Here is a 60,948-nt window from a genome sequence, read left to right as displayed (position 1 = left end):
AGCTACATACTATTAACACTCCTTCCCTTTATTAATGCTACCCCTATCCCCTCCCTTTGATGCTGCTAATCCTGCATAATGCACGGGCATAATTAGTACTACAGTATTCACATACCTGCATTTCCCATATCCCCTCCCTTGATGCTGCTAGTCCTGCATAATGCACGGGCATATGTACTACTAATCACATTCCTGCATTTCCCATAAATATGCTAAATTCCTCTTGATATGCAAATTATTTTGTCGAAGCGCCCTTTCCCCCCCTTCCAACCCAGCTTATATATATGCTCCAAGCTCGTGTGCTGTTTCATTCAGACGCTGTCTCCCCGACAGACCTGGTTTTCACCTGATGACGGCTGCTTGCGTTGTGGCCGAAACGTCGTGAGAATTATTTTATTATGTTTTTTTTATTATTTTATTACTTCCCTTCTACGTGACTTTGCCGAAAGAACCAAGGAGATGAAGCCATTGTATGCTTTTATTTGTTATGGCTGAGTTGTTAATGTTACTGTTAATTGAATCAATATAGAATCATATCTGTTTGGTTAAAATTTCGAGAGACTGGATTATGTTTGCACGTTCCATTGCACCATGTCATCAGGTTACTTAGTAAGTGATAAACATTCCACTACATACAATACTTTTGCATTGACAAGAGTTGAGATAAGCACCGTTTGCCACCATTCAAAGGATCAGCATGCCATCAACCAGGAAGCTGTGCCATGACCACCAAGCACACCTCATGTGATCGTGCATCTATTGCCAAAGCAATTTGAGAAAAGTTTAGAATTGTTGACAGTTCTTCCAACATATTTGTGAGAAATGTGAAACGGTCACTGAGCTTCCTCAACACATCCAAATTCACAACTCCACACCGCATGAACCAACGTCTTTAAGTGTAATTACGTATGAACTGGAGCCCAATCTTATTAATATTATCATTATAACAAAAAAAATTAACTTCTCAACCCTTCCAATATGTTGCAAAACTTTAACAGGAGAGGGCAGTGAAAATCTGCAACCTTCAATGCGATTGCACCAACCCAATGTGCCTTCATTTTGCCATCTGTGGAATGTCGTGGCATGGATACAATTCAAGACTGTCTATTTGCGCCATGTGTCTGCAAGCGCGATGGTGGTATAATGGTCAGCATAGCTGCCTTCCAAGCAGTTGATCCGGGTTCGATTCCCGGCCGTCGCAGATTTTATGTTACCACTGAATTAATGTTAAAATGAGGTGTGTATCATGGAGTCAGTTTCGAGTCAGATTCAATTTGCTTTTCATTTTAATATGAAAATTATTCATGACCAATAAGGCAGTATACTTGATCATACCATGGTTCATCATCCAAACAGCTGCATCAAATTAATTTTAAGCTTCATTCTTTGAAATCCTGAGTTCTAAATATATTGTACTCGGGATTCCTTAGATGTGTTCCTGTAAAAGAGTATTATTTGGTGCCTTCTTTCCTACAGGACAATAGATACGAGATCTTGCATTTAATGCCAAAGGCTTTGAGTTAACATTTTTGCTTCAAGTGATTTTTTATAAGCAAAAAATGTTTCATTAATATGTATTAATGTTCATGAAATTCGCATGAACGAATTGCTTTTATTTTCCTGACATGTTAAAACAAGTTTGAACCATGATAAAAATGAGTCATGGGATTATTAGTCTCTCCAAGAATCAAACGTGGAGTTTTCAGATTCAAGAGTACAGCACTTATGGGAGAGATGTCCAAGCTAACATTGAGGCCCTCTGAAACCACGACCCAACAGTGGTCCATGACGATACGATGCAAACACCTTCTAAAGAGGACAAACACACAATCATCAACATGATCACCGTTCTCACTGCCATCACCATTGTTTTCAATCATCATCACTGTCATCATTGCTCTTAATTCGCACTTAAATTTGGTTATAAGCTCTACACACTTTCAACATACCGCTAACATGTACCAGTAAAGGGCATTCAAAGAGAGTCATGCTTTATAACAATCTGAAATCTTCAATGTGCCTTCCTATTGATAGTTGTGTTGTTACATGGCTGACATGACAGCACTCTGTGTTGGTGGCAAACTGGTCATCTTAGCTACCTCCTAAGCAGTTGATCTGGGTTTGGTGACCAGCCATTGTAGGCTTTTATTTGTTATGGCTGAGTTGTTATGGTTACTGTTAATTGAATCAATATAGAATCATATCTGTTTGGTTAAAATTTCGAGAGACTGGATTATGTTTGCACGTTCCATTGCATCATGCCATCAAGTTACTTAGTAAGTGATAAACATTCCACTACATACAGTACTTTTGCATTGACGAGAGTTGAGATAAGCACCATTTGCCACCATTCAAGGATCAGCATGCCATCAACCAGGAGGCTGTGCCATAATCACCAAGCACACCTCATTTGATCGTGCATCTATTGCAAAAGCCATTTTAGAAAAGTTTATAATTGTTGACAGTTCTTCCAACATATTTGTGAGAAATGTGAAACGGTCACTGAGCTTCCTCAACACATCCAAATTCACCACACCGCATGAACCAACGTCTTTAAGTGTAATTACGTATGAACTGGAGCCCAATCTTATTAATATTATCATTATAACAAAAAAAGAATTAACCTCTCAACCCTTCTAATATGTTGCACAACTTTAACAGAAGAGGGCAGTGAAAATCTGCAACCTTCAATGCGATTGCACCAACCCAATGTGCCTTCATATTGCCATCTGTGAAATGTCGTGGCATGGATACAATTCAAGACTATCTATTTGCGCCATGTGTCTGCAAGAGCGATGGTGGTATAATGGTCAGCATAGCTGCCTTCCAAGCAGTTGATCCATGTTCGATTCCCGGCCATCGCAAATTTTATGTTACCACTAAATTAATGTTAAAATGAGGTGTGTATCATGGAGTCAGTTTCGAGTCAGATTCAATTTGCTTTTCATTTAAAGACGGAAATTATTCATGACCAATAAGGCAGCATACTTGATCATACCATGGTTCATCATCCAAACAGCTGCATCAAATTCATTTTAAGCTTCATTCTTTGAAATCCTGAGGTCTAAATATATTGTACTCGGGATTCCTTAGATGTGTTCCTGTAAAAGAGTATTATTTGGTGCCTTCTTTCCTATAGGACAATAGATACGAGATCTTGCATTTAATGCCAAAGGCTTTGAGTTAACATTTTTGCTTCAAGTGATTTTTTATGAGCAAAAAATGTTTCATTAATATGTATTAAAGTTCATGAAATTCGCATGCACGAATTGCTTTTATTTTCCTGACATGTTAAAACAAGTCTAAACCATGATAAAAAATGAGTCATGGGATTATTAGTCTCTCCAAGAATCAAACGTGGAGTTTTCAGATTCAAGAGTACAGCACTTATGGGAGAGATGTCCAAGCTAACATTGAGGCCCTCTGAAACCACGACCCAACAGTGGTCCATGACGATACGATGCAAACACCTTCTAAAGAAGACAAACACACAATCATCAACATGATCACCGTTCTCACTGCCATCACCATTGTTTTCAATCATCATCACTGTCATCATTGCTCTTAATTCGCACTTAAATTTGGTTGTAAGCTCTACACACTTTCAACATACAGCTAACATGTACCAGTAAAGGGCATTCAAAAGAGACATGCTTCATAACAATCTGAAATCTTCAATGTGCCTTCCCATTGATAGCTGTGTTGTGACATGGCTGACATGACAGCACTCTGTGTTGGTGGTAAACTGGTCAGCTTAGCTACCTCCTAAGCAGTTGATCTGGGTTTGGTGACCAGCCATTGTAGGCTTTTATTTGTTATGGCTGAGTTGTTAATGTTACTGTTAGTTGAATCAATATAGAATCATATCTATTTGGTTAAAATTTCGAGAGACTGGATTATGTTTGCACGTTCCATTGCATCATGCCATCAAGTTACTTAGTAAGTGATAAACATTCCACTACATACAGTACTTTTGCATTGACGAGAGTTGAGATAAGCACCATTTGCCAGCATACAAGGATCAGCATGCCATCAACCAGGAGGCTGTGCCATAACCACCAAGCACACCTCATTTGATCGTGCATCTATTGCAAAAGCCATTTTAGAAAAGTTTATAATTGTTGACAGTTCTTCCAACATTTTTGTGAGAAATATGAAACGGTCACTGAGCTTCCTCAACACATCCATATTCACCACTCCACACCGCATGAACCAACGTCTTTAAGTGTAATTACGTATGAACTGGAGCCAAATCTTATTAATATTATCATTATAACAAAAACATTTTTACCTCTCAACCCTTCCAGTATGTTGCACAACTTTAACAGGAGAGGGCAGTGAAAATCTGCAACCTTCAATGCGATTGCACCAACCCAATGTGCCTTCATTTTGCCATCTTTGGAATGTCGTGGCATGGATACAATTCAAGACTGTCTATTTGCGCAATGCGTCTGCAAGCGCGATGGTGGTATAATGGTCAGCATAGCTGCTTTCCAAGCAGTTGATCCGGGTTCGATTCCCGGCCGTCGCAAATTTTATGTTACCACTAAATTAATGTTAAAATGAGGTGTGTATCATGGAGTCAGTTTCGAGTCAGATTCAATTTGCTTTTCATTTAAAGACGGAAATTATTCATGACCAATAAGGCAGCATACTTGATCATACCATGGTTAATCATCCAAACAGCTGCATCAAATTCATTTTAAGCTTCATTCTTTGAAATCCTGAGTTCTAAATATATTGTACTCGGGATTCCTTAGATGTGTTCCTGTAAAAGAGTATTATTTGGTGCCTTCTTTCCTATAGATACGAGATCTTGCATTTAATGCCAAAGGCTTTGAGTTAACATTTTTGCTTCAAGGGATTTTTTATGAGCAAAACATTTTTCATTAATATGTAGTAATGTTCATGAAATTCGCATGCACGAACTACTTTTATTTTCCTGTCATGTTAAAAAAAGTCTAAACCATGATAATAATGAGTCATGGGATTATTAGTATCTCCAGGAATCAAACGTGGAGTTTTCAGGTTCAAGAGTACAGCACTTATGAGAGAGATGTCCAAGCTAACATTTCGGCCCTCTGAAACCACCACCCAACAGTGGTCCATGACGATACGAAGCAAACACCTTCTAAAGAGGACAAACGCACAATCATCAACATGATCACCGTTCTCACTGCCATCACCATTGTTTTCAATCTTCATCACTCTCATCATTGCTCTTAATTCGCACTTAAATGTGGCTAAAAGCTCTACACACTTTCAACATACCGCTAACATGTACCAGTCAAGGACACTCAAAGAGAGACATGCTTCATAACAATCTGAACTCTCCGATGTGCCTTCCTTTTGATAGTTTGCTCGTGACATGGCTGACATGACAGCACTCTGTGTTGGTGGCAAACTGGTCAGCTTAGCTTCCTCCTAAGCAGTTGATCTGGGTTTGGTGACCAGCCATTGTAGGCTTTTATTTGTTATGGCTGAGTTGTTAATGTTACTGTTAATTGAATCAATATAGAATAATATCTGTTTGGTTAAAATTTCGAGAGACTGGATTATGTTTGCACGTTCCATTGCATCATGCCATCAAGTTACTTAGTAAGTGATAAACATTCCACTACATACAGTACTTTTGCATTGACGAGAGTTGAGATAAGCTCCATTTGCCACCATTCAAGGATCAGCATGCCATCAACCAGGAGGCTGTGCCATAACCACCAAGCACACCTCATTTGATCGTGCATCTATTGCAAAAGCCATTTTAGAAAAGTTTATAATTGTTGACAGTTCTTCCAACATATTTGTGAGAAATGTGAAACGGTCACTGAGCTTCCTCAACACATCCAAATTCACCACTCCACACCGCATGAACCAACGTCTTTAAGTGTAATTACGTATGAACTGGAGCCCAATCTTATTAATATTATCATTATAACAAAAACATTTTTACCTCTCAACCCTTCCAGTATGTTGCACAACTTTAACAGGAGAGGGCAGTGAAAATCTGCAACCTTCAATGCGATTGCACCAACCCAATGTGCCTTCATTTTGCAATCTGTGGAATGTGGTGGCATGGATACAATTCAAGACTCTCTATTTGCGCCATGTGTCTGCAAGCGCGATGGTGGTATAATGGTCAGCATAGCTACCTTCCAAGCAGTTGATCCGGGTTCGATTCCCGGCCGTCGCAAATTTTGTGTGACCACTAAATTAATGTTAAAATGAGGTGTGTATCATGGAGTCAGTTTCGAGTCAGATTCAATTTGCTTTTCATTTTAAGCCGAAAATTATTCATGACCAATAAGGCAGCATACTTGATCATACCATGGTTCATCATCCAAACAGCTGCTTCAAATTCATTTTAAGCTTCATTATTTGAAATCCTGAGTTCTAAATATATTGTACTCGAGATTCCTTAGATGTGTTCCTGTAAAAGAGTATTATTTGGTGCCTTCTTTCCTATAGATACGAGATCTTGCATTTAATGCCAAAGGCTTTGAGTTAACATTTTTGCTTCAAGGGATTTTTTATGAGCAAAAAATGTTTCATTAATATGTATTAATGTTCATGAAATTCGCATGCACGATTTACTCTTATTTTTCTGACATGTTAAAACAAGTCTAAACCATGATAAAAATGAGTCATGGGATTATTAGTCTCTCCAAGAATCAAACGTGGAGTTTTCAGATTCAAGAGTACAGCACTTATGGGAGAGATGTCCAAACTAACATTTCGGTCCTCTGAAACCACGACCCAACAGTGGTCCATGACGATACGATGCAAACACCTTCTAAAGAGGACAAACACACACTCATCAACATGATCACCGTTCTCCTTCCCATCACCATTGTTTTCAATCATCATCACTGTCATCATTGCTCTTAATTCGCACTTAAATTTGGTTATAAGCTCTGCACACTTTCAACATACAGCTAACATGTACCAGTAAAGGGCATCCAAAAGAGACATGCTTCATAACAATCTGAAATCTTCAATGTGCCTTCCTATTGATAGTTGTGTTGTGACATGGCTGACATGACAGCACTCTGTGTTGGTGGCAAACTGGTCAGCTTAGCTACCTCCTAAGCAGTTGATCTGGGTTTGGTGATCAGCCATTGTAGGCTTTTATTTGTTATGGCTGAGTTGTTAATGTTACTGTTAATTGAATCAATATAGAATAATATCTGTTTGGTTAAAATTTAGAGAGACTGGATTATGTTTGCACGTTCCATTGCATCATGCCATCAAGTTACTTAGTAAGTGATAAACATTCCACTACATACAGTTCTTTTGCATTGACGAGAGTTGAGATAAGCACCATTTGCCACCATTCAAGGATCAGCATGCCATCAACCAGGAGGCTGTGCCATAACCACCAAGCACACCCCATGTGATCGTGCATCTATTGCAAAAGCAATTTTAGAAAAGTTTATAATTGTTGACAGTTCTTCCAACATATTTGTGAGAAATGTGAAACGGTCACTGAGCGTCCTCAACACATCCAAATTCACCACTCCACACCGCATGAACCAACGTCTTTAAGTGTAATTACGTATGAACTGGAGCCCAATCTTATTAATATTATCATTATAACAAAAAAAAATGTACCTCTCAACCCTTCCAGTATGTTGCAAAACTTTAACAGGAGAGGGCAGTGAAAATCTGCAACCTTCAATGCGATTGCACCAACCCAATGTGCCTTCATTTTGCCATCTGTGGAATGTCGTGGCATAGATACAATTCAAGACTGTCTATTTGCGCCATGTGTCTGCAAGCCCTTCCAGTATGTTGCAAAACTTTAACAGGAGAGGGCAGTGAAAATCTGCAACCTTCAATGCGATTGCACCAACCCAATGTGCCTTCATTTTGCCATCTGTGGAATGTCGTGGCATAGATACAATTCAAGACTGTCTATTTGCGCCATGTGTCTGCAAGCGCGATGGTGGTATAATGGTCAGCATAGCTGCCTTCCAAGCAGTTGATCCGGGTTCGATTCCCGGCCGTCGCAAATTTTATGTTACCACTGAATTAATGTTAAAATGAGGTGTGTATCATGGAGTCTGTTTCGAGTCAGATTCAATTTGCTTTTCATTTAAAGACGAAAATTATTCATGACCAATAAGGATCGTCATATCCAGCATACTTGATCATACCATGGTTCATCATCCAAACAGCTGCATTAAATTCATTTTAAGCTTCATTCTTTGAAATCCTGAGTTTTAAATATATTGTACTCGGGATTCCTTAGATGTGTTCCTGTAAAAGAGTATTATTTGGTGCCTTCTTTCCTATAGATACGAGATCTTGCATTTAATGCCAAAGGCTTTGAGTTAACATTTTTGCTTCAAGGGATTTTTTATGAGCAAAAAATGTTTCATTAATATGTAGTAATGTTCATGAAATTCAGATGCCCAAACTACTTTTATTTTCCTGACATGTTAAAACAAGTCTAAACCTTGTTAATAATGAGTCATGGGATTATTAGTATCTCCAGGAATCAAACGTGGAGTTTTCAGGTTCAAGAGTACAGCACTTATGAGAGAGATGTCCAAGCTAACATTTCGGCCCTCTGAAACCACGACCCAACAGTGGTCCATGACGATACGAAGCAAACACCTTCTAAAGAGGACAAACGCACAATCATCAACATGATCACCGTTCTCACTGCCATCACCATTGTTTTCAATCGTCATCACTCTCATCATTGCTCTTAATTCGCACTTAAATGTGGCTAAAAGCTCTACACACTTTCAACATACCGCTAACATGTACCAGTCAAGGACACTCAAAGAGAGACATGCTTCATAACAATCTGAACTCTCCGATGTGCCTTCCTTTTGATAGTTTGCTCGTGACATGGCTGACATGACAGCACTCTGTGTTGGTGGCAAACTGGTCAGCTTAGCTACCTCCTAAGCAGTTGATCTGGGTTTGGTGACCAGCCATTTTAGGCTTTTATTTGTTATGGTTGAGTTGTTAATGTTACTGTTAATTGAATCAATATAGAATCATATCTGTTTGGTTAAAATTTCGAGAGACTGGATTATGTTTGCACATTCCATTGCATCATGCCATCAAGTTACTTAGTAAGTGATAAACATTCCACTACATACAGTACTTTTGCATTGACGAGAGTTGAGATAAGCACCATTTGCCACCATTCAAGGATCAGCATGCCATCAACCAGGAGGCTGTGCCATAACCACCAAGCACACCTCATTTGATCGTGCATCTATTGCAAAAGACATTTTAGAAAAGTTTATAATTGTTGACAGTTCTTCCAACATTTTTGTGAGAAATGTGAATCGGTCACTGAGCTTCCTCAACACATCCAAATTGACCACTCCACACCGCATGAACCAACGTCCTTAAGTGTAATTACGTATGAACTGGAGCCCAATCTTATTAATATTATCATTATAACAAAATAAAATTAACCTCTCAACCCTTTCAGTATGTTGCACAACTTTAACAGGAGAGGGCAGTGAAAATCTGCAACCTTCAATGCGATTGCACCAACCCAATGTGCCTTCATTTTGCCATATGTGGAATGTGGTGGCATGGATACAATTCAAGACTGTCTATTTGAGCCATGTGTCTGCAAGCGTGATGGTGGTATAATGGTCAGCATAGCTGCCTTCCAAGCAGTTGATCCGGGTTCGATTCCCGGCCGTCGCAAATTTTATGTTACCACTAAATTAATGTTAAAATGAGGTGTGTATCATGGAGTCAGTTTCGAGTCAGATTCAATTTGCTTTTCATTTTAAGCCGAAAATTATTCATGACCAATAAGGCAGCATACTTGATCATACCATGGTTCATCATCCAAACAGCTGCATCAAATTCATTTTAAGCTTCATTATTTGAAATCCTGAGTTATAAATATATTGTACTCGGGATTCCTTAGATGTGTTCCTGTTAAAGAGTATTATTTGGTACCTTCTTTCCTATAGATACGAGATCTTGCATTTAATGTCAACGGCTTTGAGTTAACATTTTTGCTTCAAGGGATTTTTTATGAGCAAAAAATGTTTCATTAATATGTATTAATGTTCATGAAATTTGCATGCACGAATTACTTTTATTTTTCTGACATGTTAAAAGAAGTCTAAACCATGATAAAGATGAGTCATGGGATTATTAGTCTCTCCAAGAATCAAACGTGGAGTTTTCAGATTCAAGAGTACAGCACTTATGGGAGAGATGCCCAAGCTAACATTGAGGCCCTCTGAAACCACGACCCAACAGTGGTCCATGACGATACGATGCAAACACCTTCTAAAGAGGACAAACACACAATCGTCAACATGATCACCGTTCTCCTTGCCATCACCATTGTTTTCAATCATCATGACTGTCATCATTGCTCTTAATTCGCACTTTAATTTGGTTATAAGCTCTACACACTTTCAACATACAGCTAACATGTACCAGTAAAGGGCATTCAAAAGAGACATGCTTCATAACAATCTGAAATCTTCAATGTGCCTTCCTATTGATAGCTGTGTTGTGAGATGGCTGATATGACAGCACTCTGTGTTGGTGGCAAACTGGTCAGCTTAGCTACCTCCTAAGCAGTTGATCTGGGTTCGTTGACCAGCCATTGTAGGCTTTTATTTGTTATGGCTGAGTTGTTAATGTTACTGTTAATTGAATCAATATTGAATCATATCTATTTGGTTAAAATTTCGAGAGACTGGATTATGTTTGCACGTTCCATTGCATCATGCCATCCAGCTACTTAGTAAGTGAAAAACATTCCACTACATACAGTACTTTTGCATTGACGAGAGTTGAGATAAGCACCATTTGCCAGCATTCAAGGATCAGCATGCCATCAACCAGGAGGCTGTGCCATAACCACCAAGCACACCTCATGTGATCGTGCATCTATTGCAAAAGACATTTTAGAAAAGTTTATAATTGTTGACAGTTCTTCCAACATTTTTGTGAGAAATGTGAATCGGTCACTGAGCTTCCTCAACACATCCAAATTGACCACTCCACACCGCATGAACCAACGTCCTTAAGTGTAATTACGTATGAACTGGAGCCCAATCTTATTAATATTATCATTATAACAAAATAAAATTACCCTCTAAACCCTTCCTGTATGTTGCACAACTTTAACAGGAGAGGGCAGTGAAAATCTGCAACCTTCAATGCGATTGCACCAACCCAATGTGCCTTCATTTTGCCATATGTGGAATGTGGTGGCATGGATACAATTCAAGACTGTCTATTTGAGCCATGTGTCTGCAAGCGTGATGGTGGTATAATGGTCAGCATAGCGGCCTTCCAAGCAGTTGATCCGGGTTCGATTCCCGGCCGTCGCAAATTTTATGTTACCACTAAATTAATGTTAAAATGAGGTGTGTATCATGGAGTCAGTTTCGAGTCAGATTCAATTTGCTTTTCATTTTAAGCCGAAAATTATTCATGACCAATAAGGCAGCATACTTAATAATACCATGGTTCATCATCCAAACAGCTGCATCAAATTCATTTTAAGCTTCATTATTTGAAATCCTGAGTTATAAATATATTGTACTCGAGATTCCTTAGATGTGTTCCTGTAAAAGAGTATTATTTGGTGCCTTCTTTCCTATAGATACGAGATCTTGCATTTAATGCCAAAGGCTTTGAGTTAACATTTTTGCTTCAAGGGATTTTTTATGAGCATAAAATGTTTCATTAATATGTATTATTGTTCATGAAATTTGCATGCACGAATTACTTTTATTTTTCTTACATGTTAAAACAAGTCTAAACCATGATAAAAATGAGTCATGGGATTATTAGTCTCTCCAAGAATCAAACGTGGAGTTTTCAGATTCAAGAGTACAGCACTTATGGGAGAGATGCCCAAGCTAACATTGAGGCCCTCTGAAACCACGACCCAACAGTGGTCCATGACGATACGATGCAAACACCTTCTAAAGAGGACAAACACACAATCGTCAACATGATCACCGTTCTCCTTGCCATCACCATTGTTTTCAATCATCATCACTGTCATCATTGCTCTTAATTCGCACTTAAATTTGGTTATAAGCTCTACACACTTTCAACATACAGCTAACAAGTACCAGTAAAGGGCATTCAAAAGAGACATGCTTCATAACAATCTGAAATCTTAATGTGCCTTCCTATTGATAGCTGTGTTGTGACATGGCTGACATGACAGCACTCTGTGTTGGTGGCAAACTGGTCAGCTTAGCTACCTCCTAAGCAGTTGATCTGGGTTTGGTGACCAGCCATTGTAGGCTTTTATTTGTTATGGCTGAGTTGTTAATGTTACTGTTAATTGAATCAATATAGAATCATATCTATTTGGTTAAAATTTCGAGAGACTGGATTATGTTTGCACGTTCCATTGCATCATGCCATCAAGTTACTTAGTAAGTGAAAAACATTCCACTACATACAGTACTTTTGCATTGACGAGAGTTGAGATAAGCACCATTTGCCAGCATTCAAGGATCAGCATGCCATTAACCAGGAGGCTGTGCCATAATCACCAAGCACACCTCATGTGATCGTGCATCTATTGCAAAAGCCATTTTAGAAAAGTTTATAATTGTTGACAGTTCTTCCAACATTTTTATGAGAAATGTGAAACGGTCACTGAGCTTCCTCAACACATCCAAATTCACCACTCCACACCGCATGAACCAACGTCTTTAAGTGTAATTACGTATGAACTGGAGCCCAATCTTATTAATATTATCATTATAACAAAATAAAATTAACTTCTCAACCCTTCCAGTATGTTGCACAACTTTAACAGGAGAGGGCAGTGAAAATCTGCAGCCTTCAATGCGATTGCACCAACCCAATGTGCCTTCATTTTGCCATCTTTGGAATGTCGTGGCATGGATACAATTCAAGACTGTCTATTTGCGCAATGTGTCTGCAAGCGCGATGGTGGTATAATGGTCAGCATAGCTGAATTCCAAGCAGTTGATCCGGGTTCGATTCCCGGCCGTCGCAAATTTTATGTTACCACTAAATTAATGTTAAAATGATGTGTATCATGGAGTTAGTTTCGAGTCAGATTCAATTTGCTTTTCATTTTAAGACGAAAATTATTCATGACCAATAAGGCAGCATACTTGATCATACCATGGTTCATCATCCAAACAGCTGCATCAAATTCATTTTAAGCTTCATTCTTTGAAATCCTGAGTTCTAAATATATTGTACTCGGGATTCCTCAGATGTGTTCCTGTTAAAGAGTATTATTTGGTGCCTTCTTTCCTATAGGACAATAGATACGAAATCTTGCATTTAATGCCAAAGGCTTTGAGTTAAAATTTTTGATTCAAGGGATTTTTTATGAGCAAAAAATGTTTCATTAATATGTATTAATGTTCATGAAATTTGCATGCACGAATAACTTTAATTTTTCTGACATGTTAAAACAAGTCTAAACCATGATAAAAATGAGTCATGGGATTATTAGTCTCTCCAAGAATCAAACGTGGAGTTTTCAGATTCAAGAGTACAGCACTTATGGGAGAGATGTCCAAGCTAACATTTCGGCCCTCTGAAGCCACGACCCAACAGTGGTCCATGACGATACGATGCAAACACCTTCTAAAGAGGACAAACACACAATCATCAACATGATCACCGTTCTCCTTGCCATCACCATTGTTTTCAATCATCATCACTGTCATCATTGCTCTTAATTCGCACTTAAATTTGGTGATAAGCTCTACACACTTTCAACATACAGCTAACATGTACCAGTAAAGGGCATTCAAAGAGAGACATGCTTCATAACAATCTGAAATCTTCAATGTGCCTTCCCATTGATAGTTGTGTTGTGACATGGCTGACATGACAGCACTCTGTGTTGGGTGGCAAACTGGTCAGCTTAGCTACCTCCTAAGCAGTTGATCTGGGTTTGGTGATCAGCCATTGTAGGCTTTTATTTGTTATGGCTGAGTTGTTAATGTTACTGTTAATTGAATCAATATAGAATCATATCTGTTTGGTTAAAATTTCGAGAGACTGGATTATGTTTGCACGTTCCATTACATCATGCCATCACGTTACTTAGTAAGTGATAAACATTCCACTACATACAGTACTTTTGCATTGACGAGAGTTGAGATAAGCACCATTTGCCACCATTCAAGGATCAGCATGCCATCAACCAGGAGGCTGTGCCATAACCACCAAGCACACCTCATGTGATCGTGCATCTATTGCAAAAGCAATTTTAGAAAAGTTTATAATTGTTGACAGTTCTTCCAACATATTTGTGAGAAATGTGAAACGGTCACTGAGCTTCCTCAACACATCCAAATTCACCACTCCACACCGCATGAACCAACGTCTTTAAGTGTAATTACGTATGAACTGGAGCCCAATCTTATTAATATTATCATTATAACAACATTTGTTTAACCTCTCAACCCTTCCAATATGTTGCAAAACTTTAACAGGAGAGGGCGTTGAAAATCTGCAACCTTCAATGCGATTGCACCATCCCAATGTGCCTTCATTTTGCCATCTGTGGAATGTCGTGGCATGGATACAATTCAAGACTGTCTATTTGCGCCATGTGGCTGCAAGCGCGATGGTGGTATAATGGTCAGCATAGCTGCCTTCCAAGCAGTTGATCCCGGGTCGATTTCCGGCCGTCGCAAATTGTATGTTACCACTGAATTAATGTTAAAATGAAGTGTGTATCATGGAGTCAGTTTCGAGTCAGATTCAATTTGCTTTTAATTTAAAGACGGAAATTATTCATGACCAATAAGGCAGCATACTTGATCATACCATGGTTCATCATCCAAACAGCTGCATCAAATTCATTTTAAGCTTCATTCTTTGAAATCCTGAGTTCTAAATATATTGTACTCGGGATTCCTTAGATGTGTTCCTGTAAAAGAGTATTATTTGGTGCCTTCTTTCCTATGGGACAATAGAAACGAGATCTTGCATTTAATGCCAAAGGCTTTGAGTTAACATTTTTGCTTCAAGGGATTTTTTATGAGCAAAAAATGTTTCATTAATATGTATTAATGTTCATGAAATTTGCATGCACGAATTACTTTTATTTTTCTGACATGTTAAAACAAGTCTAAACCATGATAAAAATGAGTCATGGGATTATTAGTCTCTCCAAGAATCAAACGTGGAGTTTTCAGATTCAAGAGTACAGCACTTATGGGAGAGATGTCCAAGCTAACATTTCGGCCCTCTGAAACCACGACCCAACAGTGGTCCATGACGATACGATGCAAACACCTTCTAAAAAGGACAACCACACAATCATCAACATGATCACCGTTCTCATTGCCATCACCATTGTTTTCAATCATCATGACTGTCATCATTGCTCTTAATTCGCACTTAAATTTGGTTATAAGCTCTACACACTTTCAACATACAGCTAACATGTACCAGTAAAGGGCATTCAAAGAGAGACATGCTTCATAACAATCTGAAATCTTCAATGTGCCTTCCTATTGATAGTTGTGTTGTGACATGGCTGACATGACAGCACTCTGTGTTGGTGGCAAACTGGTCAGCTTAGCTACCTCCTAAGCAGTTGATCTGGGTTTGGTGATCAGCCATTGTAGGCTTTTATTTGTTATGGCTGAGTTGTTAATGTTACTGTTAATTGAATCAATATAGAATAATATCTGTTTGGTTAAAATTTAGAGAGACTGGATGATGTTTGCACGTTCCATTGCATCATGCCATCAAGTTACTTAGTAAGTGATAAACATTCCACTACATACAGTTCTTTTGCATTGACGAGAGTTGAGATAAGCACCATTTGCCAGCATTCAAGGATCAGCATGCCATCAACCAGGAGGCTGTGCCATAACCACCAAGCACACCCCATGTGATCGTGCATCTATTGCAAAAGCAATTTTAGAAAAGTTTATAATTGTTGACAGTTCTTCCAACATATTTGTGAGAAATGTGAAACGGTCACTGAGCGTCCTCAACACATCCAAATTCACCACTCCACACGGCATGAACCAACGTCTTTAAGTGTAATTACGTATGAACTGGAGCCCAATCTTATTAATATTATCATTATAACAAAAACAAATTTACCTCTCAACCCTTCCAGTATGTTGCACAACTTTAACAGGAGAGGGCAGTGAAAATCTGCAACCTTCAATGCGATTGCACCAACCCAATGTGCCTTCATTTTGCCATCTGTGGAATGTCGTGGCATGGATACAATTCAAGACTGTCTATTTGCACCATGTGTCTGCAATCGCGATGGTGGTATAATGGTCAGCATAGCTGCCTTCCAAGCAGTTGATCCGGGTTCGATTCCCGGCCGTCGCAAACTTTATGTTGCTACTGAATTAATGTTAAAATGAGGTGTGCATCTTCGAGTCAGATTCAATTTGCTTTTCATTTGAAGACGAACATTATTCATGACCAATAAGGATCGTCATATCCAGCATACTTGATCATACCATGGTTCATCATCCAAACAGCTGCATCAAATTCATTTTAAGCTTCATTCTTTGAAATCCTGAGTTCTAAATATATTGTACTCGGGATTCCTCAGATATGTTCCTGTAAAAGAGTATTATTTGGTGCCTTCTTTCCTATAGGACAATAGATACGAGATCTTGCATTTAATGCCAAAGGCTTTGAGTTAACATTTTTGCTTCAAGGGATTTTTTCTAACCAACATCTGTTTAATTACTCTGTATTAATGTGCATTTAATTCGCATGCACGAATTACTTTTATTTTCCTGCCATACTTAAACGAGTCTAAACCGTGATAATAATGAGAATGGGATTTTTAGTCTCCCGAGGAATCAAACGTAGCGTTCTAGGGTTCAAAAGTACAGTCATTCTGGGCGATATGTCCAAGCTATCACTGAAACTCTGAAACCGCGACCCAACAGTGATCGATGAAAATACAGATGCGGACAACTTCTAAAGAGGGTAAACAAACAATCATCAGCTTAGCTGCCTTCCAAGCAGTTGATCTGGATGTGTTGCCCAGCCACGGTAGCCTTTTATTTGTTTCGGCTGAGTTGTTAATGTTACCGTTAATTGAATCAATAGAGAATCATATCTGTTTGGATAAAATTTCGAGAGACTGGATTATGTTTGCACGTTCCATTGCATCATGCCATCAAGTTACTTAGTAAGTGATAAACATTCCACTACATACTGCACTTTTGCATTGTCGAAAGTTGAGATTCGCACCATTTGCCACCATTCAAAGGATCAGCATGCCATCAACCAGGAGGCTATGCCATAACCACCAAGCACACCTCATGTGATCGTGCATTTATTGCAAAAGCAATTTTAGAAAAGTTTTTAATTGTTGACAGTTCTTCCAACACATTTGTGAGGAATATGAAACGGTCCCTGAGCTTCCTCAACACATCCAAATTCACTAGACTACGCATGAACGAACATCTTTAAATGTAATGACGTATCAACTTGCGCCCAATCTGATGAATATTATCATAAAACTCAACAAATAAAACCTCTGAACCCTTCCAGTATGTTGTAAAACTTTAACAGTAGAGGGCAGTGAAAATTTGCAACCTTCAATGCGATTGCACCAACCCAATGTGCCTTCATTTTTGCCATCTGTGGAATGTCGTGGCATGGATACAATTCAAGTGGTCCATGACGATACGAAGCAAACACCTTCTGAAGAGGACAAACGCACAATCATCAACATGATCACCGTTCTCACTGCCATCACCATTGTTTTCAATCGTCATCACTGTCATCATTGCTCTTAATTCGCACTTAAATGTGGCTAAAAGCTCTACACACTTTCAACATACCGCTAACATGTACCAGTCAAGGACACTCAAAGAGAGACATGCTTCATAACAAACTGAACTCTCCGATGTGCCTTCCTTTTGATAGTTTTCTCGTGACATGGCTGACATGACAGCACTCTGTGTTGGTGGCCAACTGGTCAGCTTAGCTACCTCCTAAGCAGTTGATCTGGGTTTGGTGACCAGCCATTGTAGGCTTTTATTTGTTATGGCTGAGTTGTTAATGTTACTGTTAATTGAATCAATATAGTATTATATCTGTTAGGTTAAAATTTCGAGAGACTGGATTATGTTTGCACGTTCCATTGCATCATGCCATCAAGTTACTTAGTAAGTGATAAACATTCCACTACATACAGTACTTTTGCATTGACGAAAGTTGAGATAAGCACCATTTGCCACCATTCAAGAATCAGCATGCCATCAACCAGGAGGCTGTGCCATAACCACCAAGCACACCTCATGTGATCGTGCATCTATTGCAAAAGCAATTTTTGAAAAGTTTATAATTGTTGACAGTTCTTCCAACATATTTGTGAGAAATGTGAAAACGGTCACTGAGCTTCCTCAACACATCCAAATTCACCACTCCACACCGCATGAACCAATGTCTTTAAGTGTAATTACGTATGAACTGGAGCCCAATCTTATTAATATTATCATTATAACAAAAACATTTTAACCTCTCAACCCTTCCAGTGTGTTGCAAAACTTTAACAGGAGAGGGCAGTGAAAATCTGCAACCTTCAATGCGATTGCACCAACCCAATGTGCCTTCATTTTGCCATCTGTGGAATGTCGTGGCATGGATACAATTCAAGACTGTCTATTTGCACCATGTGTCTGCAAGCGCGATGGTGGTATAATGGTCAGCATAGCTGCCTTCCAAGCAGTTGATCCGGGTTCGATTCCCGGCCGTCGCAAACTTTATGTTGCTACTGAATTAATGTTAAAATGAGGTGTGCATCTTCGAGTCAGATTCAATTTGCTTTTCATTTGAAGACGAACATTATTCATGACCAATAAGGATCGTCATATCCAGCATACTTGATCATACCATGGTTCATCATCCAAACAGCTGCATCAAATTCATTTTAAGCTTCATTCTTTGAAATCCTGAGTTCTAAATATATTGTACTCGGGATTCCTCAGATATGTTCCTGTAAAAGAGTATTATTTGGTGCCTTCTTTCCTATAGGACAATAGATGCGAGATCTTGCATTTAATGCCAAAGGCTTTGAGTTAACATTTTTGCTTCAAGGGATTTTTTCTAACCAATATCTGTTTAATTACTCTGTATTAATGTGCATTTAATTCGCATGCACGAATTACTTTTATTTTCCTGCCATACTTAAACGAGTCTAAACCGTGATAATAATGAGAATGGGATTTTTAGTCTCCCGAGGAATCAAACGTAGCGTTCTAGGGTTCAAAAGTACAGTAATTCTGGGCGATATGTCCAAGCTATCACTGAGACTCTGAAACCGCGACCCAACAGTGATCGATGAAAATACAGATGCGGACAACTTCTAAAGAGGGTAAACACACAATCATCAGCTTAGCTGCCTTCCAAGCAGTTGATCTGGATGTGTTGCCCAGCCACGGTAGCCTTTTATTTGTTTCGGCTGAGTTGTTAATGTTACCGTTAATTGAATCAATATAGAATCATATCTGTTTGGTTAAAATTTCGAGAGACTGGATTATGTTTGCACGTTCCATTGCATCATGCCATCAAGTTACTTAGTAAGTGACAAACATTCCACTACATACTGCACTTTAGCATTGTCGAAAGTTGAGATTCGCACCATTTGCCACCATTCAAAGGATCAGCATGCCATCAACCAGGAGGCTATGCCATAACCACCAAGCACACCTCATGTGATCGTGCATTTATTGCAAAAGCAATTTTAGAAAAGTTTTTAATTGTTGACAGTTCTTCCAACACATTTGTGAGGAATATGAAACGGTCCCTGAGCTTCCTCAACACATCCAAATTCACTAGACTACGCATGAACGAACATCTTTAAATGTAATGACGTATCAACTTGCGCCCAATCTGATGAATATTATCATAAAACTCAACAAATAAAACCTCTGAACCCTTCCAGTATGTTGTAAAACTTTAACAGTAGAGGGCAGTGAAAATTTGCAACCTTCAATGCGATTGCACCAACCCAATGTGCCTTCATTTTTGCCATCTGTGGAATGTCGTGGCATGGATACAATTCAAGACTGTCTATTTGCGCCAAGTGTCTGCAAGTGCGATGGTGATATAATGGTCAGCATAGCTGCCTTCCAAGCAGTTGATCCGGGTTCGATTCCCAGCCGACGCAGTTTTTATGTTGCTACTGAATTGATGTTAAAATTAGGTGTGTATCATGGAGTCAGTTTAGAGTCAGATTCAATTTGATTTTCATTTGAAGATGAAAATTTTTCATGACCAATGAGGATCGTCATATCCAGCAGACATGGTCATACCATGGTTCGTCTTTCAAACAGATGCATCAAATTCATTTTAAGCTTCATTCTTTGAAATCCTGAGTTCTAAATATATTGTACTCGGGATTCCTCAGATGTGTTCCTGTAAAAGAGTATTATTTGGTGCCTTCTTTTCTATAGGACAATAGATTCGAGATCTTTGATTTTATTCCCAAAGGCTTTGTGTTAACTTTTTTGCTTCAAGGGATTTTTTAATGAGCAAAAAATGTTAAATGAATATATATTAAAGTTCATGAAATTCGCATGCACGAATTACTTTTATTTTCCTGACATGTTAAAACAAGTCTAAACCATGATAAAAATGAGTCATGGGATTATTAGTCTCTCCAAGAATCAAACGTGGAGTTTTCAGATTCAAGAGTACAGCACTTATGGGAGAGATGTCCAAGCTAACACCTTCTAAAGAGGACAAACACACAATCATCAACATAATCATCGTTCTCTATCACTGTCATCATCATTGCTCCTAATTCACGATTAAACGGGGGTTAAAAGCTCCACACACTCACAACATACTGCCATCATGTACCAATAGAGGGCAATCAAAGAGCGACATTCTTCATAGTGATCAAACATCTCCAATGTGCCTTCCTTTTGCCAGTTGTTTCCTGGCATGGCGAACATTCAGCCACTGTGCGATGGTGATTTACTGGTCAGCTTAGCTGTTGTTAATAGTCTGCACAATAGAGTAAATTTAGCATAAAATCTCTATCGCTTTATTTATATCAACAATACGTTGCAAAGGTTTAGACTTCGAGAGACTGAATTGTCATTTTGATGGCGCTGCTTGTGTGCCTTCCTTTGCTCCAGGTCATCAAGTGATTTAGCAAGTGATAAACCTTCCACCACATTCATTCACTCGGAGTTTGGTCAGAACCATTTGCCACCAGTCAAAGGATCAGCATGCCATAAATCTAGAGGCTATGCCCATCACCACAAAACACACTTCATCTGATCGTGCATCGATAAAAAAAAGCAATTCATAAAGGTTTAAAATTGCTGACAGTTCTTACAACACATCTTTGAGAATTGTGAAACTCTCACTCAACTTCTTCAACAGCTTTCCCTTTCCGTAGTATAAAATTTATCCACTCAGTGGCCCCTGAAAAAAAAACGTATCTGTCTGGTGAGTTGGGTGATCAGCAATCTGTGGTCCGGGCTGTACAAAACTCACGTCCCATTGTGTGGAGCATTATGGGAAACAAATAAGCAATAAACAGACGAAAGTACATTTAAGTAATATCTTCTATAGCTATAACTCTTCCAAACCAACATTTTGAAACAATTTCTTGCTCATGAAAACTCTGGCCCACTTTTGACTTTCTGAATCTCACCAATATTTGTATTCATCAGTGGCCTTCTAAAATGGATTTCCAGCACATGGACCGTTATTTCCTACCTTTAATGAAAGCAACTTGGATGATCTAACGCTACCAGTGATGAATCTCATTTTAGGGTCAAAAGCTACTCCTGAATAGTACGGACGCTTGAATCCTGGATCGTTATACTGGACTTGGCTTTAAGTCTCTGTGGCACTGTCCAGGATGAGACCTTTGGCAATTGGAGCCCCATGCCAAGGCATCCTCCACGTAGTGGGTGTTTGTCAGCTATTCACAGGGACACCAAAAGGTTTTTGGAGGCTCAGGACAAAATGCCACACGCTCCGAGGCCTCCCTTGCCCAATACCCCAACCCTAACATGGACAAATATCCCGCGTATAGCCTTAACATACTTTTGGGGAAAGTACTGTTAGCGAGCACCTATGAAGGCTGGGACACCACACGAGGTGGGTGGTCAGCACCACACCCAGTAGCAATGTTTACACATTGCACCAAGTACTCATTTGAGGCTGAGTCTACCTAGGAGAGGCCCAGGACCAATTCTGATTTTCGCCACTGATGTTGGCCGTGAGAGGGAATCGAACTTGGGTCGCCGGGTTCTCCTGTTTGTCGATGGAGTGGATGTTAGTTATTATTGTCAATTGACCACGATGCCAGTGCAGAGTAACACCTGGGCAATGCAAAACATGTTTCAAGTAACGATGAACGTACATGTATATAGATCCTCAAATGTGCTTTATTAGAAGTTTAGAAGTTAAAAAAAGCTCAAAATGTGTCCGATGTGTTAAAATGTTGATTTAAAAAAACACACAACTGCAAAAACCTTTGAAGGAAATATTTAATTTCAATTGGATTCAAATACCGTACAGAACTGGAGCGTTACATGACATGAGACTGACGTCTCTCCAGCGGCCATAATACGTCCATCTTCAGCACGTGTTTGATGTCAGGGAAAAAAACACAACAGATAATGCAGCCCAGGCGCAGGTGTATGAACTAGAGTATTTGACTATGAGAGGAACAGTTTAAACACAGGTTGTTGTTTTTTACATTGGAGTAAATATTTCTGTGGGCAAACATGGTCAAAACTATAAATGCATTTATAATTTTATACACTGAACAAATTGGGTTTTAATTTACTCCAGAAAATGACTGTCAATAAAACCTCACCGTGCTTTGACAATAACAGGTGCACAACCTGTTGCAAAATAAACACACCTTGCTATGTTGTACTATTTCTTTTGACCTCTGTATGTTGCCAAGAGAAAAATGTCATTAAGCGTTTGTGCAAATCACCACCGAGATGGCAGTGTAATTTAGTGCAGTTATTTTCAAACTTCCAGTAAAGATTGCAGTCCAACTCCACTACAACTGGCTAACATTTTAACATCCTATCAACTTCTCCATTCCGGAAAAACAGACATATCGTCCCATGGTATACGGCCAAGTGGCCACATCATGGTACAACACGAAACCTGAATATGGCTCTTGGCTAGAGGATTGGAGCTCCCAGTATGCGGTAGAATTTGCTCAAGGGACAAACATAACTCAACTGGCTGCGTGGAACCTTATTAATTTACCATTTTTTTCCATCACAGCTCTGCAGCTATACACTGATGGAATATGGGTTTATGAAGTATTCTGCTTGCAAGTTAAATTGTGAGCAGCTCATTTTGCAGGATATTATTGTGGCTGCCCAGTTTTACTGTGAGCTGTTTAGAACTGGAAACAATTTGGTATCTAAAGTGAAAAAAAACCCATGCGCTAAATTATTTCTGCAGTTGCACAAGAAAGTTGGATGGCAGAAATTCCCCACATGCTGGCTAACCAAGAAGACCAAACTTTAACTAGAATCAATGTTCTGAAATTATGTACACATACGTCAGTCATGATCAATCCACTGCTAGATGAAAGCCTCACAAACGTTTGATCTGTTGAACTACTTTTCTACCAACCACGTGAACAGACAGGTTTTAGGAAAGGTTTCTCTACCATGGACTACACGAATAGAAGGCGAGTTTAGTGGATGTTTGTTACCCTGTAAGGTCGAGGTTTGAATACGCCTACAAGAATAAATTCTGGAACGTGCCTGCATTGCAGGCACCTACGATGTAAACTCTCAAAAAGGAATTATTTGCTAATGCAGAACACTGCTTTGTATGTGGGATTAAGGCACAGCTATGTTATGATTAATTCAAGCCAGCAACACAAACTGACAGAGGCTCTGTGGGCTGAAAATGTGTGGTCACATTATCAATGAACATCACTCTTGCACATTCAAAAAGCCCCCATGTCTACCGAGCAAAAACTGTCACAATCACTATCAACAGTTCACAAGACATTTGGCAATTAGTAACAAATACTTTTTTTTTAATGTGTACAGTACGATTCCAGAAAATCGTAGTAAATCAAATAGTTTAACATTTATATTTCAAAAAAGTACTTTTATGTTGACGTGAATACCATTTATAATCGAAGCTTGAGATGATCATTCAAACAATGCATTGGCAAACATTGTTAAATCAGGTATGGATTTAAAAAAAAATCAGTGGTATGCTTGAAGCCAATATTTGAGACATCAGGGGCAACAATACGTGGCAGTAACAACATACCACTACAAAAACAAACAAATGAAAGGAAACGTCCAGCTCAGGTGTTTTGTGCAACATGCCCCTGGAATATAACCCAATGTAGCCAAACTTAAGTTGACGGAATAGCCAATCATGCAAAACACACCATGGTGACATTACTTGCCTAGTTAATTAGTCAAGCAACTTGAAAGGACATACAAGTGCCTGCATTCGTCTCCTACAATTGTCACAAATTTCATCTGCAGGGGATGGCAGTAAGGACGGAGATATCTAATAATTTCTCTCCATTGTGCTTTTGTGGGGGGGGGGGGTTGCCAGGGACGACAGAGGCAAGAAAATCCCAGCTCAGTAGGGGTCGTTGAAGGGGTAGTGTGGATGCCCAGCGTCCCTGGGAATCATCTTGCCATCAGCCTGCAACAAATCACGAGAGATGTAAATCATGTTTAATACTGGCTGCAACGCATGAATGCACGTGTCAAAATTCCAAGTGATTTTCTGCTCAAAATGAGCATCGAGGCAATGCTCTTCTCCTCTTCGCAGCCCTAAGCCAGTGGTAGAAGTTTCAGATTCCTACGGCAAGGGCGAGTCTCTCCATTGGACATCAACTGTTGTTTCCCGACAAAGTTGTCCCAATTTTATCAACGCCCGAGTCAAACATCAGCCAGGATTTGAACTCGGGACCTCCCAACTGCAACCTGCTCACCCTTTCGCCGGGCCACCTGGCCAGAATGCGTCTACATACATTTTGATGGGTAACAATGGGAGCAAGCATGCCAAATGAATTTTTATTTGTATTTATAGGGCACTGAAAAAGGCCTTAGTAATTCACGAGTGCCTTGCATCACGTGTAATCTCAACCAATCCAATTCTCTGCAAGCGAAGTGGACACCCGGTGGCGGCTGCCCTCATGCAGTACATGGTGTATGCAGCACTGGCCTGAAAATGGGTGCGAGCCTGGCAGGAGAGAGATATGCTCTGCGGTTTTTACCAATTAAGTACAATAGCAGAAAGGTTAACTGGCCACCAAAACATATTTATTAAATTTGTATGTGTGTTGACCTTCTTTCGCACCATACGTAGCCAACCGTGCTAAACGTGCAGGGGAAGGACAACAAACTAAACTTTAAATCTTGACTTCAAGCTTTCGTGACTGCAGGAATTCATATTCTTTGGGTCTTTCGTAAAGTCACGTAGATAGGTTCAAAGAAAATTACAAAAAACTACAACGTTTCGATCACAACACAAGCACTTCTGACGACCGCTTGTGTTGCAATCGAAACGTCGTAGTTGCTATTTTATTTGAACCTATCTACGTGACTTTACCGAAAGACCCAAAGAATAGAAAAACGAAACTATAACTGGATGAAGTTAACCGACTAAAAAATATATTTTAAATGTTAACATTTCAGCTTTCCTTTGCATCAGCAAAAATCGCAATACCTCAATCATGGGCACGATGTAGCGCCAGTTCTTGTCGAGGGAACCTATCTGATCCATTTCCTCCTCCGTCAAAGCGAAGTCAAAAACCTGCTCGCATAACACACATGGTGAATAACCCTGCTCACAGCCATCAACATCCAAATTCACCACTGCATGCTTCACGAACCAAGCCTTGAACATCAAGATCAGGCAGAAAAACTGAGCGAGTACATTGGCAGTGGTGCTCAGGCACAACTACAAAATACGGAGCACATTTGTTAGTATGCTCAATGGGCACGTGTTTTAAATCCCTTCCCGAATCTATCCACCCAGCAGTATGAATGGGTGCACCACAGCAGGTCATGGGCACCCATGACACCCACAGTGGCTGATGTGCTCCTAGGCGCTGCTAAATGTAGGAAGTTCCGCGATAAATGACTACTGTGCTCTGTCCCTTGATAGTTACAGAACCACGGTGATTAACAGCAGCAGGTGAGAAGTAAAAAAATTTACAAATCTCAGTGCAATATAAGTGTCCGTAACAAACCTGAATGTTCTCCACGATTCGGGATGGAGTTACACTCTTCGGGATGACCAAGACACCTCGTTGTACCTGCCACCTGCCAATCAAATGGAAACAATGATTTGGTCAAGCAGCTTGTAATTCACTAACGGTCTTCTGTGGCATGCATTACCTCCAAGACCATCATTGAAAAGCAGATTCAATAAATCATTTTGGCAGCTCTGGTCTTGATTCATTAAAGCACAATTTTCCGCCAATTAACTTCACCCACAATAAGGAAACAGGATATTATTACACTTACTTTTATTTAGTGTTACATCAGTATATTTTTATGCTCTGACCAAACTGAACAAATTCAGCAAACCAAACAGGACCAATATACAAATAAACAAATGCACACACAAACTCAGGCAAACAAACAAATGTAAACACACACATACCGAACGGCAGTGATTCACTGCAGGCCAGCCAGGAGTGATTGGGTCATACCCTATCGCTAATCCACCCAATATTGAAAACAGACTTGCAGTTAACGGACACCACAATGGTGAGTGGAATGGCACTACCCAAGCGCGCACACATGCACACACAAAGGCCAAGGTCCACCGCATAGCCTTGACAGACTGTTGGGGGTGCCGTGGTTGCAAGATGTTATCTCCCTCGCCTGGTATGCAGGAAGTCGTGGGTCCGATCCTGACCCTGATGCCTGCTGTATATTTGGAGCTTGCGTGTTTCTCTCCCCATGGGCACATGGGTTTTTATCTGGGTCCTCCAGTTTTTCCCTTCACATGTAGAACATGCGTTCAAAATAATTGGCTGCTATAAATTTCCACATGATAAGCCACTTCGTTGAACTATCATTGGTGGCCAAGTTGCTTTAAAAAAGAGCTAATAGCTCAGTGGGCCTTACCTGGTAAAATAAAAATAGTTTAGTTTTTAGTTTAAGTGCTGTTAGCGAGCACCTATGAAGGCCGGCATGGCACATGAGAGAGTGGGTGGCATGCACCATGCCTGGTTGCCTTTGTCTCCCCAATGCTCATGTTTACACACTGCACCAGGCACTCATTTAAGGCCAAGTTGACCCAGGGGAGGCCCAGGAGTAGTGTTGGCCATGAGTGGGAATAAAACTCGGGTCACTGGGTTTGGAGTGCTGCACGATCGCTCAGACGTGCACACACACACACCCACCCACCTAATGATGACCTGGGCGGGGGACTTGCCGTACTTGTCGGCAAGCGAGCGAATAGCGGGCTCCTCCAACACGACGGGCTCGTGAGACTGGCGCCACGCGCGGTCGGGCGAGCCGAGTGGGCTGTAGGCCGTGAGGGCCACCCCTCGTGCCGTGCAGTGAGTCAGCAGAGCCTTCTGAGATAGGTAAGGGTGGCTTTCCACCTGCCAATCGGAAACAAAGTCATGTTCAAACAATGACAGCAAAATCCATTGCTGGATGAGGGATTTCCCCAAGCTGCTGCCCTCTATCAACGAGATAGCAATGCAGAAATCCACCTAGCACATGCACGTGAGCTGATTTCATAGCTCCATCTCCTCGGTATACGTCATCTTGGCTGCCACTGTTGTTATATTTGACCACCGACCATAATTCCCTCAAGCAAAAATATTATCGAAGAATGAGTTTCAAGACATTTTCAGTAGGACTCTGAATTGGGATGTTTAGCCATTTCCTTTTAAATGAGTTTTTGCAGGTGAGATTATACCAAGTAAGTGAACAAAACGTGCACATACCAGGGGATAACACTTCAAAGGTCTACAAAGACGGGTTTATGAACCAAATTGCTATACTGTTATGTCCTGGCCACCTTGTGGCCGAGCAAATTTTAGAGCTGCAAACTTACATGATGTCACAATGCTTGCCTTTAAATGCACTATGTTACAGCGTTAAACCCCTACACAACTCCAACTTGGGTGTAAACATGCCAACTTGTTGACAATCTAATATCCGAGTGCATGCGAAGTTTGCATGCCAGTTTAGACAGGATTAAATGCTCGATTCCTGCCACTGCTAATTATTTTCACAGCACACACAAACATGCTATGTGCACATTTTCGTTCTAGCTACCTGCAAGATGGCGGGTTTGACGGTAGCGATGGCGATGATCTCGTCGATCTGCCGGCTGTTGAAGTTGGAGAGGCCGATGGCGCGGACGAGGCCGCCTTCCACCAGGCGCTCCATGGCGCGCCACGTCTCGCGGTAGTCCGTGTAGTCATAGCGCACCGTGCCGTCCTCGTTTTTGGGGAAGGCGATGTCGCCGCGTCTAAGCAGAATCGCCGTTTACATGGTGCTATAAGAAACTCGGACACATATCACTCTGAAACTACTCCTAGACAGAAATCGCCCAGATGTCGGTTGAAAGATAGGGTCCTCGCTGTGGTGAGATGTTATCTCCCTCTCCTGGTATGCAGGAGGTCGTGGTTTCGATCCTGACCCTGACGCCTGTATATTTTTAGTTTGCATGTTCTTTTCATGGTCACATGGGTTTTCTCTGGGTCCTCCGGTTTTTCCGTCCACATGTAGAAACACGTGTTTAGAGTAATCGTCTGCTATAAATGTCCACACTATAAGGCACTTCGTTGAGCTATCATTTATGGCCAGGTCGCTTCTGAAAAAAAGCTAATAGTGTGCTTTAATCTTGATTTGAAGCTTTCGTGACTGCAGGAATCCATACTCTTTGGTTCTTTTCGGTAAAGTCACGTCGGTAGAAATAAAACAAAATAAATCACGACGTTTCGATAGCAACACAAGCCATCGTCTTCAGGTGAAAATCGCGATAGCCGCGATGTCTGCTGTCTTAACAAGGCAGCAGACATCGTGCTGCCTTTTAACAACTTTACCGAAAGAAACAAAGTATAGTGTGCTTTACCTGATAAATAAAAGGGTTTTTTTCATTCAATGTTACAAACCCAGGGGTTGTGCTCATGGAAGCAGGGACTGGCAGGTTCTTACTCGAATCCGTGGGGCCAGTGAATGAGGTAGAGGTCAAGAAAGTCGAGCTTGAGGTCCTGCAGACTCTTCCGGCACGACGGCTCCACATCCTCCGGGTGGTGCTTGGTGTTCCAAAGTTTTGACGTCACAAACACATCCTCCCGGGCGATTGCCTTGATCGTTAGGGAAACAAAAATATGAAGGTAAAATGAAACTGTGCTGACAAACAAGCAGCATTTACGTGTCTTTTCCACATTTTTATCCCGATTGTGCCATTGGTACCATCAGAAGCTATTCCAGAACAATACGGATTTCCCACACATTATGCTGGAGTAGATGCATTCCAAACAAAGGTTGCAACAAATCCAGATAGCTGCCTGTAAAGTTGTACACAGAGTACACACAATGTTGTTCCACGTCGAACCGCATAGCTGTACATGAGTGAATTCAAACCACATCGAGCAAATTTTTGTCATATACAGCGCGAAATCGCACAAACCGGACCCGCATAAAGCGAAGGAAAGCTGTACAACCCTTCATGTTACTTAACGAACCACAGAATCGGATGCCACAGAGCTACCTCTGAGATCCCTTTCAAGTGATCTCTGGTCTACACAGGAGGGGGAATCACATTGCCACCCTCTCTGCCACTGAGAGAAATGTTCGTCAAAAACATATTCAAACTGGTATTTTTAATTCTCAGAGCTGGAATTTATCCAAATGAAGCGCACAACCAAATTTAACACGATGGTTTTGTTGTGTAGAGTTATTGGTGACCAGCCTGGGACTATCCCCTCACTGTAGAACCGGATTTAACCACTGTGGCCTGCTGCTGAGCTACGCTGTCAGCAGATGGCAGTGCAGACAAATCCATTGTTGATTCTGATGAGTGATGAAGATCTGTTTCACAGATGTCCAGTGAAAGTACTAAACTCTACCCCGATGTCTATGTATGTTGAACTTCTTTCACACTGGATGTAGACAACTGTGCTAATCGGAGGTCTATGCTTCCCACTTTGACCAAACCACGCTGACTAGTGTGGTTAAGTTTGGTTAAATAAGCCTGACGACCCACACGGTGTGGACGGGTTCTCATTCAGCAGTGGACTGACAAAAGAGCTGTACATGTTGCTGTACATATGATAAAAACCATCACCATCAGTGGTGCTGTAGCACGTGGGATTAGACGCCCCTATCAAGGTCTTCAGGACTATTGCACCCTCTTGTATTGTGTCTAAACAAATAACCCTTTGTCTTTTTTACTGAGAATAAAGTGACTGTTAATCTTGTCTCACGTGAACAGATCTTGCGGCAAAAAATATCTCGGTACAGTACAATTTGGATTTATAAACTATCGAAATGAAACAGCACCTCAAGATGCTGTGCAAATAGTGCGACATGTACATAAAGATAATTGTAAGAGGAGGGATTATTTATTAGTTCCGGTTATGCAATTGCAGGACTCAGACCCTACCAATTCTGGGGTAATCCTGGGAAATACCATCTGATAAGAGGACGGGCTCATGCATATACACGTGCAAGTTTGTAATCTTGGAGGGCACATATCTACTCTGCAGCAACTGTGAGATAAGGCAGATTATGGAAAGTCTTGGCGAGGTGTGGGGAGCTCGACAGCTTTGACGATGACAATGGGGCGCCACGGTGGAAAAATGTTAACTACCTTTTCTGGTATACAGTAGGCCGTGGGTTCTATCCCGACCCTGACGCCTGCTATATGGTCATGTGGATTTTTCTCCGGGTCCTCCGGTTTTTCCCTCCACATTTAGAAACATGCACTAAGAGTATTTTACTGCAATATATATTTCCACGTGATAAGCCACTTCGTTGAGCTATCATTTGTGGCCAGATCCATTCTGACAATGAGTTAATAGCTCAGTGGGAATTACCTGGTAACACATATATACACACACAGTAACATCTTCAGCTATTGATCTCCAATGAACCATTCTGCCCACTGGTGTCGACCGCGCCTGGCTCGTGTGGCGCACCTTCCCGGCACCGAAACACTCCGTTAGGGCCTCTCCAACCTCCGCCTCGTTCCCATAGACGGCGGCGCAGTCGATGTGCCGGTATCCCGAGTTCAGCGCCGACGCCACGGCCGCCTTCACCTGTGTGGCATAAAATACAGCTGGGCGTCATACTCACACAGAGGTCAGCACAATGCACTGCCATGTGAATTATTATTGAAGCTGCTCTCATCTCCATCAGTCATCATGCAGCGGCTGATGGTGAGACTGGACGAATATCTTCCTCTCCTGTAGGCCTACATTTATCTCCTTTAAGAGCTCATCTTTGATGCCAGGAAACCACCTCTTGCTATCTCTTGCAGATGGCTAAATACTTCCTGTACCTTCCACATGGCTGTTCAAGGCCACTGATGATAATTTGAAGGATGGGAGCTCTTGATTCGATTAATTTATGGTAAGAAAAAAGCGTATTTTTTATTGAATCATTAATAGTCTTGAAATGATTTAATTTAGAGTGCCAAGTGTAGACAAGGCTTTGGTACTCGCGTTAAAAGTCACGTTAGGCCCCGTTTTCAGAGGCGACCACCGCCACACTTCAAGGTCACTTAATGATCTACATCCTGTGCCAGTGTCTCAATGTCTCAAACATTTGACAAGTGGGGGCCCTACCCCCTACCCCCCCTCTCCTCAGAGGCAGGCCCCCAACCCCAACCCTATTTCACAGGTCTCCAGGCCCCGTTACTCAGTGCTACCTTGTCAAAGCAAACAATTCGGGGACACGCACGTAGCCTCCCACACTTAGGATATTACGCCACAAACAATACAAAACCAATCAAAGCCCCCAACGTCCCATCCCCTACCATAGGAGACAACGCGACATCCCAGGAGTCTGTTTGTTGAGGTAAACGAGGGAGGGAATGGAGTGGGGTGGTGGCTACCTCTGTCAACTGGGCTTAATGTGAGCACGAAAGCCCTGTGGTTACTTGATTAACCCACAAAAAAGGAAAACAATGGAAAGAGCACTGCCGTGCCAAAAATGCCCTCCTGATTGAGTGCAGGTTTGGAAGGGGACTCAAGACCGCTGTCTGACAAATTACGGCCAATGGTATCCCCAACCTACTAGCCCAAGACACTGCCATTATTCGAGTGGAATGGTGGGCGTGCATGTGACCAACCTGGCCAAATCCCTTAAGTACGCGATCTAACCCAAAAACCTTTATTATGAATAATATTGGTCGCGAAAGCCTACGTGTTAAATAGACTTTCTGGATTCACTCCCGCACCCAGGCTGCGACCAGCTGCTTGGGTGCTAGTTCGCCACGCTGCTGCCCGGCATGAAAGACGAACAGCCAGTCGGATTTTCGTCAAAGCCACCTGCCACTTTAATTAAAGAGATAGCGCCCGAACCAGGTCAAGCCTATGCAATTGTGCGTGGGAGTGGGAATGGCTTGGTGAAAAAAGAAGGCAAATCCTGGTTGACATGAAAACCAGACAAGGACTCGCAGTACAAACTGAGGAGAGGTAAGCAAATCTTCCCGCTCGTTATAAATTAGTGAACAGATTGGAAGTTTTCATGACTGCAGGAATCCATACTCTTTGGTTCTTTCGGTAAAGTCACGTACGTAGAAAAATTAATAATAAATCACGACGTGTTCAGCAGTTCTACTGCTGTATCTTTCCACCTGATGACGATTGTTTGTGCTGCAGTTGAAACGTTGTGATTTATTATTTATTTTTCTACCTAAGTGACTTTACCGAAAAAACCAAAGAGTATAGGGAACAGATGTGCTGCCATAAGAACCTGTAATACATGGGCAATCAAAATTTCCATCGTTAGAGGCAAGAATCTCTCATCACAGGCTGCTATTGGGTCAGAGGGTCACAAATGGCAGTTCCAGGGAGGCAAACTGAATCGCACAGTAGCCTTTTCCTGCCTGGAATGCCAAAAACAGCCTTCCCAAAAAGACTTGAAGAGCCCAGTAACTTGCCCCAAAGGTCTAAATGGAATGCCAAGATAGCCAAATACCTTACGTTCGGGGCCATTGTGGAACACCCCTCATGAAAACATTTTCCATCAGGTATGTAGTGATGGTGGTCAACCTGCAAGACACACGGTACAAGCCGCGGCCAGCACACCAACGGTTGAAGTGGCACCAGTGGGAGTTGTAAACTCACCAGATGGAAGGGCGGAGACATTTTAAGAGAAGATGTTGGACTGCGACATCAAGCCCTAAATGACTGAACTGCTGCCGTTCAATTGCCATGACAGCAATCCAAGGGTGTGTTCCATAAAAATACCTGCTGGCACAACAGGTCAGGCCGTAATGGCAGCGGCCGAGGGTTGACATCAATGAGGCCGGGAGATAGGAAAACCAGGACATCTTTTCCGGTTTGAGGCAATCAGGTTAACACACACCAATTTTTTGTCTGGCCACCTACTAAGGAACCTTCGAGATCATGGCGAATAGAGGAAGACAGAACCGAACTCGCAACAAAACAGCTAAAATATCAGGGCATCTGTGGACAGCGCGCCGGTCTGACAGAAATGGGACACAAAGCGAAGCAGCTTGGCATTGCCTGGTACTGTGAGCAAGATGGCCTGCCATGATGACCAGAACAGTCTCCCGGCTAAACCAGCCAGCTGTCACGTTTGGCGCTGCTCCCTCCGACAGGGAGTGGTAGGACTCCACACCAGTCAAATGTTTCATATTTCTGAGGCACTGACAACGGGATGGAGTTTATCAAGAGACCACTTGGAGCTCGCTGGGTGGCGGCCGCCGAATGTACAGCATCACCTCAATTGTGGCATTTTGACTTGGTTTTGGTTGTTTTGTTGCTGTCTAACCAGGTGCGGACTTCAAGCGACCAGGATAATTTCGTTTGTAAGAGTGACCTGGGTCACCGAAATTACAAAAGTAATTTAATGAAATATAAAGTACCACGATGAAGCAAATATAAATTCGATTTAAAAAAACAACAAATTGAAAATTTGAGCAAAAACGATCGTGTTAGAAGAGAAGTCACACGTGCATAACTTGGCAATGTTTTGTAGAACATCTTCAACTGGCTGGGCCTTTGTGTTTTTTTTACATTGTGTGTTTCTTTTATACATGTCAATAGTACACTTACTATACACCGTGAAATGATCCATGGTTTTGGTTAGGCTGCCTCGTGCTTCCTAATCATACATAGTATTCTGGGATCTAGGCGTTACAGCCCTGGGTGTCACGAGATGAAAAAAAAAAATTAATGCATCATTAATTTTATGCATGAAACATAATTTGCAATCATTAAATCAATGAAAATACATGTAGATTGAAAATACATATATTCTAAATGAAGCTGGAACAAGAAAATAAACGAAGTAGAATCTTTGTCAAATCTATTCAAAATTAAAAAAGACCCAAGCGGCTGAGCCCGCCGGCACTCCAGTCTGAGAGAAAATAATTGAGTTCTGTGTGGAGGGTCCTCAGGGAGAGATAGGTGGCAGGGACAGATGCTCAGTACCTGTCTCCAAACTCTCCCTGCAGATAAGGTTTCCATGCCTCGGGGTAATTGCTAAAGTTGATGCATAAGTACAGTCCTTGTGGGTGCCAACACTGACATATAAAAATGTACGGTTTTGTTCAGGTCTCTGAACTCTTCTTAACCATCAATCCTGTTCTAGGATCTGTGTAACTTTACAAGAGGCTCTGGAAGTGTAAAATGCCTTGTGCAACCGCAAAAAAAGGAATATTATTGACTTACAAACAGTTTTAACTGCAGGCTGAAGGTTAACCTGACAGTTAAATAACCCCACCCATGACACTCTGCCGAAGGATCAGCATGACAAAGCTCAGTCTCAGATAATCTGCTGTTGGGTAAATACAATTATTCGATTAGTCAATCATGAGTCAGTGACACAGATCATGAATGTGTAGAGTTCGTAAGGGCACGTTTGGGGTTGAATGTGGGGGTCACATAGCAGACAATGGACCACGCCTATAAAAAAAATAATTAAAGAAGGGTGCTGGCAAGAAAGACAGGAAAAACGGGATAGGACATTTGAGGGGATAACCCCAGTAAGTGTGAAAGGGAAGAGGGTATATAAGGGATGGGGAGACAAAGAAAGAGCAGCTCTGGGAGAAGAAGTCTTACCGTAAAGATGTGTGGCCATGCCCCGCAAATGTTCACGTTGGTGATGTTTGGAACATTAAAATTCCCTTACCAGGACGACTTGTGTGAACTCCCTTACAAATGCACCAAAATCTTGTGACTTATCCATAACAATAAAAAAGTGACTTATCTTCTTCTACTTTGCACCCTTGCTGATTATGAATTACCCAACATCCTGCTTCTGCCATTGGAACTTTCTGCTGAGGTACATGGTGCCCAACTCACGCATGTCACTGCTTTGCTTCTCTTTTACTCGACCGGTGAAAGAGTTTGGCGGTGAAGAGTTCAAAATAGTTTTAAAGTGGTGGGCCTTGACATGAAGCACAATGGACTGAGTGGAGAAAGTGGACCTGGAAGGCAGATCCCAAATGAGTGGGGAAATTCCAGGAAGAAGAATAATAACAAAGTTTGGTATGGGAGTCAAACCCCTGGCAGAGAGATAAACCAATTTTTAAAGAGTGGCAACACTAACATGATTTAAATGTCTTACGAAACATTTTCTCCTTCAACGGAACTGCTGTCTTTATTCCTGCAGTTCAAATACAAGTGTGGTGCACTGCCTAAAGTACCCTTAAATAAGCTCTTAAATTCATGATTATCAGAATCAGAATATGCATTTATACTGGAGGAATCCTATGAGTAAATTATCAATCACACTGTGCTTAATGCACAATATACACATTTTCTTCACATTAAAAAATAATGCAAGTACAGGGGTAAAAAAGAAAGTCAAAGTGGTTTATTGCTCAAATAAGCACTGGGGCAGTGCTCATTTCATGTGGACAGTCCTGAAATAGTAGTGGACATTGCACATTCTCATTACAGGGGTCATCCTCTCAACAGAACTACCACTGTTGAGCTGCAGTGAACGAATGATTATGCCGATTGGAAATACTGTCTGATATGGCTGTTGTTCAAAATTGCACCCAGTACAAAAAGTGTGCCTGTCATTTTATCGACACCAGAGGAATGAGACGGCTAAGCCAACCCCCAACAGTGATTTGAAGCACAACCTTACCAGTGAGTCACTCTCACCAAGTACATGTAAATCCCTTTGTCAATCCACTGCTGTATGAGGGTCTCTCCATGCCGTATCGTTCATGCGAGTTGCTTGACCATATTTCACCACGCTAGTGAATGCAGGTTGGTGAAGTGGGCGCCCCAGGAGTGGTTCAGATATCACTTGCCACTGACGTCAGCCATTGGCTGGGAGATGAACTCAGGTTGTCAGGTTCATAGTGCAGTGAGCTAAGTGCGACAAGTACTGCACCACCATTCCTTCCCTTTACACACAGGCAACAAATTTCAATATTTTAACTATGGAAACATGCAACGCTCTCTGTATTTTTAACATGTGACGACTAATCCTATCCTCTCCAAAATAACTGTGAAGTGGTTTACTGAGAACTGTGGACGATAATTCTCAATGCAGAATTTAAATCATGAATTGCTTACCCTTTTATGAGCTTGTTGCACTTTATGGAAGAGTTCACACAGAGGGCGTACTTGTTTTCTGGCCAGTGAGGTTATGCACCGACAGCAAGAAATTACACATGCGGCGTAACAAGTCACCGCTATATTATGTTGCCAATCTCAATAGAAAATGAGAGAAACCTCCCAACACCTAAACACAGACATTGAGAAAATATTGCACCAGCATTCATCAAAAATAAATATGGGATATTTTTTTATCATTATCATCATCAGTCATGATCAATCCACTGTTGGATGCAGGCCTCCTTATGCCATCGCCGTCATTAATGATCCTCCGATGCAATAACCAACCTCCCCAGACCATCACAAGTTCCTCACAGGCGTTTTTATAGCAGCCAACTATTTATTTTGGGCAATGACTTTGCTTACGACTAGCCCACACAAGAAAGATGTATAAATTAAAGATGATCAAACAGGTTGGGCATCTTTTATTACCAGCATATTAGCCCCGAGTGACCTAGTGAGTGCACAGGATGTGCGTGTGTGCCTCCAAGTGCTATTAGAACTTTCTCGATGGCTGGACAAAAAAATGCAAGTCATCCTGAACCAACAACCACGTCACAAGGCTAGGGCTTACATAAACAGTTCTGCCCATTTGCGAAGCAGAACTGTTTGGAGAGAAAAAAAGTGAAATGTACAATAAATGTGTCCTTCAAAGTATGCATGCCTGGTTATACAGTACAAGTGTAGACATTTTTGTAGTATTGTATTGAATGCTTTAGATAACATGCCACGATACGGATGCTGTCTGCTCACGATCTTAATTTGCGGGAATGCTGGTGCAGTGGTTAGCACACCGTGCTATGAACACATTGACCCGTGCTCAATTCCCAGCCACTCCTATGGGGAGGCTTTCAAAGTAGCATTGGGTTGACAAAGGACGTGTGGTGAACGTGCAAGGAGTAGGGCAAGTGCCAGTACAATAATTGCAGGGTTGCACCTTTACCTTATACAGTACCTTCACTAGGATTGTGAAGCAGGATCTATATACAGTACTCATGGACACCGTTGTGTGTGCAGCATGCAGAATCCTCCCATTTCTACTTGGTAGCAAGATATCTTATTGTGGAAGATTTAAGGGGGTATGAAGGCTCATGGGCTGCCCAAAAATTTGCAAAGTTAAAATTATGTATTTAGCTTTTTAACAAGATGTAATTGCGCAATGTTATTGTGCAATCAGTCTACGTGGTATTGCACAATCTACAAATGTAGACAAAAGCCAAAGCACTGCTTAATGCAAGAAACACACAAATTGTCACTTCAATAACACAATTCGAGTGCATAAACGATTTGTTTTCCAGCCTGTAGTATTTTCTCTGATTATGGGTTGTCTCGATATGTGCAGATTTTAATCATACAATTTGCATCCACGTCTGGGGGTGAATGGAAGTCTTCAGGGGCTCATCGTGGCTATGTTCAGCAGTGCGCCAGAACATCCGAAATAAGATGTTTAAGTTCTTAGTCTCTGCGTCTCTCACAGTGGGTTCACAATGGCTGTGCCAGAGCTCTGATGCAGGTTCAAGTCCTGAGACTGGGTCTGAGACTCACAGTGCCAAGCAGGTTCATCATCAAGGTTCTCACCGATTCAGCATCAATGCCCAAAGATGGTGGCTGCACAGTACAATGCAGGAATTTCACAATGACAATGCAAGTATGGGACGGGAGAACTCTTCTTATCCACGTAAGAATAGCCCGTAATAGGAAGCCCCACCGCTATGAATTTTCGGATAAAATCTGGAACATGAATAGGGCTGCAGAAAACAGTAATGGATGAGAGCAGTTCTGTATTTAGCTTTGCCATTGCCAACACCCCAGGTGAGTGTTTACTCAGTGAAAATGTGCTATGTCATTTGACCAAAATATACAACTGGTTGAAGGTGCATTTCTAAAAATACCATTTGTTTCCTTGCAACCAATCTTCACAAATAGCTATTATGACAATTGGATCTCATCAATTTATCATTTTCCAAAAACAGACAGTAATACAGACCTAGAACTTCATAAATGAGGCTGTCGGCATAGACACTCATCAGATACCCAAACAAACCGAAGTAAAAATCCCAGAGATGTACAAGTATTTACCCTTTGCGGTGGCCAATGCCTCAGGCATTTGAATTAAACCAGTGTTGACTGAGCGTAAAAGACAACATTTTATGGCAAATATGCAATGTCATTGAGCAGTTTTGAGTCATAGCTTTGGACTGCATAAGCTCACATCCACATAAGCTCCGTAGAAGTGTTGAAATAATATTTAAATAACTAATGTGTCTGCGACCACTATGATACATATATAATTATGCATGCATTTTTCTCAACAGTGATGTATCTACATTTAACCAGGAAAAACTCAATGAATCTCACGTTGTCCTTTGAAGGATATTGCGTGGAATGTTAGACCAATTACTTTTTAAAAGTATTTTTGTACATGGCAGAGAGTTACTGGAATTTCCGGAGAAACCCCACACAAAGACGGAAAAAGTAGGTTTGTAATACTGTACTAGTGCTCCTTAAAGCCACTTCACGTCTCAAAAAAAGCTTGTCTCACATTTATACAGCTCTCGAATCTGCGATTCAGTAACCTGACATCCAAAGTCGCGAGATGACAGGCGTGACCCACCACACCTGATTCTGGACAGGCTCAACAGTGAACGTGTAAATGAAACACTCAACCACCCCTCCCAGTGACGTGCGTCATAATTTGGGGTGATAATTTTATTTAAAAAAAAGAAATCGTTGTCTTATTACCGTCTCGTTTAAATTGCTTCTCCTGGGGAATTTTTTTTATCGTTTGTACAGATGCGTTCACCGCATTAGCCTAAATGTATCGTTTACATAAAATTGCAATGACTGTAATGGAAATTGTAAATCATCAATTCTTAAATATACAAAATAACTCCTCTGATCTGTGATTTTACTGCACTTATCTGCGGGGGGTATAATCACGGATAATCGTGGATGATAGGATGAATTTGCCACACGACTCCACTTATCCGTGAAAAACTTGGGGATAACGGGAATTATGGCTGAAGGTACAGGCCGTGGGTAAAAGGATACATTTGCCACACAACTCCACGTATCTTTGAAGATATGGTGGGTAATGAGACACGCTGTAGGGGGTCAATGACAATGTGTTAATAATAGAAAGCATAGGGTCACATAAAATGCGTTTCCACAAGCCTTACAGCTGCCACAGATAATACGAGTCATATATAATATGGCTGAGAATAACAGAATATCAGCCATACAATGTTGCTGCATGTATTGCAGACAAAGGGTCAACTACCATTTTAACTGTGTAATCTGAATACAATAAGCATGACGCAATTTGTAATGAGGGCATATTTTTTTCAAACGGACAATGAATAGCATCACAATCAATAGACTCACGAAGAATAGCATTCACAATATTTAATTCTAGCTTTGCAGAAGATGTTGCTGTAATTGCAATGTTAATTGACCAAAGGTCTAACATACCATGGTTGAAGAACCGATCTCAATCGAGGACTCAATGTTTGCCTACTCAATACAGAGACGTATAAGCTTGATATAGCGTCGAGCTCCATTTCGTGTAAATACTGAACAAGTTTACTTGTTTTCAAAATGGCAAATGGGTGCTACTATTGTCTTGCACAATTTTTATTCAACGGCAATACCATCCAAACATGGCCTTCCTGTGAAAAATAAAAAAATATTTTAGAGGTGTTTGACGTAAAGTGGGACAGATAAATTATAAACACCTACCCCTTATTTTATATCACGAGGGAAAGTAATTCGTTATAATACAGTCATCTGACTTTAATTGTGGAAAAGATGAGCGCAGGCAGTTGCTGACACACGACTGTACCCGACATAAAATTTAATATAAAGTACAAAGTCAAAAGATTCTTATGGCTAACACTTCAAAATCACTTATTTCCTTCTGCTAGATCCTTCAGCTGTTTAATAGTTGTCAGCTACCTTCCAAAGTCTCCTGTTACAGTATTACACAATCCTGGCTTAGGTATTTAACACATTTGCCAATCTCTGGGTGTCCATTTCAATTCCTGTCTAGCTAACCCACTGTCCTTGATCATTTTCTTTCAAAGTTATTTATTTAGGTAATTAAACTGCCCTGCCAACACAATACACCACAACACTCCCCTTAACGATAATCTCGTTATGCTAACACCAGCATACATCATAACCTATCTTTAGGATATACAAACAATTCAAAAGAAACTAGATGGAATTTACAAGGCAAATAGCACAAACCAGACAAAATATAATTGATTATTGAGTTGAACCCTAACATCTCCTTGAGTCCCTGTGGGAGGTGAACCATGACGTGCCTATTAATCAGCAATCCAACATTGAAGGGGGATGTGTAATTATGAACGACTTTCTCCACTCCAAAAATAAGTAAAAACCCCGAACAAAGGTCGTTCTCAGTCAAGAGCTGCTGACAATATTACAAAAAAAACACCAATAAGATCAAGGTTGACAAATGCGTGATGACACTGTGGAATTTGAGGATTTATGTTGACTGTTACTTTAGAGTAAACACATTTAACCAGACAGCAGCCAGGAAAAATGTTTGACCTTTTTGAATTATCTTTTCCAACCACTACCACATAGGTCCAAAGTCTCCTGGATAACTCAATTGCCACTGTTCTGAGTAACCTTTCACCTTTTATCCGACTCCAGTCAATGCTAGCCCATTCACGGCTAAACCATATAACTTTCCTCTGGGATGTGTTTGCTCACTAATGCTTGACTTGTATACTGCTGACTAAAGCACCTCTTGCTAAAAGTCAAAGTGATTTCCCACTCATCTCCTGTTTACAACCCTGCACCAGTGTTGGCTATTCCACATCCTATGACGGTGGGGAGTTTATCATCCAACAACCAATGTTGACTTCCCCACAAAAATGGCCCTCACTTTATTGACCCCAAAGATATGATAGGCTGAATAAACTCCTAACCAAACTGAAACTTAAAACTTTCATGACTGCAGGAATTCATATTCTGTGGTTCTTTTGGTAAAGTCACGTAGAGAAAATAATAACAATAAAATAATAAAAAGAAAGTGAATAAAAATATCACGATGTTTCGATCGCAACACAAGCGGTCGTCATCAGGAACAGGGAGGTTAGCCTCTGAGAGCAAGCTGTTTATAAAGGTTTAGAGATGGACGGGGCAGCTAAAGTTAATGTAGGAGAGGGCTCCGACACCGGCAGTAGGTCGACACCAATCAAAGCATTGCACCTCGCTCCATACACCCACACTGCTGACGGTGGAGGTTAACAAGAAAACACAAATCAAGTCATGACCCAAAGTGTATGATGACATCTTTCCAATGATTTCTGAGTCTATAACCTTTCTCTCGGTTGAAATTGTCTCTGTGTCTGTATATATGGATGGCTTCATGAACAAATCTTTGTTAATAGCCAGTAGGCTTGCAAAGTACCATCGTCTTAGAAAAATCTATTTTGTCTGAGCCAGCCGCATTAAAATAATGATCAGCCACGGCAGAAGTATTGGTCCTACCATGTTTCAAATCTGCCTTATGTTCACAGACACAGTCCGAGACATGTCGCTTAGTTTCTCCAATGTAACTGCTGCCGCAGATACAGCTTAGTTTGTAGACGCCAGGATATTGCATATCAGGAATCTTGTCTTTCACCGATGGATCTTGTGTTTGTTCATGATTTTGGAAATATTTTTGGTTACCCCTGGCGGCTTGACAATGACGGCAATGTAAACCACGCAGGAGATCTTCCACATGGCCGGACGACGGAGAGAGATGTCGGCGAGCAGCGACGCAGCCAGGACCCAGTACCTCACACACGAACCCCGAGCCCCGGGACCGCTCCCCCTTATATCCCCCCAGGCGTGGCTAGGCCCTGCCTCCGGCCACACCCTCTCATGGAACCTTCAAACAGGTTGCCGGAGTATCTCGGCCAACCCCACCTGTTACCTTTGCCCCAGATACACCTCCTCTGATTAGTTGTTACTTAACCGTGCCCGTACCCGTGATTCCCTTTCCAGGCCAGCAGGTGTCACCCTGTCATTACACAAGCATGAGCATATAATTAACAGAGCTTATGCAGATTTCAGCTACAGAAAAAAATTCCATTAAATATCAATGACCTACATTTATGGATTATAATACTGTGCATTCAATTCAAATAGATAGCTTTTCCAACATATTTTACTGTATTACTGTAGTGTACTTTGTAGGTTGTAGCTGTACAAACTTGGAAAGAGTATGATTGTACAGTACGGCTGGCATACACACAATCATTTGGTGTTGTGAGACGGAGATTACCAATGCATTTTAAATACTCTTAAACTAATCACATACCAGACATGATCCAATTCCAATCCAAATAATTATTTCACTGAACAAACATCTCTTCTATTATATATGAAACATTTAAAGCACTGTGATATTGTATTCACTAATTCTGTCACGTGGAAAGCAATGCAAATTTAGCTGATAATTACTTTTCTGCAATCAGCAGTTATGGCTTCTGAGATATAAGGCATGTTTTCGTTCATGATTAAAATACTTCTTCCTTCTAAAAATATAACTCTGTTATGATATAGTAATAATTTACAGCACATCGTCCATACACTGCTGGATGAAGGCTCCCCACACCATGCCAGTCATTGGGGCTGTCTTATGATACTTCACCATGCTGGTCAATGTGGGCTGGTGAATGGGGAGGCCCCAGGACCAATTCAGAAATTACTCGTCACGATTGTTAGCTATGGCCTGAAATTTAAACCAGGTCAGCAGAGCTAATGTTTAGCCTGATAACCACTGCATGCCACTGCTCCTCCCAATACTACTTTCAACCTAAAAAATGAAACGTATTTGTGTACACTCTTCTAAATTCATGGGATTGAGAGAATCAGAATTTTTTTTAAATAGATACACTTTCAAAACATGTACCCAGACTTCTGCACATTTTTTGGCTTTTTTGCCATTGCATGCATTATTCCTAAAACAAGGACATTTAGGAGTTATGTAAGCTAAGACTTTAGAAACATTTCAGATTTTTTTTTAAAGAGCAATTGCAATAAACTAAAGATTACTTAATACGTAATACATACACACATTTGCCGCACAAGACAAGTTTAAAAATATTTAGTGTTTCACAGACTGACAACAGGCGGAGGTTTTCAGTGTAACCTGGCGATCACAGCAACAAATACGGTAAATGCTGCAAATGCATGACACACATGTACAGGTACAATTTTGCATGAACGTTCATGAACATACAAATACAGTCAAGAACATACTATGCACAAACAAGATGGTACATCCTGTATGTCTTGTACGAACAGATGATTGTGGACAACAACAGTCATGATAGGAGGGCAGCAGACAACAAGAGTTTTATTGAGCACACTTTTCATCAAGCTAAAGGGGTCACATACCAACAACAATGACTTTCTGTCTTCTGCCTGATCCCCAACCTGTTACAGAACCATTATAAACCATCCAAGATCTATTCCTACCACATCCCACCAGATGGTTATAGGTCTTCCCCTTAGTTTCTGACCTCTGTCTCAGCAAACCTACATGTGTCCAACCTGCACATATTGCCTAGCCATCAGAATCTTCTCTTTATAGGATTATAAAAAAGTATCACATGTTTTTCAAAAAATCCCAAGTTGCTTACCTTATCTTGCCATGACATTTCTCGCAAACTCTGCATGTACCTGCACTCAAAGGCCAAATTATAATTTCTAGTTGCTTTGTCATATCAACTGTCCAACAAATGCAGTAACACAAACATTCCATATGCATAAAAAAACCGCAGCTTTTAATTTAATTAACACTCTAAAGTATTATACAGTCGTTTATATTGTACACCAACAACCTATGCTTATGATTAAACTTTGCCTTTTGACATTCCTTTCAGCCTCGGGGTTTACCACCTATATACAGTACACAAACCCCTCTACTCTCCCCCAACTCCAACTTCCCGCTGACTCATGTGAAACAGGAGCTCCTTTACTCAGCAACACACCTAACCTTACAGCCCTCGTATCCAGTCTCGTTGAATAAATGTACAGAAAGCTGAAATGTGTTATCCAATTATTTTTGACCTGATCCAGGTACTTGAGATCACTGAGGTGAAACTGACTAATCGTGACTGCTGTGTTGCGTACCATCCCTACCCCATCGACAATTTTCATGAACATAAAGTGGAGCACGACATTCATCAAAGGTGGGCGGCAAAATTAAGTGTCGCAAGTGTCATCAAACCATTCTGAAGCCTCTTCCTCTAAATACAGACAAGTTTCATCTTACAAGTTCTGAAGCATCATCTTACCTTTAGCTCTTATAGCTCTCCAAACAGCATACTTTGTTTTCTTAAATAAACTAAGCCAATTAAAAGCTCTTACCCATATCATAATATTTATACGAGCTTATTGTTATAATAAAGGTACTCCAAGACACCTTGCAGGAATGCAGATTATTCAAGCAACTTCTACACCACACTCCTCTACTGATGATACAAATTCACCAAGGCCATTCATTCAACCAACATCCACGTTAGATGCTCATAAACCAGACCCTGAATGAAACGTACTTAGGAATAGGCACGTTTTGATGCCTGACATAAAGGTTAGATGTGTGTGACAGAGGTTCTAATAGAAGACGGCTCGTTCATTTCGGAGAAAATTTCACAAACACTTTACCATTGGCAAAGGCCAGATGGGTTTGCGGAGACTGCCAGGAAATAAAAGGTAAAAAAGACTGCAGTGCCTGGTTATGATAAAGTGTAATGTTTTATGTAAAATATGCAGGTGCAAGCTCAAAACTGTGCTTACACGTTAGTAGAATATTTCAAAATAGTTGCCTAACAATAAAAATATAACCTGCTCAAAACACACAATGTTTAGTTTTTTTCTATCTTAAAAGCACGGTTGGCTACGTACAGTGCGAAAGAAGTTCAACATACATGCATATGGAGAAAAATAATGGGAAATTTAGACATATTGTTGAAAGTGGCAGGGGCCTTTGCTATTTTTCCTTGAAGGAAAGTTCCGCAAAATGACTGTCAAAGTGGGCACGGCTCAAGATGATCAGCAGCAAAGGAGCACCAGAAGGAGGGGGAATTATTGGCACAAGATGTCAGGGATGGGAGGGTAATGAGAGGGGAGGGAAGAGTGGGAGAGAGATGGAGCGAGTAGAAGCGAGCTGGACAAAGCGGCTTCTGTTTTGACAGGGGGCGGGGCGAAGGGAGGGATTCTGAGTGGGAGTGGCAGCGTATAAGTCACGTGATTGCAGGCTTGAGTTAGATACTGTATAGACATTAACTAATATGTTATACAAACTTTACCAGCGAAACGTCGTACTCAAATTGTAAATTATTGTGGTTTCACGCTTCAACACACCGGTGGGCTAAAGCAGTGAACTATTTGTCTTTTGTCAACGTGACACATTTTTTACTGATTGGCCGTGTCGGGTGGTGGAGGGTTACGACACATTTATAAATAACGCGATCTAAACCCAAAAACGTTGATTATGAATAAACCCAAAAAACGTTGATTATGATTAATATAAAGAGTTCAGTTCAATGTGGATGTTTGATGCATGACTCACCTTGCCTGGCTCACTCTTCCACGTCCCCAAACCGATCATGGGCATCTTAGCACCATTGCAGAGCGTGATAGCCTCACCAACTTTCGCCATGACTGCAATCTAGCCACGTGTGGACAAGGCAGTGCATTAAATCATATGTTGTACACAATATACTGTTGAATTCAGAAACGTATATAAATGACCACATATTTTGATGTGATCCAAGTCAAAAGCTCCACAGTGAATTTCTTCGGAAATTTGCTATGGTTTTTGTATAATATACTTAGGTTGAGAGCTTTTTGTACACGTTTCTGTGCTTCTTTAAATTTGTTATTTTCCGGCCTCAATAATGTTTTTGTTATGATGGGTTTACTCGTCATGTTCCTGTCAGAATGAGACATAGTCCGGCTAATTTGGTCAAATGCATAACATATATAAGTGAGAGACAACACAACATAGACACACGTCTATGTTGTGTCTCTCTGTGTCTCTCTCTGCTTGTGTGTCTGTGTGTCTCCGTGTTTGTTTTGTCTCTCTCACATTTAGTTCTACCTGATGACGACTGCTTGTGTTGCAATTGTAACGTCGTCTTCTATTATTTAATTTCTTTTCTTTCTACGTGACTTTACCGAAAGAACCAAAGAGTAATTCCTGCAGTCACGAAAGCTTAAAATCATATACAAATATATACACCAACACGCTGCGTCGTTGTGCAAATGACATAACTTCATGTAATAAAGTGTATACCGAACAGAAACGCGACTGTGCATGACTTTGTTGAGCATGAATCTTGAATCTGTCACATCCCTGGTGCCTGTGCAATTTTGACACTGCACCGTGTAATTGCAAGCGCATGCGACATTGCGCAATGAGCACGCAATCGCTCACAACAAGGTGTCGTCTTCCAAACACCCGCTAAAACGTCCCTAAAAGCATTAGTGCGAATAGCCGGGGCTTGCCTTTTGTAATGTTGCGTTGAAGTTTTGGCTCGGGCACTACAGAGCAGGCCCAATGTGTCAAACAAGAGCCTGCCGTGTATCCTAGATCTCTCGCCCGCGTCGCTGCCCTCCTCGTCCCGCCGAACTCTATCCAGGCGGCGCCGCAGATTGACACGAACAATTCCTCTTAGGTTTTTTCGGTAAAGTCACATAGGTAAAAAAGAAATAATAAAAGTAATAGAAATAATAATAGAAATAAAGTGATTTATAATTTTATTTCTATTTATTTTTTTATTTTTTACCTACGTGACTTTACCGAAAAAACCTAAGAGTATGAATCCTTGCAGTCACGAAAGCTTCAAATCTAGAACTAACAATTACGTTCTCAGCGACGTGTCGACGTTACTAAGGGAGCGCAACTTACTGCGTTTGTCTCCGCGCGATGTCGGGCTGTCGAGTCGTGTTCCAGAAGCAACTTTACGGAAAGCGGCGTCCGCGAGGAGAGATCGGGAAGCGTCGCGCTGCGTTTGCAGAAGTGGCCGGGGAATGAATGACTCGGGATGCCACCCCCCTCGTGTCTTGCAATTCTTAACCTAACATCGGTTTATGCAACACTGTGTGGTTAATGTGTGAAAGAGCGTCCTTTTATATCAGAGGTAAAGTGTCTCAGTGCACTCGACGATTAAAATTACTTTAATAATGCTGCTTTTGCTGAGCAGTAAAATGAATGTTATCTCCGTCTGCACCGGTGCGTGGCGAGGAAAGTGGAGTGGCGGCCCTCCTCTGTGCGTTGTTGCAGATAAGAGTCGTCTTCATTTCAAACGCGAGTCGGCTTTTAATCGATTCCACTCAATATACGGAGCTCTCTGAAAGTTCGTCATTAACAGTGAAGCCTAAGATGTGCCTTTGCTCTGGTCTGTGAAGATGAGTCATGCTATGACGAAGGCTCGAAACGTCGCCTATTGCATTTTGGTTTATTTTAAGGCCACTGTTAATGACGAATCTGTTGAGTTTGTTTAAGGGATGAATACATTGACGCTAAGAAGCACAAGTGGGTCCTTTAGCTTGGCTCAGTTGTTAACAATGAACTCTCAGAAGATCAAGGAATGTCAAGTCTGGCTCGTGCATAACCACTCCAACATGATCATGCCAAGTAGGATCGCCACCTCTTGCACAGACCGAACCGGTACATAGTTCTCGGTCAGCCTACGTCTATACAAATGGATATATCACAGTCGACGGGCAGTTCTCAAAGTGTGAGCTGAAAATGTGGGGCCTCCCATCTCTTTACAAGGCGTGTTGTCAGCGTGGAAGAGTAGGCCAATTCCCTCTAGAGCTCCTACCAGTTGAGATATTTCCATCTGCAGTGGTGTGCGCAAGCGAGAAATTCTAGGGATGCAACTTTTTGACCTTTCAACTGAGAAATTAGGGCAAAATATGTCAGATATGGTGACTTACGCCAACGTGCCGGTTGTAAGTTCCCGCCTCCCATCAATGAACATAATTTCACTGGAAACGAACACTCTACCAGTTCATAATGTTTGGAACCGGTAATCCATTCTCAAAACGATTATTGGTTACCGTTTAACTTCTCTAATCAAAACGGTTACAGTGTTCTGAAATAAAAGTTCAACACAATACCGGTACCAGAACTCAGTACAAATCAATTACTGTCACCTGCATCAGATGTGCAAATTCCCAGTCTGTCCAGGTCAACTCCAGACAAGTGACAGCCCCTAACCCTAATGAGGTCCCATTGTTTCAGACTTGGGGAGTAATAAAGACCTATAACATTTTTCAGGGTGCCATAGCTTATTTGGACAGTTGTGAAAGAACATCGTTGGTGAACACGTCCCTACATTTACCTTTGAAATTAAGATACATTTCTTTTTAAACCCATAAAGTCTAGTGCATCCGACTCCTGGAATGACGTTTGATTGTCATAAGTATATATTAACTCACTATTGGTAATGCAGTGTAATTATAATGTATGTTGACATCCTTTTGCACCGTACATAGCCAACCGTGCTGATCGGAGGTGCGGGGCAAGGACAACAAACTAAACACAACAATATTTTTTTGTTCATAATAATAACAGCAATGGCACCCGGCTCATAGGACTCGTTGGACACAAAAGGACTCGTGGACTGTGTCCTCACTCGATTACTGCACGGCGTTGCGATCGCTTTTGAGATGCGGTATTGCATTGCGTTTAATACGTTATGCCAGTTCTCAATGCTGCGATTTTCCATTGGTTCTATCTGTCCTCTAAATTTCGTCCACATCTCATTGTGTGAACGATGCCATTCATGTCGGGGACAGCTGCTCAAGACAAAAGTCCCCTGTCCTGAGGACGAGCAGAGCAGCCTGACAACAACTCTGCTTAGTGGGGGCATCGGGAACGTTGCGGGAAGGGCTTACTGCAAGTCAGACCAAGCAGAGATATGTATTTGAGTGTAAGAAGTAACATGATAAAGTTGACTAGTTTAAATATTGGATCATTTGGCGTTCAGTGTTTCGTGTATTGTTCCACGTGCATCGTCATTGTACTGCAGTCAAGCTATCAGACACGCTCTATAAATCATTTTGGCTTTCTTTAGTCTGACACTGGCGAGACTAGGCCATAAAGTTTCAAAGACAATGCATATATTATCAGAGCATGTTTGTTTGCATGATTACCACAAGTACGTGTGGTTATTGCAGACCCGATTCTTTGCAAAAGGTATATATTTGGTGTTTGAACATCTTAACTATTTTATTGCCGGACAGGGTAAAACCTATTCTTATTTCTCACACGATCTATAATGTTTCAGGTTGTGCGAACCTCCACTGCAAAGACATTTACAACTCAACTGGAAAAAAGAAAATGGTGAAATAAACTCAAATACTGTACATTGAAATGGTAAAAACATGCCTTTGCAAACAACCCATGCAGTATAAAAGAAACTAAAGTAGAATCTCGTCCTAAAACCATCCGATGATGCTTCCGTGTTGTTGATTGCATTGTAGTAAATTTGTTCTTGCAGTGGACTGAAACAGGCAAACGCAACATGATGAAGTGCCTGATAGCTTGACCGCAGGACAATAGTATTGATCGTTCATGCTTTGTACATACGTTCTCAAGTTGCTCGCTATCGTAGATTAGTACCATACACTGCATATGTTGCTATTTTTTGGTTTCTTAACGTTTTGTTCATGTCTTTTGGTACCTCAAGCTTTCTCGGCGCTAGTTATTTGCACGTTAAAGAGTACATGGTGTGTGGGTTAAGGGAGATTGAGATCGCCTAAGTGCGATAAGTGCACTCCCCATACCAGGCGAAGAGAGAACCCAGCACCGGTTTCAGATATCGCCACTGATGTTATCAAAATTGAGTCTCCATGTTCCCAGAATCGTGTGCTAACCACTGTTCCATCGCCTACGAATACCAATGCCCAGACTTGTATATAGTATGTCAATATATACTGTACTGTGTACAGTGTTTGTCTCATATCCTATTTCCACATGGCCCCTTTAAACTGACTGTGATTACTCGTAGCCGGATTCCGTGAGGCAGTGTTTATGATTAAGCTGGATACACTGTCGGGATTTACAGAGGCCGGATTAGTTCCTGTTCTGCACTATCATAATGGCCAGTATGGACAAACATGAAGCAGCAATCAGGAGGAAAGCTTCGTGTTACAACAATGTAGACTGTAGCCTGCTTCTTAATCTGAGTGAGTGTACTGGCAGTCTATAATGTAGACTGTAGCCTGGTTATTAAGTTTGGTGAGTGTACTGGCAGTCTACAATGTAGACTGTAGCCTGGGTATTAAGTTTGCTGAGTGTACTGGCAGTCTATAATGTAGACTGTAGAAATGAGTATTACGCTGGGTGAGTGTACTGGAAGTCTATAATGTAGACTATAGCCTGGTTCTTAACCTCAGTGAGCGTACTGGCAGTCTATAATGTAAACTGTAGCCTGGTTCTTAACCTCGGTGAGTGTATTGGCAGTCTATAAGGTAGACTGTAGTCTGGTTCTTAACCTGAGCGTACTGGCAGTCTTTAATGTAGACTTATTCTTTGGTTCTTTCGGTAAAGTCACAAAGATAGCAAAAATTATAATAAAAAGAAAGTAAATAAAAATAATAAAAAACAAAAACCACGGCGTTTCGATCGCAGCACAAGCGGACGTCATCAGGAAAAGAAGGGTTAGCCTCTAAAGGCTAACTGTTTATAAAGGTTTAAAATGGGCATAGCCCAAGTGTCAGCAGCATGGGCGGGACAGCTAATGTTAATGTATGTGATGGTAGTAGTGGGCAACGGTGGCGCTGGTGGTGGGTTTCCACCAATTAAAGGGCTGCCAAGTAATCATTGCACCTCGCTTTACACAATCACATTGTTGACGGTGGAGGTTGCTGTTAGAGGTGATGGTAGTAGTGGGTAATGATGGTACTGGTGGTGGGTTTCAACCAATAAAGGGCTACTGCTAGTGCTGATGGTAGTAGTGGGTAGTGATGGTCCTGGTGGTGGGCTTCCACCAATTAAAGGGCTGCCAGGTCTAAAATGGAAACATTACAGTCAGTTATGACTTCAAATGGTTGATAACGTCCTTCCAGTGATTGCTGAGTTTGTACCCATCTTCATGGTTAAAATTGTGTCTATGTCTGTATATATGGATGGCTTCATGAACGAATCTTTGTTGATAGCCAGTGGGTTTGCAAAGTACCTTCGTCTTAGAGATATCAATTTCGTGTGAGCCAGCCGCATTAAAATAATGATCAGCCACGGCAGAAGTATTGGACCTACCGTGTTTCAAATCGGCCTTATGCTAACGAACACGGTCCGAGACATGTCGTTTAGTTTCCCCAATGTAACTGCTACCACAGATACAGCTTAGTTTGTAGACGCCGGGATATTGCATATTAGGGATGTTGTTCTTCACAGATGGGACCAGATCACGAATGTTATGTAAAGTGTTAAATCGGACCTGGATCTTGTGTTTGTTCATGATTTTGGAAATATTTTGTTTACCCCTGCTGTGTATGGCAAGGTGATGGTTTTGATTGGATCCTCAGATGTCTCCTTCATCACGGTTGGGGTGATGGCTTTGCGGATTGTGTAGTCAGAGTATTAATTCGCCTTGAGAGCTAAGTGTACGTGTTTGAGTTCACTGGTTAGGTGTTCATGGTCAAAGATACATTGAGCTCTATGGTGTAGAGTTTTGATGAGGGAATTCTTCTGGGATCGATGATGGTGGGAGTCAGGTTTTAGGTAGGCATCAGTATGGGTTGCTTTCCTGTATATGGTCTCTTTTTGATTAGAACATCCAAGAAAGGTAGCTTGCCATCCTTTTCTACCTCCATGGTGAATTGATGACTGGGTGTATGGAATTGATGTGGTTGAGGAATTGATTCAGAGCCGGTCAGCCATGTGGCCAGATGACAAACGTGTCATCCATGTACCTCTTCCACAAGGACGGGTGTAGAGTGGATGCCTTGATGGCGTCCGTCTAAAAAATTTCCATTAAAACATTGGCTACAACCGGAGATAAGGGAGATCCCATTAAGGTGCCTTCAGTTTGTTTGTAGAATGTTCCATTCCAGGTAAAGTATGTATTGGTGAGGCAGTGTCTCACCGGGGCCGGTGCATCAGCATTCAATCCTTGTTGGATCAAATCTTCAATGATTGCAATGGTATCGGGCACAGGAACTTTGGTGAACAAAGAAACTACATCGAAACTAACGAGAAAATCACCTGGGGAGAGTGAGATGTCTTTTTGATGATACCAGGTGAGCTGAGTTAAGTACAGAAGAGGTGGTCTTGCCAGTGAATGGCTGTAAGGTCTCAGACAGATATCAGGCCAGCTTGTAGGTGGGTGGGCCAATGGTGGAGATGTAGTGGTGGTGTTGACGTGCGCCGACTGTGACAGTGATGGATCACGGGGCGGCGCGGGGTGCGGGGTTGGGCACGCGTTGTGGGCGTGGTGTGGACGCGCGCGCCGGGAGTGACAGATGACGGGGCGGCGCGGCGTGGGTGGTGAGGCACGCTGAGATGTGGGAAAACAGGATCGTAGCCAGCGCCCAGTGATTGGTCGAATAGGATGGGTGCTCGCAGCGACGTCCGCAGGTGGGGTATAAAGGGGGACGCGCGAGAGCACTCGGGGAGAGTTATCCAGTTGAAGACCAAAGACGGAGTTGAAGACCTAGTGCCCCGAGACCCCTAGTCCCGCCGTCCTTGTAGGGACCGGGGCCCTGTGTGGCTCGGAGGCGAGACTGTGGGACCCGGGGTCCGACGCCCACATGGGTCGGGCTGGGGACCCACAGTCAAGACGGACACCCCGGGCAGGGAGTGTCCAGAGTAGCTCAGTGGGCGTTAGTCGCCGAGTAGCTAAGTGGGCGTTAGTCGCCGAGTAGCTAAGTGGGTGTTGGTCACCCGAGTAGCTCAGTGGGCGTTAGTCGCCAGGGTAGCTAAGTGGGTGTTGGTCACCCGAGTAGCTCAGCGGGCGTTAGTCGCCGAGTAGCTAAGTGGGCGTTAGTCGCCGAGTAGCTAAGTGGGTGTTGGTCACCCGAGTAGCTCAGTGGGCGTTAGTCGCCAGGGTAGCTAAGTGGGTGTTTGTCTCCCGAGATACTAAGTGGGTGTTAGTCACCTGTGAACGAGTTTGGTAAAATAAAGAGTGTGTTACCCGTGAAGTCGTCTCCCGCCGAGTTACTACATTACAACTGGCGTCAGAAGTAAACCTGTCTTCAAGAAGAATGGACACGAGGAAGACTACCCGTACCCACGAGCGAGGTCGGGAAGACGACGGCGTACCGGGGACACCAACCTCGGGAGGAGAGGACGAGGAGTTGCCGCCGATGCAGCACTTCGCGGTGATGGCCGACGCTCCGCTCGCCTCCGACACCAGCCTCCAAGACGCACACTCCAGGTTGGCGGAGTTGCTACTCGCCGCCGCCGCTGTCTTGGCGGACATCTCCGTTCCAGCGAGCGAAAAAACGGCTGCGGGGTTGGTGGAGAAAGCGAGGTTGGAGGGATCCCGCCAAAAGGCGCTTCGCGCCAAAAGTCTGGAAGTTGCCGCCGTTTTTGAGGGGCCGCCATCGATTGGCGGGAAGCACGGACACCACGTGGCCGGAGACCTCCGCTCAGCGCAGCCCACGTCATCAGCGCGCGCCGGAGCTCTCCATTTTGCGCCTGACGACCGAGCCGACATTTTACACAACTACAGCGGAGCGCGGGAAAATCTCTCCGACGTCGACGACGATCGGGTCCTCCAGCAAAGATTGCCCGCGCTGTCGGCGTTCAAGGCGGATGGGGGCGACTGGGGAGCCTTCCAACGAAGGTTCCTCGCTCATCAGGAAATGTCGGGGTGGTCCGACACCACTGCCCTGCGTGCGTTGCCAGCGATGCTCGACGACGACGCGCTTGCAGCCTTCACATCTGCTGCAAGGTCGTCCCGCTCTACGCTCCAGGCCGCACTACACCTGATGGCGAAGGTGTTCGGACCGCCCTCCACCTGTCGCCACCAGTTCTACGATCGGCGAAAGGTGGCTGGAGAAACGACGCTCGCCTATCGCACGGCGCTGCTCGCCTTGGCGGACGCAGCTTTTCCCCGCATGGACAGGGAGGGGAAGGACGCCATGGTGACGGAGCAGCTGCTGGCGTTGGCCCACGAGTTGGGGGTCCCCATCAATGTGGCGGACGAAATGGATATCTGCTCCCTGGCGATCGCCACGAGCATTCACGCGTACGAGGTCCTCAAACGCAAGCCGGGGGTCGTCTGCAAATTGGCGGGGAACGCGGCACTGGCCGCCACGATCGCCGAACCTCAGCCAGCTGCGGATCAGGAGCAGGCCTTCGCTGCATCGCGTCCGGGGGAGTGGAGAACGGGAGGTCGTTCGCCCACACGTTCATCCCGCAAGCTGGAGCAACCGAAACCTACGACGTCCCTCGTCGTCTGCTACAACTGCGGCCTTCGGGGTCACGTCGCAGCCGGGTGCCGGGCCCCGCGTCAGCGCGCCACAGGAACACGTCGGGACGACGACCAGGCCCACAAGTCATCCCAACAAAACCCGGCGAGTCGCGGCACCTCACACGCTCGGTCCACAAACACGGCACATTCGGGTCGCCGCTTGGCGGTGGGGGGTTCGCGGCTGGGTGCCGGGGGTTCACTTCGGCGAGGGGGGTCCGTACACGGCCCGCAAGCAGTCGAATGGTCCGAATTGGCCCACAGGATAGTGGCTGCGTCGGCCGGGTCGTCCGTGGTAACGGGGTTTATTGACGGGGTTGAGGTCCGGGTGCTTGTGGACACGGGTGCGTCGGCCACTATCATTTCGGACCTTATTTATAACATTCTTCCCGTCCAAAGTAGACCCCTTCTGCCAGTGGACGTGCCATTTTATGCGGCGAATGGGGGATCCCTGGGGATCATCGGCCAGATTCGGGCGACTATTTGCATTGGTGACATCAAATTGGCGGGCCCTATTTTTGTATCATCATCGCTGGCCGTTCCCTGTTTGCTAGGTACGGACTTTTTGTCCAAAATGCCCATCAAAATTCTCATAGATCAGGCCTGCATTGAGCTTCCGTCAGGTCGGCGGGTTGCGTTCTTGACGAGCCCTACCAAAATACGCACGGTTTGTGCGACGGTGCAGGCGCTGGCAACTCAGACTGTACGGGTGCCCCCGGGATCGCAAATGTTGGTACCCCTTCGGTTGAGGAAACCACTCGAGGTGGGTGCGGAGGCACAGGGGGTGCTGTTGGGGCCGTCTAACAGGGCCAGAAGGGGCCTCGACTTAGCGGTTGCTCAAACCATGGTGAGAGGGGACAGTGAGCCGTTCGTAATGGTCCTGAATACGGGGTCGCGGCCGGCCGTAATTGCGCAGGGAACGGTGCTGGCTCACGCCGCGCCGCTACCCGTTGAGGAACGGCTCGTGGCTCAAGCAGATTTCACTGTCGAGTCGCATCCTCCAAGTGACGAGGGGACAGAGTGGTTGGACTCGTTGTGTGCCGGTTCTGCTAACTTGTCCAAAGTGCAATTGGGAGCATTGAGGGGTTTGCTACTCGAGTTTGCTGACGTGTTCAGCAAACATAAGTACGATATCGGCTGCACGGACCTCTTGCGCCACCACATAGCTACAGGGGACGCGGCCCCTATTCGAAAGAATCCCTTCCGGCTCAGCCCAGCCGAGAAGGAGCATGTGCAATCGGCGGTTAATGATATGTTGGCGGCGGATATCATTTCACCCTCTTCTAGTCCGTGGGGTGCTCCTATTGTCCTAGTTAAAAAACAGGACGGGTCCTTGCGGTTTTGTGTCGATTTCCGCCGCTTAAACAAAATCTCGATGGCGGATGCGTATCCGCTCCCCAGGATGGATGAGTCGCTGGATGCCTTGGCGGGAGCACAGTTTTTTTCCACACTCGATCTGCTTTCCGGATTTTGGCAATTGCCACTCGATAACGAGTCTAAACCTAAAACCGCTTTCCGGACACCTGGTGGCCTATTTGAATTCAACCGTTTGCCCATGGGCTTACATTCCGCTCCCGCCACGTTCCAGAGACTCATGGAATTGGTTTTGTCGGGCCTCCAATGGGACACCTGTTTGATTTATCTCGACGATATCATCGTCTTCAGTCGGACTTTTGAGGAGCACCTCCAGCGACTGAGAGCGGTGTTCCTCAGGATGCGTTCCGCTAAGCTTAAATTTAAACCGGCTAAATGTTTTCTGCTTCGGGAATCGGTCAGGTATTTGGGCCATATCGTGAGTCGTTCAGGGATCTCGACAGACCCTGCTAAGACGCACTGCGTCAGCTCATAGCCAACGCCAACCTCGGTCACGGAGGTTCGCAGTTTTATTGGTTTCGCCTCCTATTACCGTCGTTTTGTCAAGCAGTTTGCCACCATAGCCAGGCCCCTGCACGCTTTGACGGCTAAGGGTGTGCGGTTTCACTGGGGGGCGGAAGAGGAGGCTGCGTTCTGCTCCCTTCGTGACGCCTTGGTGCAGGCTCCCCCCTTGTGTTACCCCGATTTCACACAACCGTTTTTGCTTGACACAGATGCCAGCAACACGGGTATCGGGGGGGTGCTCTCACAGGTGGTCGGGGGGGTTGAACGGGTGGTCGCCTACGGTAGTAGAGTTCTTTCCCCCGCCGAACAACGCTATTGCGTGACTCGTCGTGAATTGTTAGCGATTGTGTTTTTTACACAGCAATTCAGGCCGTATCTTTACGGCCGTCATTTTACGGTCCGTACGGACCATGCGGCTCTACAATACGCTATGCGCGTGGCACAGCCATCGGGCCAATTGTCCCGATGGTTAGAGGTCCTTCAGGACTACCAATTCACGACGATTTACCGCAAGGGATTGCGACACTCAAATGCGGACGCCTTGTCGCGGTTGCCACCGTGCACGGACTGCACATGTTTGTTGGGATCGGCGTGGTGCAAACCCCCGGTCGCCGACACCCCGGGAGTTGCGCTCGCCGCCACTGACACCCTGGGAGTCGACGCTCCCACGGGGAGGGATTCGCTGTTGTCGTTGCCCCTCATTGAGTGGGGCCGTCTCCAAATGTCCGACAGCTCCCTACTTACGCTACGTCGAAAAGTTGGCGCTCCCGAGGTAGGGGATGCGCGGGTCGGTTCCTGGGTGTGCAGACAGGGCCTTTTGATGAAGTGGGACAACATGTCCCGGCGTCACGTGCTCGTTGTGCCTGTTGCTATGCGGGGTAGGGTCGTTCTGGCAGCTCATGAACGGCTCATGCATCTGGGTTTTCACAAAACGCTCGCCCTAATCCAGCGAGACTATTATTGGCCGGGGATGGGTAACGACGTGGCGAACAATCTTAAGGGATGCGTAGGGTGCGCCAAAAGAAAACCGCCACCATTGGCAGCTAATCCACCGCTGCAATCCATTCAAGTTTCGTGCACAAACGAATTGGTTGCGTTGGACATCTTGGGGCCCTTTCCTGCTACACCGAGGGGAAATAGGTTCCTGCTGGTTGGCGTAGAATACTTCACCCGATGGCCCATGGCATGGCCACTCGCCAACCAGTCGGCTGCAGCGGTGGCGGACGCCTTCGTCCAGGGTTATGTTTTGGACAAGGGCGCCCCCGAACGCTTGCTGACGGATCAAGGAAAGAATTTTTCGAGCGTTTTGTTGCGCGAGGTGTGCGACCTGTTGGGTACAAAGAAAGTGCGTACTTCCCCCTACCACCCGCAGACTGACGGGATGGTTGAGCGTCTGAACAGGACGATTACGTCTATGCTGTGCCAACAGGTCTGCGACGATCAGGTTGATTGGGACTTACAGGTGCCGGGGGTACTCGCGGCCTATCGAATGGCCCCTCATGCGGTGACGGGGTTTTCCCCATTTTTTCTTATGTATGGGCGGGAGGCCGATCCGGCCATGGACGTCCAACTGGGGATTTCCCAGCCACGTGCAAAATCAAAATTGGCAGACCACATCAAATTTAATATCGCCAAATTGACTGAAGCACGGGAGGCGGCGAGGTTGAATTCGCGGTCTCGGCAAATCGCGAACGAGAGATTGCATGGGCGGAGGGTGCATACGCATGATTGGAAACCAGGCGATAAGGCCTGGCTGCATTGTCCACATGCACCGTTGGCTACGTCCCCCAAATTGTTGAGACCTTGGAGGGGACCGGTGGAAATTGTGCGGGTTGCACGACCCCAGAGTATACAGATTAAATGGGAAAAACGCCGTTGGTACGTGCACCCCTCCCGACTGAAGCCCTATGCGGCACCGTGTGACCCCGTTCTGTGCCGTAACGACCGGGCGTGTGATGTGACCGTCGACTTGGGGAGGGAGGTGTCGCAGGCTGATCCTCACGTGTCTCCACCTGACCCACCCCCAGGTGCCTCGGGCTTGACGGCTGCTGACCGTCGGGAACCTGAACCCCGCGGCACGCACGGGTCCTCGATGCCTGGCCAATGTCTTCCTGAACTGCCGGCACCACCGGACGTTCAACCGCGTCTGGTGCCGTACGACGGACCGGCAAGGCGGACTCGGGCTAGGGCACAACAATTTTCATGAAGACATTTTTTTTCGACACCGAGCTCGCCCGGTGTTCCCCTCTGCCGGGGTAATGTCCCGTTGTAGGGACGCTCGGAAAGAATGGGACGCTGCACGAGTCGAGAGAGAAAAAAAAAAAATCCATTTATTTTTCTTTCTGCATACACATTGCTATTGTCACTCGCCGGATTGTATATATTGTTCTGTTGTCGCGGTGGCATTGGTTGATGGTTGCGGACGGTAGTGTTCGCGTTGTGTTGTGTTGTTACGTTAGTTGTTGTTCTTGTTGTTGTGTTGTGTTACGGGGCACACAGGGGGGTTTGTATATTTTTATAGCAGCCGGGTCGGCTGCGAGCTATGTGGTAGGGGGTGATGTAGTGGTGGTGTTGACGTGCGCCGACTGTGACAGTGATGGATCACGGGGCGGCGCGGGGTGCGGGGTTGGGCACGCGTTGTGGGCGTGGTGTGGACGCGCGCGCCGGGAGTGACAGATGACGGGGCGGCGCGGCGTGGGTGGTGAGGCACGCTGAGATGTGGGAAAACAGGATCGTAGCCAGCGCCCAGTGATTGGTCGAATAGGATGGGTGCTCGCAGCGACGTCCGCAGGTGGGGTATAAAGGGGGACGCGCGAGAGCACTCGGGGAGAGTTATCCAGTTGAAGACCGAAGACGGAGTTGAAGACCTAGTGCCCCGAGACCCCTAGTCCTGCCGTCCTTGTAGGGACCGGGGCCCTGTGTGGCTCGGAGGCGAGACTGTGGGACCCGGGGTCCGACGCCCACGTGGGTCGGGCTGGGGACCCACAGTCAAGACGGACACCCCGGGCAGGGAGTGTCCAGAGTAGCTCAGTGGGCGTTAGTCGCCGAGTAGCTAAGTGGGCGTTAGTCGCCGAGTAGCTAAGTGGGTGTTGGTCACCCGAGTAGCTCAGTGGGCGTTAGTCGCCAGGGTAGCTAAGTGGGTGTTGGTCACCCGAGTAGCTCAGCGGGCGTTAGTCGCCGAGTAGCTAAGTGGGTGTTGGTCACCCGAGTAGCTCAGTGGGCGTTAGTCGCCAGGGTAGCTAAGTGGGTGTTTGTCACCCGAGATACTAAGTGGGTGTTAGTCACCTGTGAACGAGTTTGGTAAAATAAAGAGTGTGTTACCCGTGAAGTCGTCTCCCGCCGAGTTACTACATTACAGAGACAATGGGACGAAAGGGTGTACCTTCTTTACGGATTTTTGGTAAGCCATATAATCTGGGTAGTCTAGCAGCAGAAGGTTTTAAGGAAAACCGTTTGTTCTGTTCAATTAATGAAGCTGAATCAGTGATGAAACTGTTCGTTGTTGTAACGAGGCTGTTGGAAGAATCTCTGTTCATTTTTGTGTAGCTACCATCTTTAAGTAGGTCCTGAATTTTGTTGTTGTACACGGTTTTGTCCATGATAACAAAACTCTCATCCTTACTGATGTTGCTGACTGGTATCTTTGGGCTTTTGAGGGTTGTAGCGATTTCAGGAGAAATGCTCCGACACAGTAAGTAACTTCGGTATATTTATTCAAGGTTTGGTACTGCCACTCCTCTCGTTCTGTGAATGTCGACCCGCTCTTGTGACTGCGCTGCCCCACGCCACGTGGCACTCACCCCGCTCTCTACCGCACCGCCGGCTGCCAGCACGCTAGGGAGCGGCTTGAGCAGC

The 60,948-nt window shown here is 43.3% G+C and overlaps 1 protein-coding gene and 7 non-coding genes across 9 annotated transcripts; 7 read left to right on the top strand and 1 right to left on the bottom strand.

Moving 5' to 3' along the window:
• Positions 1-1,129: 1,129 nt before the first annotated feature.
• On the top strand, positions 1,130-1,201 carry TRNAG-UCC (transfer RNA glycine (anticodon UCC)). Its single transcript has one exon. It is a non-coding gene; the product is annotated as a tRNA-Gly (tRNA).
• A 3,258-nt stretch (positions 1,202-4,459) lies between these two features.
• On the top strand, positions 4,460-4,531 carry TRNAG-UCC (transfer RNA glycine (anticodon UCC)). The gene has a single exon. It is a non-coding gene; the product is annotated as a tRNA-Gly (tRNA).
• A 1,587-nt stretch (positions 4,532-6,118) lies between these two features.
• TRNAG-UCC (transfer RNA glycine (anticodon UCC)) lies at positions 6,119-6,190 on the top strand. The gene has a single exon. It is a non-coding gene; the product is annotated as a tRNA-Gly (tRNA).
• Positions 6,191-7,936: 1,746 nt separating this feature from the next.
• Positions 7,937-8,008, top strand: TRNAG-UCC (transfer RNA glycine (anticodon UCC)). Its single transcript has one exon. It is a non-coding gene; the product is annotated as a tRNA-Gly (tRNA).
• Positions 8,009-9,606: 1,598 nt separating this feature from the next.
• TRNAG-UCC (transfer RNA glycine (anticodon UCC)) lies at positions 9,607-9,678 on the top strand. The gene has a single exon. It is a non-coding gene; the product is annotated as a tRNA-Gly (tRNA).
• A 6,576-nt stretch (positions 9,679-16,254) lies between these two features.
• TRNAG-UCC (transfer RNA glycine (anticodon UCC)) lies at positions 16,255-16,326 on the top strand. The gene has a single exon. It is a non-coding gene; the product is annotated as a tRNA-Gly (tRNA).
• A 2,326-nt stretch (positions 16,327-18,652) lies between these two features.
• Positions 18,653-18,724, top strand: TRNAG-UCC (transfer RNA glycine (anticodon UCC)). The gene has a single exon. It is a non-coding gene; the product is annotated as a tRNA-Gly (tRNA).
• A 3,740-nt stretch (positions 18,725-22,464) lies between these two features.
• Positions 22,465-48,143, bottom strand: LOC144941075 (aldo-keto reductase family 1 member A1-like). 2 transcript variants are annotated; one of them, XM_078867515.1, is made up of 9 exons: positions 47,697-48,143; positions 46,356-46,454; positions 31,124-31,243; positions 29,136-29,287; positions 28,251-28,446; positions 27,366-27,565; positions 26,198-26,270; positions 25,672-25,758; positions 22,465-24,642 (listed from the first exon to the last, which is right to left on the bottom strand). In XM_078867515.1, exons 2-9 carry the CDS (start codon positions 46,443-46,445, stop codon positions 24,577-24,579), a joined length of 984 nt encoding a protein of 327 aa, XP_078723641.1. In that variant the 5' UTR covers positions 46,446-46,454; positions 47,697-48,143; the 3' UTR covers positions 22,465-24,576. The 2 variants fall into 2 exon arrangements, with proteins under 2 accessions (XP_078723641.1, XP_078723642.1); XM_078867516.1 differs by lacking the exon at positions 47,697-48,143 and adding an exon at positions 47,294-47,449.
• Positions 48,144-60,948: the final 12,805 nt, after the last annotated feature.

This window comes from Lampetra fluviatilis, chromosome 24 (genome assembly GCF_964198595.1).
Source record: "Lampetra fluviatilis chromosome 24, kcLamFluv1.1, whole genome shotgun sequence".
Classification (NCBI taxonomy): Eukaryota; Metazoa; Chordata; class Hyperoartia; order Petromyzontiformes; family Petromyzontidae; genus Lampetra; species Lampetra fluviatilis.
This window is presented reverse-complemented; position numbering and strand designations above follow the sequence as displayed.

Excerpts from the sequence above, each read along its gene's own strand:
- LOC144941075 (XM_078867515.1), bottom strand. The coding sequence starts at position 46,445 with ATGGCGAAAGTTGGTGAGGCTATCACGCTCTGCAATGGTGCTAAGATG. Across the intron at positions 31,244-46,355 it reads GGAAGAGTGAGCCAGGCAAG|GTGAAGGCGGCCGTGGCGTC; the intron begins GTGAGTCATGCA and ends TATGCCACACAG. Across the intron at positions 25,759-26,197 it reads GAATCGTGGAGAACATTCAG|GTTTTTGACTTCGCTTTGAC; the intron begins GTTTGTTACGGA and ends TTATGCGAGCAG.